At 32.0% G+C, this 64,791-nt stretch overlaps 1 protein-coding gene across 1 annotated transcript; it reads right to left on the bottom strand.

The window, feature by feature from the left end:
- Window positions 1–48,489: 48,489 nt before the first annotated feature.
- Window positions 48,490–49,180, bottom strand: LOC125071138. Its single transcript, XM_047681229.1, has one exon. It carries the CDS (start codon window positions 49,150–49,152, stop codon window positions 48,490–48,492), a length of 663 nt encoding a protein of 220 aa, XP_047537185.1. The 5' UTR covers window positions 49,153–49,180.
- Between the last annotated feature and the right edge of the window lie 15,611 nt (window positions 49,181–64,791).

Here is a 64,791-nt window from a genome sequence, read left to right as displayed (position 1 = left end):
TTTATTTTGATTTTTTTCAATATCATGTTATCCCCTTTAGGATCTATCTACTGAACCAATTTTACAAACAGATTGACACTTTATCGAATCGAAACGTGATCTTTGCCATTTCATTGTTTTACTGTTCTGACGATCCAGTTGCAATTCAATCGAAGTTGCATCGGAATAGAATCGAAAACGTATTGTAAACATTATAAATTAGTTGAATCGGTCCCCTGTTTTGGCTCTACAATAATACATTAATAGAAAAGTGCTTTAAGCAGCCTACGTGAAAGTATATTTTGCTTTACCCTTTAATTGTATATACGACCTTAAATAAACATCCACGATTACAATTCCCCTAGCATACGTCCAATAAATAAATATGTTGTCATTAGCTAAATTAAATTACATACATTTTCGTCATTTGCTCTTAATCACGTTAATTTATTATTACTATTTGACTTCAACGCTGGCGTAATTAGCATACAAACTCATCAGGCAGATAAACTTTGCCATAGGTATCTATAGTTCTCGTTTGTGCAACCCATTATATAATTTTAAAACAGTTTCGTACTCTAAATTCACAATTATCTACGCATAAACATGCAAGCCAATTAATTAAGTCACGAAAATCCTAAATAACTAGGTAAGTAGCGGAGACTATGGCCTTTATCGTAATAAACATAAGCGTGGTAATGCAACGAAGTTGCGAAACACGTATATGAAAATGTATACTTCTATGTATGTGGCTTAGGGTATCCAGACATTTAGTTATATTTGGGACATTATACTATAATTAAATTTATTACTTAATATTAATATAGCAACAACAAATATATACAAAAAATAGTAACAGTAATTCAAAATAAATATATTTGAATTCAGAATAAAAAAGAATTGCCGTTGCTATTTATTTGAGACTTAACAGATATTTGACTGATCTTTTGTGATGAAGGAAGTTTAGTTAATTAGGGTCATTTAGCCTGAGTGCACTGTGTTAAGTAAGGTTATTTTATTTATAGGAATTTATCCGAACGATTTTTTTTTATGTCATAGGATGCAAATGAGCAGGAGGCTCATCTGATGGAAAGTGATTACCCTCGCCCATGGACATCTGCAACACCAGGGGGGTTGCAGGTGTGTTGCCGGCTTTTTAATTGATTATGATTCGATGATAACGGCCGTTGATTGATTATGGTTTTTTATATGTTTTGTTTTTTCATAATCTCTCTATCGTTTTTTCAGATTGTCGACCTCCAGTACTACGAGAGAGAATAGACACAATTGTGCTCTTTGATCTAGTTATAGACCGCCGTGTTTTACATTTTGTCAAAAGGTATATTAAATAATATACTTATAATTAATAATATTGTTAGGGTTTTCAATTAAAAAGTTGTTAAATATCATTAAAATTTTCAGATGTTGCGATTCATTTTTTCTATTTTGCACTATCGAAATAGTTTGAATCCAGTTCATTTTTTTTTAATGCAAATTAAATAAATATAATAATAGCGTATCCCGCATGATACTAAAAGTATTAGGGGGATGCGAGATATTATACATTATTGTAGGACTAAAGTTTAATTTTAATTTTTACGGAATGCAACTCTAAGTCTTAATGGCCACACGTGACCGATGGACTTTTGCTAAATGAACTTGAGCTGTACAAAATATTTATTAGTAATAATTTCAATGGCGCACTTAAGATTATTTTCTATGAAAAGGCAATGGTTCTTATCGTCATGAATCAGACGCATTGAAGTCACTAGCTAAACAGACTGGGTACTTTTGCAAAAAAAAGAAAATTAAGTTGGTAGTATTTAATTTAATTTTTTTCTTATGAAATAAAGTCTATGGTTACCCTATTGTGTCCTCACAGCGGCGCGTCTCCCTAGTTTGAGAGCTGTTACTTTTACCAGGGGGCGCCATTGCTTGCTTTGTTTTTCCTAATGTGGTTCGCTCGTTTACGGTAATCAAATGTTTGCGGGTTGTGACAATTTCAACCGTAGAATGTAAAGCTAATTGCTGAAGTTGGTATTGACTTGGTTGGTTTGGGATTTTCCTAATATTTTTCTTCATAATAAAAAGGAAAGTATAAAGGTTTTGGGGCTCTGTGCAAGCTTATCTAAACAATCTAATCGAACTTCACGAGTGAGTCGGTAAGTACAGCCACAAGAGATAACGTGCTAATTCCACTAGTTTCGTATTGATTACGTAAGTAATAGTTCATATTTCTTATTGTCTGTGTTGTTATGTGAAATAGTTATAATTTAAATGGTTTATATTTTATTTATTAATTTATTTATTTTTTAATTTATTATATATTTTTTTCGTCTTCAGGCTTGAAATAAATATTTATTAAAGTAAATATAAAAACTTTATATTTGTTAAATTTTGAAATCATCTTTAACTGTGTTTCACGTGTAATGTACAACCATAGGTACGGGGAAGGATAAAATAAGAATATATTTATTCATCTTTCGTATAGGCAAAGTTACAATATTTTAAAAAGTAACGTTACCAAACCAAGGATTATATACTATTCTCTACATTTGAATTTTTTATATTTTTTTATTTAACCAATTTGAAAATTTGACTGGTAGTATAAACTAAAACTATGTTGACAAGAATTACAATATAACTCAACCTATCTCCCTAAATAAACATACACTCCTCACAATTTCTTTTAAACTTTATATTATATCATAAATATAGAACAAAGATCTATCTATAAAAAGGTAAAAGCAATAATATTTCATAGCCCATCATAAAATAAGGGTTCAGGAAAACGTAAGAACATTTGATTTTACAATAAAACAAGGAAGACGTTCGAAATTTTGATTAAAACGACTTCAGAATGTATATCCTAAATGAACATGACATTTTTGTATTTGAAATTATGTTTGTCGAAATAAAATTCACAATATTCTTAAATTAAATGTTAAGTAACCACGGGTTTGGAATGTAGATTCTACCGAGAAGAACCGGCAGGAAACTCACTAGTTACCCTTACTTAGTAGTTCACCATTTTAATAGCAAAGTATGTAAATAAAGTACAATTAAATTTTTATATAACCTGCCTAGAAATTAACAAAATAATAAGTCCACGCTTTTTAAAATTAAAATTATCTCGTATAGTTCGTTATCGTTAGTTTTTTTACAAAGGCCATAAATCTTTAATAGGTCAAACTAAAAATGTCTTTGGAATCTTATTATTGAAACGAATACCGCCCCCATGAATGATGTACTAACTTTGCGAAGTCGGAAGCTAGGTGTTATTCGTTTATCTTTCCTCCTCGTGTTTATACAATGATTGTCACCGTTTCTTTTAAATATACATATTATTGTAGTAAGCATTTTGCGAAGCAACTGTAAGTACATCCACTTTATTAAAAGCAACTCGAAAGGATTTTCGAGCTCCAAGATTATAAACACACAGTTTCAATATCTCTAGCGTTACCCCAAAGGAAAATGCCGTAAGACATAACATAAACATAACATAAGCAGCCCGTAAATGTCCCACTGCTGGGATAAAGGCCTCCTCTCCCTTTGAGGAGAAGGTTTGGAGCATATTCCACCACGCTGCTCCAATGCGGGTTGGCGGAATACACATGTGGCTGAATTTCGTTGAAATTAGACACATGCAGGTTTCCTCGCGATATTTTCCTTCACCGCCGAGCACGAGATGAATTATAAACACAAATTAAGCACATGAAATTTCAGTGGTGCCTGCCTGGGTTTGAACCCGAAATCATCGGTTAAGATGCACGCGTTCTAACCACTGGGCCATCTCGGCTCTAATAAGACATAATACTATACTCTAGACATAATACTATGAAAATAACCAAATTACGTACATATAGTATACACAAAAAAAGACGTCAATTCGGTTTGTCCAAGATATTTGTACATTTTTAAATTACATTCTGTAGGTATCATGTAACCGTGCTATGGGTTTGTATATATTATTTATGTACTGTTTATGTTTATATATACCTTAAACGAGCAGTCGTAATAGGTTAACGGGCAAAGTTACGGAACGAAGTTCTTTTACGGAAAAAGCGTTATGTTCCATCTCCCTCACACTCTCTCTGTCTCTTTCTACTACATACGGTTTTATTTAACGTATATTTTTGTTACTGTTTTAATGAATACGAATGTTTTATAAATCATTTTATGTCTTATACTTTAAATATTCTCTAACATTGTTAATTTCTTCCATTGTGTTTGTTATTTAGGTACAAGTTCTACCCCCGACTTCAACCAAGAGTGTTTAGACAACGTGCATGTAAACTTCATGATTATCGGTTGAGTTAAGAAGTGAGAGCGTCACACACACAAACAAACATCTTTTCGCATTTATAATATTCATCATGGTTGGGATTGTTTGGTATTTTAATTATAATTCTACATTTGTTTTTTTACGCAACATCGTTGCCTAGACAATCCATTTGGTAAACTTGGAGCTAGTAGATACGATGTACCTTTGTTTAACAGTTATTGCTTTATATATTTTCATATAAATAAAATTGTAGTTTATGAATATTTTGCTGTCTGGCATATCTTGATAACAATTGATGATATCAATACGAGTATTTGCCCTGTAGTTTTTATTTTGTAAAAAGAGCTAATTCAGACCATTAACTTAAAATATTACAACAACATGAATTATAATTATAATAAATATAGAATTTAAAAAATAATTTAACAATGTGATAGTCTGCGTAATATAAAAAAAAAAAAATTGTAACTGTCATTGTTACGCACTTCCTGTATAAGAAAGACTAACCAGCTACGAAAACCAAATATTATGATCAAGATTGATCGGAATCGTAGCTGAATTGTTGCCTTTAATTTGTAAGAATATATCTATACTTTACAATTCATAATACTAGATGAAAACCTGGCTTCGCTCGGGTAAAATAAATAAATTAAAATAATGCGGTTTATCATTTATTTATTATTTATTGTGGATAAGTTTGCATCGAGTCTACCGTACCCCTGCACGAAATTATTATTTGGAACACACTTTCTGAACGCACCCGTAAACGTTAAACATGGTCGCCCGTTGAACTGTCATGTCATTGAATTTTATGAATTTAATATCCAAAAATCTCGATTATACGAATTTAGCGGGTATATGTATCATTACTTTTTAACTATAATAAAATATAATATTATATTTATGAATGAATACTATTTAATATGAGTATCTTTATTATATTTATTAACAATATTATATATACCATATAGATATATCAACAATTAGGGCAATATTAATAATTTTCCTAGTTTCAAGTATATCTAATTTTTGAAGTTATATTTTTTAAGGTGCGTTGAGAAAATTTTACGGTGGAACGGAACGGTGGATATCAATAAACGACACCATGGAGTTTACTATAGGTCTATTCTCTCATGAAGGTGCTCCCCATGTGTGACGCTCGTGCTTAAAAGATTTCTTAGTGTGCGTGAAACAACTAACGATTATTTTATTGAAACTTAAATTGTGACATTTAACAATTAAATGTATTGTTTTCTTATATATAATTAATCTCTGGTATATTTTGTAAAACGATTCACGCCCAACTACTACTGTATAAACCCACACGCAAGTATCAACGTCAATACAAAGTATTAAGTGTATTGTATGAATTGAAAACACACGCAGGACGAATAAAAGACACTAGCGTTTAAATTATTATATTCATAAGATACGAGTGAATACATTATTTAATTTAAAATGCTATGTTTAAGGTGGTTGTTTAAACGTACGAAGACGGTAATTTCAACTAATCACAACTTGATTAAGATGTTGTTGTTGCAAATATAAACAAGCCCATATTACGAAGCGCCCTCTGCCGTTGAAATTAAATTTTAATCAAAACATTGTTCAGTGAGTTAGGCGAAAATAAATTTGCTTTGAAACAATTTCGTTGTTGATATCAGATTTTGCATGTTCGTGGATGTTTCGGCTTCTGTCCTTGTTGTTGTGGCTTTTGTATATGTTGAACTCCTAATGTAAATTATTGCTTGAAGAGCTAAGCTAAAGTCAGCCTCTTAATGAGATGTGAGAATTGAAGTTGACGTTAGTTAACGCAATATTTAACTAATAGTTTAATTTTAAAACCGTCGTCTGTTTCTGCCTAATGTGAGTATAATAAATACACATATATTTAGAAATATATTTTCCTGGTTATACATTGTTAAATATATTAATCAAAATAGACAGTTATATTAGAAACTTTAGATGCCTAAAATTTCAATATCAATGAGCTGTAGTTACCAAACGTTCAATGCTGTGAGGACAGTTCATAGTTTTGAAAAATAATTCTTAGTATACTATGAATATATTGTTATATAAAATCTACTCATAATTAACTTCGAAATAAAAAAAGTGACTCAGTATTATAATTAATTACATTAAATGTATTTGAAGAGCGCTGTCATAATACATCGCTTGTTAATGAGCCCTTGGCTAGAACATGTGAATCTTGGTTTGGTTCGATGGTTGGAATGGTTTTGGGTTCGAACCCCGTGCTCATCGGTAAATTATAATATCGCGAGGAACACGAAGAACTCTCAGGCTCAGAGGTCACTCTTTTCTAACATTTACAAACTTATGTCAATCATATACAAATTAATTTATATAATATGTTCTGCCTCTAAGTGTTGACTTTCAGGCAGAACATGTTATATATAGCTAATAGGTATTAGATTTTTTATCTTTTATGTAATCGTGGATTAAATGATATGCCTTATTTATTATTGTTTTTTTTTATAAACGTTTTGAATTTATGAAGTTAAAAATATCTTCGTAATTTTATTACAAAATATGGTTGGTTGATTACATTTTATTTATGTAAAATAATTCTGAATTTCTTATTGGTTCTCCTCGGTAGAATTTAGAGCCGATGGTATTGAGCTATATATTTCGAAATTTAAATTAATTTCTAATCCTTTAACCATAATGATTGAAAGCGATTATTGTACAAAAGATTTGTGAAAGTCCTGTGATTTGATATAATTCATGGTGACTCTAGTTTTCTCTTATGTAGTATAAATGTCGATAATAGCGTTATTAAACAAACTGATAAACAATGTTGTAATAATTGTGTGGTATACAATATATTATCATCCAAATATTAGAGGAAGAATTTGTTCCTTCGTAGGGTTATTGGTTATTTCACACGAAAGCAGATTTTTCGGAAAGAAGGAAAAGGCATTGGTCCTACGACTGAACTCTTCCCGATCGTCGATTTGGTGATCCATCGGATTATGAGAATGAGGGATTAGAGAGTAAACTAGAGTTTTCGCACCATAATATGTCCAGGGTAGTTGGCTGGTTTCCTTTGAATTAGCCGCTTTGACAATATGTTTTTTTTATACGCTTTACACTAGTTTCGGTTATAACGTCAAGACAACACCTACAAAGTTGATCTCGGCTTTGATAAAAAAATATTCATCAATAATGTTTGATAATAAAATTTTAAATACCATATTTGCAACAAATTTGGGAAGTTGCTCATTCCAATTTCGAAATTCGATCGTAAAGTACATAATATCAGACCACAAGCACGGATGTGATTAAGAAAATCCATAACGTTTTGAACCCTCGCTGATGGGACTACGATACACGATATCGTATTCACCGTAATAATTGCCTTTACGCAGAATTTTATTACATTCCGTCAAAACGTTCGAGCATGATTAAGTAACAATCGTAAAAACTTTTACATTGATCATATTGAACTTGTTACCTCTGTTAATCGACCACACAGATACATATTTTTTATTTAAATAATAATAATCTTTATTTGAAAAATATAAGCATTACAGTATTTACATCAAGTTTGCTCTTCTGGGTAGGGTACTATTTTCACATCTTATATTTTACCGCTAATCAGTAAAACTTTTGTATTTTTTTGTATTTCTGTTTACAAGGCGAGTGAGCCAGTGTAACTATAACTACAAGGGACATAATCTCTTAATTACCAAGGTTGGCGGCACATTGACAATGTACAATGCACATTTGCACGTCTGCCGACAACTCTCATTCTGTACCACGGAAATGAAATGATTAATTGTATTGTAGACGATAATTGTTGGACAAAAATATAATTAGACTATTGAAAATCTATATTCATTAAATGCTTCTATGTTAATTAAAGTTTGATTTCTTTATAACTTCATCCGCTTTTTTTAGAATTCGAATTCGTTTAAATATTTCTTCTTTCCAATAAATAAGGTATAATACACCTTCGAATTTAATTTCTATATATCCATTAAAATATATTGATTAAATTAAAACATTCGTATCATAATGGAACACCCTATATACGTATATTCTAATACATAATAAATTAATCCAAATTCAATATTATAAGAGACACATTAATATATCCGTGTATGGTAAATATATCGACATTTATCAAAACATAAATAATGCAAAATGTATCTTCGAATGGGGATTTGTTTTTTTTACCTTATTTGTGATTCAGGGCCTTCGGAACATAATAAGGATTCATGTCAATACGCCGAGGCGCACGACAGAGCACGTGACAAGTTTTTGTCGAAAGTATTTTTTGGGAAAATAATTTTTGTGATATTCTTACATTACTTAGCTAGATATTTAATGCGAAAATTAGTTGAATAATATATAGTTGATTTCGTATTTGCATTAAAAATGATTAATCGTTGGATTGAAAGGGCACTAAATCGGTCAATACAAGAGGCTTATGCTTAACACAGCGTCTGATCTTTACCAAGGTTGAGGGATCGTTGGACAAACTAATGGGGAAGAAAATGTATAAAAATTATCACTTATTTTAAATCAATGTAACGTTTTAATTAATTGTAATTTATTAATTGTAAAAAATCATAATTTGTATAAACACTTTTTTCATGAAAAAATACATAAATAATGTTGTCTCATAAAAAGTCGATTGTAGATATCAAACTGTAAAAAATTTAATAGTCGTAGAGCTTTTCTGGTAGGATGGCCACAATCAGGTGGATTCTTAGGTCTCTTTTTTATTATAAAAATTAAATAAAACTACCAATTCCATTTCATAAATAGACGTTGTATATATTAAGCGTTATGATAAATTGAATCTTATTTAGATGTAATAAGAGCCATAGTACAAGATTGAATTTGATTGCTTTAATTAAATTATATTATCCGAAGCGAAAAATATATTTTGTCATCTGATCTGAGTTGTACGAACTTTATAATATTTTTTACGTACTTTTTTTTACTTGGTGGTAGGGCTTTGTGCAAGCCCGTCTGGGTAGGTACCACCCACTCGTCAGATATTATAACAACAGTACTCACTAAGGTTGTGTTCCGTTTTGAAGAAGAACCAGTGTAACTACAGGCACAAGCAACATAACATCTTAGTTCCCGAGTGTGGTTTCGCATTGGTGATGTAATGAATGGTTAATATTTCTTACAGCGCCATTGTCTATGGGCGGTAGTGACCAATTACCATCAGGTGACCTATTTGCTCATCTGTCTACCGATATCATAAAAAAATACAAAATTTAAAAGAAGTTTGTTGAAAAAAAATCTCCGTCTATGAAAATATGATCTATCACGATATCAAGGCCAACATTCACTCACACAAGTTAAATCAAATTTTAATTCAATATAATAGTATCATAATAGAAATCAATTAATAAATAGTTAGTTTCTAATTTGCGCATAAGAACAGTAAATTGTATATGAATTTTCATATATGTTGTAATATGAACCTACAAAGTTGGTCAAATGAACTCGTGACCCTTATCTCAGGCAGACCTCGAGTCATTAGGCCAACGAGGCGTTTTAATGGACTTACACTATTAACTGCTGGATTAACGGTCGGAAACGCCGTCCGCAAACCTAATTGGAGTTTTTATTGCCTTTATAGATCACCTACTGAGGTGTTGTAAGCGAAAACTCCGATGAGGGATTTGCGGTGTACGTCACTGATAGTCGGTTCCTGATACGGATTTCTTTGTTTATCACTTTTAAAATGTGAATATATACTTCTTTTAGTAACGTTAGAATTATTAACATTAATTAATTATATATAAATTAAAAAAAAAAATGTTTAGAAATCTAGTTTTTTAATCCAATGAAACACTAAGAAATCAGTATTAAACGCTATAAGTGGGTAACATTACCATTGTTTTTATTGTAACTTTATAGGTTTATAATTGTTATGTTTGTATTAAGTTTAAAGCCGTATATTTTGCCTGAGTTTGTGCTTGTTTAAGTTTCTATTATTATTATTAATTTAAGAGTGTTGTGACTTTTTATTGTAATTCAATTGTGCTGTAAATACCTGTAGTGGTGTATCGCACTGCATTGGTCCGTGTACTTTTCATTGCATTGTTTTTGTGAATATGCCGATGGTGTTTCAAATAAATAAATAAGTATTAAGTTGCTCATACTCGCTTCGATATTGAATAATTATCAAAGATAATTACAATTTACATGCCTGATTGTGATGTCTTTATTAATTTCGGTCAACCGGTCGATATATTTGTAGTTATCGAACACAAGGTTTAATTTGTTGGACGTAGTAATTCTAATTCGGCAGATTTTTTATACGTTACTGGGTTAAGCGGTGACTCGTTTGGATATCAATAGCGGAGTAATCATATCAGAAGAAAAAAAGTATATTTAGTGGGACTGACAACTAGGCCACCTGATGGTAAGTGATCACCACTGCCCAAAGGTAATGTTTTGTAAGAAATAATAATTTGTCATATCACCAATATTCCATCTTAGGAACTAATCTTATATATTATTAGGGTAAGCCGACTTTTGTCCCATTTTAGCCCAGTTATTACGGGAAGAGCTCTTTTTAAGAGCTCCAGCCGTACATGTGCAGAAAATTAAATAGGATTCTTGATTGCAATTTACTAAATTCTTACAATTTAACAAATAATTCTTTTTAGAGAGCGGTTAAAGTTACTGTCCGGTTATAGAGTGGTACTACGGCTGTATGAGAAAAAAAAAATTAAAAACTAATGTATATGTCGGAGAAGTAGTCGGGTTTACAGCTTCCATCGCAGTGAAACGCAATCAATATAAAGAATCTTTATTAGTTCTGTTAACAATTTATTGTCTTTTTAAAAAAAATGCAATATGGCGTTGCTATAACAATGCCCGTTTCTAACGCGTCCTTTTCGAATGAATCGAACGGATATTCACAACTACAACTTTTTATAATAAATTAATGCAATTACTGCTAATTAATTCTTAAAATATAGTTTAATATTAAAGATGAATATCTATTTGGTTCTTATTATTAAATATAGCTCTTAATTAATTACAATTGAATTACTTAAAAAATAATATAATATTTTTATTACATAGTCCGTTATGACACATTACAGGTGGCGCTGCAAGACGAATCCAAATTAAGTTTTACTTATTGAATAATAGTGTTTTACAAATTTACATAATAAAATATAAACATTAAATTGATAATTGGCAATATATAATTATTATTTTATATTATTAATACTTTAAACCATTGCCGATAAGTGACGACTTGCGCCCATATATACTATTTGACATTAAAGGTTTCATTTGAATAAGGTTTCATCATTTTGAGCGCCAAATGTACAGTAGTAACTTGCAGTTTACAATTAAATTAAATCAAAACAAAACCTGCTATAGGTTTTGATATTCCTAAAAAATCTTTAGAATAAACGCGTAGTGTCGCGGGAGCCCCACTAGTAATATATTATGGTACTTGTGCAATGTCCTTGTGTTTATAATTCATCTCGCGCTCGGCGGTGAAGGAAAACATCGTGAGGAAACCTGCATGTGTCTAATTTCAACGAAATTCTGCCACATGTGTATTCCGCCAACCCGCATTGCAGCAGCGTGGTGGAATATGCTCCAAACCTTCTCCTCAAAGGGAGAGGAGGCCTTTATCCCAGCAGTGGGACATTTACGGGCTGCTAATGCTAATGCAATGTCCTTGTATTCTGTCCTTAGTTACAATAGGTCACTCACCGGTCAAACAACAATACATGAGTGGGTGGTGCCTTGAACAAAGTAAAATGATTCATCCAATAAAAGAATTACCAATTTAATAGTCAAAACAAAAACTAATACATTTATACTCGTAATAACTATACCAAACTCAGGGAAGCACCACTGAATTTTCATGTGCTTAATTTGTGTTAAAAAAATAATCCAAATCGTACTCGGCGGTGAAGAATAACATAGTGAGGAAAACCTGCATGTGTCTAATTCAACGAAATTCTGCAACATGTGAATCCACCAACCCGCATCGGAGCAGCGTGGTGGAATATGCTCCTGACCTTCTCCTCAAAGTGAGAGGAAACCTTAGCCCAGCAGTGGGAAATTTACGGGCTGTACATGTTGTATGATGCAATTATACCAAACCAAACCCCACTGTTGCTATGCAATATTAATAATTAAGCAAATAAAAAAGATAAAAAAATATCATGCAATTAAGTTAAACAAAGGCCCAGACGCTAAGTCTGTGGAAATTAAGCAATTAAGAAAAAAAAGTCAACTCTTTTTAATGCTCTGTCTCGGTTTGAAGAGTGAGTAAGTCAGTGTAATTACAGGCACAAAGGACATAACATCTTAGACGTAAAAAGTCTGTGTTTACAAAATATCTATGAAAATTTTAAATCCATGTTATAAGTAACTAGAGTGAATTTTAAATCTATTATATAAGTGATTAATGGTTAATAAGCAAAATGTTGTAGAGGTAAAATGGCCCAATGGTAAGAACGCGTACATCTAAACCGATGATTGCGGGTTCAAACCCAGGCAAGCACCACTGAATTTTCATGTGCTTAATTTGTGTTTATAATTCATCTCGAGCTCGGCGGTGAAGGAAAACATTGCGAGGAAACCTGCATGTGTCTAATTTCAACGAAATTCTGCCACATGTGAATCCACCAACCTGCATTGGAGCAGTGTGGTCGAATATGCGCCTAACCTTCTCCTCAAAGTGAGAAGAGGCCCAGAAGTAGGAAATTTACAGGTTGTTACTATTAAGTAAAGTGTTTATGTTCTAAATCTACTCACATGTAACATGAGTAGTCAGGCCTATATTCAAAAGTAGAGTCGTATTTTTGTTTTAAGTAAATTCAAATTAAGATTATTAATCAATAACACAGAATTAAAAACGTACACTGTTCCCATTTTTTATAATCGTTACTTTATTAAAAAAATGTACGATGTATTTTCTAAACGAGTTCTTTAAAGTCTGTAAAGACGTCAATGCAGTTAATCGTGATAAATGCGGCAGTGACATCTAACCGATAGCTGGATGAGACCGGTTCAAACTAGATCGGGCTGGATCAAAGTGGATTAGGGCTGTCAAAGGCCTGAATTTCCTAAATAGAATAAAGACTAGTATTACCTGATTAGCGAAGTATATTGTAAATTTGTTCCGTACTTGAATTATATTTTATTTCCAAAAATACTCATCATTGTATTCCACAGTGTATATTATTCGTTATCTTTTGTATAATAACGTTTATTAAAAACAAAAGAAAACTTAATACATATAATCGTTGTTGTCGTCTTGACTGTCTTCGGTCACGAAGGCTACTCGCAAAGGAGAATAGCCAACTGTATTAGACATATACGTAAAATATCTTTCTTTTTACACTCATAACCAGACTGGACAACATTCCAACACGACCAGATCGAAATTACGCGATCGGCCAAAGGGCTTAACTCACTCTATGAGCACGAAAAGGAAAATACTGTGCTCTAAATTCTGTGCTACTACTTATCGGTACGGCTTTGTGCAGCTTGCCTGGAAAAAACCACCCAGTCATCAGCTATTCTACTCACAAACAACAATACTCAGTATTGTTGTGTTCAGATTTGAAGGGTAAATTCCAGTATAAAAATGGTTACTGTTTCTTATAGTGCCAATGTGTAGTATATTCACAGTAACATTGATCACTTTGATAGAGTCAGTGATAATTATTGTATAAACACTAGACGTAAGTATAAGCTTATAAGGCCAAGTTTCCGACTCCGCAAAGTCAATAAATCCCTCTTGGGATATATATTAAAATTCCTCAGATATATTTCACTTTGTCAGTTCATAAATTCAAAAAAATTAGAATATATTATAAATAATTGTATTTAACTAACATAACATTGTATTTTAAATTTTGAAATAACTAAAATTGTACATGTAAAATGGTTAAAAAAAATATATATATATATCCCGCTGAGTTTCTTTCGCCGGTTCTTCTCAGGTCCGAGGTGCTAAATTCCGCTAAAGTGTAAACACTTCTATATTGAATAAAGATTTTTGACTTTAACTTTGACTTTGAAAAATAATTGTCGTCTTGTCGGTTCTGCTCGTTAGATACTACATTCCGAATCAGTGGTAGATTAACTTAATATAGGCCTGTAGAATAATGATTCAAAAGTGCTTGTAAAAGTCGAATTGTGTAAAGTATATTTTGATTTCGTTTTTGATTTTGAGTGGTTGTTTACCATCAGGTGGTCCATTTTCTCATCCACCAATATAATAAAAAAAGCGGCCAAATGCGACTCGGACTCGCCCATGAAGGTTTCCGTAGCAGCAAGTAACAAGGTTTATGTTTATGAAATTTAATTTTCGGTGGAAGTTTTCATGGTAACGTACATCACATATTTTTTTAGTTTTATCATTCTATTATTATTAAAGTTACAGGGGGGGGGGACACATTATACTACTTTAGAAGTGTCTCTCGCGCAAACTATTCAGATTAGAAAAAAATGATATTAGAAACCTCTATATCATTTTGGAACACCTATCCATAGATGGGTATGGGTTTGATGAAAAAAAAATTTTTGAGTTTCAGTCTAAGTATGGGGAACCCAGTTTCATACCAAGTTTAAACATTATAGTTGTTACAGTTTCGGAAAAAAATGGCTGTGACATACGGGTGGACAGACAGACTGACAGAAATGACGAATTTATAAGGGTCCTTTTTGCCATTTGGCTACGGAACCCTAAAAAGTAAACATCTAACCAACTTTACCAATCAATTTTAATTAACATTGTACTTGATAGATTAGGAATTCATAAGGCATCGTGATATGAAAATGGTTTCACAATTGATTGATTGCGCTCCCTCCACTTTCTAAATATAACGAATGTTCCACATAATACAATTTTAAAATACCGTAGGGTATTGCGCGTATTTTAAGCAAAATTGAATAAAATAAGACTTATTTTTCAAAATAGGTATGTGTTATATCCGTTGAAGAGTAATAATAGATTCTTTAAAATTACTCTCTGAATTCCTATTGATATTATCAAAAAAAATGGGACAATATTTTTACAGATCTTGAAATGTCCTTTGCTTGGTTAACAGAAAGTTCGTTTTCTATCTTATTTCAAGATTGATTTCCAATGGCCATTTTACACTGGCATCGCAAATAGTTAAGTAAATGTGTGATTGATATTCCGTCTTTATGTCTCTCAACTACCAGTCCGAGTGAGCCTCATTTACTGTGCTTTGAGAACAGCAACACAAGTTTTTTCTTCCAGCGTTTAATACCATCAATGATACTTCTGATCATGATATATTAGATGAGTTCAGTTAGTTTTTTATCATGATTGCATCCTGGTGAAATAATATCTTTTTTACTTCCATTGGAGCGTCACCTACCGGGTCCAATAGAAATAGCCCTGCGATATACTCAAATACACAAAAAAATCCGTCCAAACGTTTAGGAGTACAGTAACACAGACACACAAAATTTTACATGTATAAATTTATTCATAACGGGGACTTGTATAAGTATATACAAACCAAAATTTAAAATAGCATACAAATTATGACCGTGTAGAACGGGAAGCAAACTATCGGCATTTCATCGCCCGATTCCCTGGGCGAAAAATGAACAGGTGAAATAAGCCTATGGATGTAACAAGAAATGGCAACTGTTTTAAAATAGAATATGTTCTATTTTTAAATCGAATATGGCATGAAGATAAACAAAAACATAGGTTTACGTATTTCATTGGATTTGATAGTACCTCAGCTATATTGTGCACTACCTTTAATTCTTGATTAATATATGTACATATATATCTTCAATAATAATACAGAAAACTTCCACTTACCTATTACTATCAACTTTAATTTAACTTCCGAAATTCCCATAATAGGTTCGTCGACGTTCAAAACGCCATTTTTTCGCAAATCCATAAAGAATATCATTGATTATTCAACCTCTCCAACAATGATATCGTAACAATTCGATGTAAAATTTTATCTACTTGTGATTGGAATAAACTATAAACATAGATAGCTGTGCAAAAATACTTAATGTTTAAATATATAAATTAGTTAATAATAGAAAAATGGCGGCTTTTCTTTTTTATCTGATATAGGTAGGCGGACAAGCATATGGGCCATTTGTTTGTAAGTGGTCACCACCGCCCATAGACAATGGGGCTATATAAAATATTAACCATTTCTTACATGTCCCTTGTGTCTGTAGTTGCACTGGCTTACCCACCTTTCAAACCATAACACAACAATACTGAGTACTGCTGTTTGCCAGTAGAATATCTGATGAGTGACAATTACGTGACAATCACAAATTAGATATCATGGGACAGCCAATCATTGCCTGTATAATTAAATCCCACGAAATCATAAAAAATAACATAAATATTACAGTGACAATTAGCTTTACTAATTGTCAATATATAGTAATAAAATAATTATTTTTTTATATCGAATTCATTGAAAGAGTATGTCCAAACAGCCTTATTTTACTGAATTTTTAACGAACATTTCAGTCGAATTTCAAAAGAAACAACGACGTATAAATTCGACGTCGTACAATATTTGTTTCGATGTACCTATTTTTAAAAAAATAACTTTTGTTTCTTTACTCTCGAAGTTCGCGATGTAATTTTAGACGCCACGGGAATGGCTCGTTTGTCCAATTAGTTGAGTTTAGTTTTTTTTTTTCAACAATTTATATACATGTCAAAAAACTGGGGAATGTCATTTATTACTTCACATTTGAAATGATATTATAATTGATTTTCGAACGTGTTTTCTTCAATTTGAGGTGCTAAGTATTAAATTTTGTTTCGTTTAGAATAGAGAATTTTACTTTGTGGTAGATTTTTGAGCAAGCCTGTCTGTATAGAAACGTTCCAAACATTAGCTAATATTATATCGAAAATATTTAGTATGGTTGTGATGTGGTAAAAAGGGCGAGTGAGTCAGTGTAACTACAGGTATAAATTACATCTTATTTCCCAGGGTTGGAGGAGCATTGGCGATGTAAGGAATGGTTAGTATAGTACAACAACAAGTGCACATTCCGAGGTCCTGGTTCCAAGTCATGCGTTGAGCATATTAAAAGTAATTGGGTTTTTAGTCAAGAAATTCGAGAGAGAGTTTGTAAGTTGGCAGTTGATTAGACGCTCTTAGTCGTGATATTGGTCAAAAAATTTGGACCGTGTTTTGCAAAAATACACCAACCCATAGAAGAACGAATAAAAGTCCTTTACGGGTGCAAATAATTTTTAAAACTCACGATCATCTTTGTTTTCATAACGCACCTAAAATATATATTACCTAAATAATATCGACTATACATAGAATAAGTAATACACCAAAGACCTTATACAGAAAGTACTGTAAAGAAAACAGCTTAAAAGTATTAAAAAACATGTCGTCGTGATTTTAATTTAACATTAAAATGTTATTTAGAACAAAATACAGCACTTTTCAAACAAATCGAAGCTAATATATGCTATGCATCGATATATTTTCTTGCATTTATCTACATATATATAAGTTTTGGCTTTCACCCTTTCAAATTCAAATGAGTTAATTTAATCAGACTGAACAGATTCTAATACAAGTGGATTCTGAGATGAGATTCAAAGAATATATATTCTAGATGATCGGGACTTTTGTGTTTATTCAGAATAGAAACTCGAACTGAGATATGGCTCAGTCGTTATGGCTTAATAACATTTTGCTATTAGCTTAAATATATAAAATAAAAATTAAGCTGAGGCACCGTTTTAAGTGATTTCAAAAAAAGAAGAGAGCCGTCATTGAGGTTGTATTTAATTATTTTTTTTAATATTGTTACCTCGGCTCTGTCGTTTATTAACAAATTTTCTTATTTTTTCTTGTTAGGAGGTTACATTACGTTAGATTATTATTTTAAAGGAAAAATACATAATGTTTATAAGATCGTTAGTTTTTAATTTTAAATGATCTCAGAGTATTATTTGAGGTCAGTTGTTTTATAAAATTATGGTAAGATTTAAAAAAATACGTATATATAATACAACAGCCTGTGTTAATGCCGAGATAAGCCCTCCTTTAGAATTACATGTGGCAGAATTTTCATCCGAAATTTGCAGGTTTCTTCACGGTGTTACTCTTAATCGCCGAGCTCAAGGTGAATTATTTATAAACATAAATAAAGCAAATGAAAATTTAGTCATCAGTACAGACACTAATATTCTTTGCATTCGCTCATAAGTTTATAGGGATAATTTACAAGCTATTGCTTAACGTTAAACTGAACCGACAATGTAACATTTGTCTTATAATAATAATTTGAACATACAACAATAAATTTCAAACGTGTACACAATGTTAATAACACAATTATCGAATCGGAGTTCGCGTTCATTTAACTATTATCGCTCGACTTGCTTCTAAAACTTTTGCGTACGAATTAGTTTTGTTTTCTCTCATACTAGTTACTTTGATGTGATTATTTAACGGGCTTTAATCGACCTCATAAAGTTATATTTTTGCAAACAATTGTGTTCATTTTACGTAATAAACGTGAACAAACAGATGCAAATTTTGAAAACCTTTCCGTAACGCCTCATAAAGGACCTTTTTATGACAGCTTGAACAGGGAAGTCCAATTTAAATAAGGACAGAAAATAAGGCTTAAAATGTAAATGAAATCTGGTTCGTAAATAATTCCCGTGCTGTATTGGAAAAAAACGGACAGATTCTAATAATAGACGCCATTATTAAATCAGTTGTCTGTTTAATATTCAATTCACTGGGTATTTACATGACCGGTACTCGAAATAAAACGAAGTATTAATGAATAAATACAATACTACTACTTTTTAAAGCGAAACATCAATTGCTGAGTCTTAATGGGAAGATAAACTCGTATGCCGTGAATACAAACGTATTGACGATATTTTATGCCGTCTTGCAGCTTCAGCTGCTGTTGTCTACTGCCTTGTGTGTGCGTAGCGCAAACGAACAAACCTTAGATTCACGTATTTCATGCGATTGGCTAATAGCTTGGCTATATTGTGCACTACTAAAAATTCTTGATTAATATGTCTTTATTTATAATAATTTTTGAATGAAGACTGAGTGACGTGGCCGGGGAAGTGACGTCACCGGACAGATGACGTGACATGAGAAAATACATGACACGCGGGCGGCGAGGCGGTCATCTTCAGTGGACATAAGATATAGAATTGAATAGTCACTTGCATGTTTTATGAGTTCCTTAACGTTTTTGTCATTTTCTAGAATATAATTATAACTTTGTTAGCTAATGAGTACTTGTGTATAGTTTTTCAATATTTTGGTGAATCAAGTGTGTGTGTCAAGATTATGATACAATGTTATTCAACTTAACTACTTATACCCAGTTTTTACTTTTTAATTTCCAATAATAGCATCTTCGGCATTCAAAACGGCATTTTGCGAAAAACCTAATGTAGTTTATTTGTGTGGAATAATTTATATTAAAAAAAATCGAATGTATTTCAATGGGTTTTCAATCATGTATAACAAAACATGTGTCATGTGCCTAAAGCTTAGTAAACGTATCACTCGCTCGGTTCACTCTATTATGTGAAATTTAGTATTATAGTGACTTGCACCATCGTCAGGACATTTCCCAGAGTGTTAGTTCACCACGAGTTAAATAGAATATAATAGAGCCACTTCATTGTCAAAGAAAGCTATTATTTTTTGTTAACCTCAAATTAGCGCGTGCATTAGTGCCATTTAGGTAAGGTAAGGTCACCATATATGGAACAGTTAATGCGTTTGCTGGTTGGCGTCAACCCGCAGCAACCACAAATAAATCGAGTGACATTTTTCGTTTGCAAATTTTGATGATATTTTTATGTAATTAGTAACCCTTTACCTAATTGTAACTTAAGTATTTCTAAGCAGCCAAGACCAATAAAAAGGTATTGGATTTATTCTAACATCGATTCTCAGTGACAGACAGTTTGGACGCGTGTACACGCGAATGCCTCGGAGAGTACGTAAAGTTGATCGTACGCTTAAACACTTTCTGGTCGTATCAGATTATGGGAATGAAGGAGTAGGGAGTGCACCTACGTTTACGCACACACTTGTGGCTGTACCTTCGAGATTGTTCGGTGTAGTCAAAATCGGTCAAGACGACATCATCATTCTAAACAAACAAAAAACAGCATTGCATGTGCTTACATATTTTTTATATTATACGTATCAATCTTTATCATAATACATTGTGGTATGTCTATTGTAAACACAATAGAGATCATACTTTAAAACTAGTTGCAATATGTAATATCACCATCGTTCTAATATAGAACTTCTCATGTGACGTTGCCGTATAAAGTATGGTTCTATTTTTGTTAATAAAACTATACTTTATACCACTATTTGAAACTATTGTACTTGTATCATATTACAATTTGCTTTTATGTATAATGACATACATTTCACTTAGGATTTCTACCTCGATAATATAAGTTGCAATTGGGTTGCTTAGTATTCTAGTATATATTTTGTAATAACTGACAGGTATGTTTTTGTGATTGTATGCTAAATATATTTTTTTATGAATTTTATATTGTTAATCGATTAAAGTAAATAATTATTTTTTTTGTAGAGGTAAGACGAACAATACATACCTTATAGTAAATGACCACCCATAGACAATGTCACTGTAAGCCAATCCATACTATTTTGTTATTTTCATGTATCAATTAAATTATAAGAAGCATTAAACCAATAGTTCACCTATGAGGAAGACAATTGTTCCACAAGATTTCAGTTTAAAGAATAAGTTTAAACAAAATGTTATAAGATTAGACGACAATAAGAGCTGTGAGCGACCTTTTAAGCCCTTTAAGAGGGCTTTACCCAGAGGCCATAGGCTTTATCACTTGTCCTTTATCAGACGGCAACCGAGATGGCCTCACGCTGCTTGTAGTGTGGGGGATTTTGTAGACAACTTCAAACTGCTGGCATTGTATATTAAAATTGTAAAGAAATTAAAATATCAAAAATAGTGCAAGTCCTAACAATAGAAAAGTAACGCCAAGAACACGAACAATACGTATATAGAGAGATTGTATAAAAATTACATTTCTACCTTTTACCTTAAGCTCAGAACAGTTACATATTTAAAGACTTTTAGGCAATCGAAAAACAATAATTGTAGCATTGAATCGCTTCAAAGCTACTAGTGGTAAATCTATTGTGTAGGGCGTGTACGTTGAAACTGTTGGTGTTATTATTAAGAGAAAAGTCGAAAATGAAGCGCTTTGTTAGCAACATTTAAGTGGCTTTAAGTCTGTTCACACCTTCGAAACAATTTACAGAAACAACTGATTAACATCTTAGCGTAAGTATATTTTTATTGTTACTTATTATTGTACTTGATTGTTGATTTTTATCTAAATCCTTTTTGCATGCGGTGTTCACCTATATATATAATTAACTTATCATTTTCTTTTTAATAGTTTATAAGCTTAAAATTGTAATATATATATATATACAAATGTTATGTTGTTGGTGAACCAATTAAAATAAAAAAAAAAAACATATAAATACTGTTAGTATTGACTGTCGCGTTGGTCTAGTGGTTAGATATAAGACTACTGATCCCAAGTTCCTGTGATCAAACCCTTGGTCAGGCCGTTAGAAAAATATTTGGTTTTCCCCTCGAAAAATTCTCACTCGCAGCCTGGAGTCTGGAAGAAATCACGTAAAGTCGGTTGGTCCTGCGCCTAAGCTCTTCTCGTTGTGTTAGATTTGCCGTTCCATCGGATTATGATAGTAAGGAAATAGAGACTCTATCTGTGTGTGCCGTAACAATTGTGCAATATATTATATCCTGCACAATTGAATAGTCTCACTCGAGATTAACCACCATGGCCGATCAGTCAGAAGAACGTTATCATCATCGTATAATAGTGGAGAGGAAAAGTATTAATATAGTCCTAAATAATAGGAACAATCCTTAAATATCTCAATGGGTAAGGCCTACTTTTATTATGAAAAAGGTTTTTCGAGCTTACTTTTTTATGGTATAGTCTTGCGGACGGGCCACCTGGAAGTGGTCCCCACCACCCGTAGACAACGGAGCTGTAACATTTAACTATGCCTTAAATCGCCAATGCGCGACCAACCTTAAGAACACTGGCTCACTCACCTTTCAAACCGGAACACAATAATACTGAGTACTGTTGTTCTGTGGTAGAATATCTGACGAGTGGGTTGGTAGATACATATTTCATTCAATATGTGCGTTTACTTAGAACTTACTTTGTTTTCTTTAACGTCCATTACAAGAGTATTATAACTACAAATTAAGTACACGAAAATTTGGTATTACTTGCACGGATTTAAAATCGCAGTCTTGAAGACTCTCACAGGTTCTATTCATTGAGCCATATAAAATTTTATAGCTCAATTATTCTTCATGTTTTTCGGTTCACAACAAGTGAAATTGGTATAAGAGAACGGAATACAAAAATTTACTTGATACAAAAACAAAGCTCTTTGTTGTTTGGAAAAGTTATTGTAATTAGTTGTTCTTGGACACTTGTGAAGTTATACAATTGTTGTTACCGGTCCCAAAATATTGTTGGATGTAATTAGGAGGGCAAAAAATTCGAATACGCAAGATAGGGGTTTTTGCCCGGGCAGCGTGGCGCGTGCGTTGTACACGGGTTTGCGTTTGGTGCAATTATAAAGAGTTTACTATGAAAATAAATCAATGAAATAAAGACATAATGAGAAATAAATCTCGTAGGAGATATTATATTCCATTATTGGTCACCTGACATCATCTCACTCTATATCCAATAAGAAGGCATTCTAGTGTAGAATAACTATAGTACTTGCTTATAATTGTACGTTAGTTGAAAAATACCAACCTTTGAACATTGGCTGATATTGACAATACAGGGGCATAAAGCTCCAATAACTTTTTTATAAAACTTTAGATTTGACAGCAGTCTGTCAGGATCGGCTATAATGGTATATACCACTGCTTTCACTAAGAGCATATGATGCATTCATTCGATGGGTTCACGTCAGTTCATTAGTGATATAAATAAGAATGTTTGTTTACCATATCTGATCTGGTGGTGCATTTACCACATTTTATGTCCTTTGTATTAATTATTACACTGTTTCACCAACCCTTCAACAGTAAACACAGTAATATTAAGTATTTATGTTTGACGGTAGAATATGTGATGAGTGGGTGGCATCTAGTGGTATCCAAGTAGTGCTTTGCAGAAACACAATATCTTAGATGATGATTTGGGCAAAGGTTGGCACCATATTAGTGACTAGAAGTGGCTTTATACATCATCACTGATAGCAAATGATCATCTTGACAACCTCCGTGGTCGAGTAGTGTGTACAATGATTTTCATGGGAACGCCACTCCGAGGTCCCGTGTTCGATTCCCAGCCGAGTCGATGTAGAAAAAAAATATTCGTTTTCTGTGTGGTCTTGGGTCCGGGTGTTTGTGGTACCGTCGTTACTTCTGATTTTCCATAACACAAGTGCTTTAGCTAATTACATTGGGATCAGAGCAATGTATGTGATGTGGTCCAATATTTATATTTATATATTTATATTTATACTATCAGTTGGTCAACAAAGTATCGTTCAACTGCAATTTTGAATGACATCTATTAGTATCTTAAAATTAATTTATTAATTTCTTAAGCATAAATAAAAAATATATGCACGTGCATTTCATTAATGCGACAAGAGTTAGAGCCGTGAAGACTTTTTTTGGTCAAAATATTTCACATAAACTGGACACGTATAATTATCGCACTTGAATGTTTAAGCCAGAAACTTTTCTGGATTAAACATTTAAACAACCAAAAAATTTATTCTGAATAAAGCAATGATTTTAAATAATCTCGCTATAAATACTTGAATTGTACCATACGTCAAATGACGGTAAGTCGTGAGAACTACACGCGAAACAGAGACGGATGTATGTTTGGCTGTTCTTATTCAACAGAATAAAATATTTCTTATCAAACAAAACGTTTGTGTTTTCTATAACGATTTCGATACTTCGCAACTTTTACGAGTATCGACTATTTGTTAAACAATTTATTAGATATATATAACGCTGTCAGCTTTTTAGTCGTTATATTTGATAACTGTTACAAAAATATAACATGTTTTTAGCTTTTTGAATTTGGGAACATTTAGTTTCATATTTGTAAACTTTTAATTGTGTTTTTCTTATGTACGGAGGTAAACAACTCGTTTTTTTAAATATTGTGTAAAAAATATGTTTACTCACTGTCACCAACACCAAAAACGTTTCTTAGTTTTAGATAAGATTATCGAGGTACAAAATTTAGTTGCAAGATTTAACCCTGACATGCTACACTTACATAGTAAAGTTAACTTACAAAACTTAAAATTTAATTATTTATCGGCATAAGTAAATCTTTGATTGGTTACACTTGACTTAGTTATGTTATGAACACGATTTTAATTTGACTTAGGTTTATTTAAGGTATGTACTATAATATTATAAAATAAACTCTCAACTTTAATGTCAACTCAAGTTTATATCGAGCTAATATATCCAATGTTTATAGACCTTTGCATATCCAACTTATTTAATCATCCGTTTATGACACGTCACGATATCGTCGTAACACATCATTAAAAAAAATAGTATTAAATAAAGTATTATTAGTAAAATATTTCATACATTACTTACAAATTTTAGAACACATATACTATAAAATTCCTGATATTGTATAGAATACCTGATTATAGAGATACCAGTTACATATAAAGCCCATATCATTTATGTTATCATTAGATGAAAAGTCCATATCGGTCGAATAAGTTGTTTTCGCGTGATTCCAGAAAAACAAAACAGTTATGACTATTCGTAATAATATTGTGGTTTAGCCAATATCATAATCAAATGGTCCGATTATTGAGGCGGTACCAAATTATGCACGGGCGATTAGCTTCAGACAATTGTATTTCGAATACAGATTCACCATTCAATATAAAGTATTCCCTAATTTACAGCTCAATTATACTTATAAAATTATTTATCATCAACGGTAGAGTTAGCCTCATTGTTATTTAAAGAAACAAGTTATTAAATTTCATGGCTGAATTTAAGTGTAAGATTTATAGAAAATAAACGCTCTTTAATTTTTTTTTTTATTTATAATGGTGTAATTGGGTCTGCGTAATATCAATTCTCCGTTTTACGCTCTCCGAGAGTGTATGTTTTCATTGTGAATTGCATATATATTTTTTATATACTGACAATCGTAATGGAATTGGGATGAAATAAACATTTGTGATCATAATAAAATAGAACTAAATCCAATCACTTACTGAAGAGTTTTTTATATTTTTCGTATAGTTTTTCATCTCTATCAATCTATGTATAAGAGGCTAATGACCTGTATCTACCCGATATAAACGATCAGCTCTACAGGTGTGCTTTAAAACTAATTAATTTTTAAGACTAATTCTGAGGTCGATTTAAATAAAATTTTAGTAAAAATATTATTTTTAAAACAGCAATACTAAAACAAAATGAATATAAATAGAACAAGAAGAAAATGTTTAAAAAAACACTAGAAAATCCTTGGTTAAGGAATTTAAACTTGTACTTCCAGTAGAATTCTTTATTTTAGTTTAATTTCCAGCAATTGCAGCGCTTCCCAGATTGAGTAGATTACTTGTTGGAAGAAGAATAGTTGTAATAAATAAGGAAAAGTATCAATTCCATCGAATTAGTAACTATCGGGTACTTGGCTCTGAGCTCTACAATACGTTCGCGCCTGCCAAAGAAAGACTTTTAGACCGGATGTAGACATGAGATAAGACAGTCGCAAGACATTTTATGCACTTTGCTTTGCTTTTTTAATCACTTCTTAAATTAAAACTGCTTTTATATAGACAGTTCGATCAAGTTTGAATGATACCTTTATTTAATTTATATGCAATAAATTTATCATTAAAATAGTTGAGATGAGGTGTCCCTAATAATTATTAATTATATAAATAAATATTGGACAACATCACATACATTACTCTGATCCCAATGTAAGTAGCTAAAGCACTTGTGTTATGGAAATCAGAAGTAACGACGGTACCACAAACTCCCAGACCCAAGACAACATAGAAAATTAATGAACTTTTTCTACATCGACTCGGCCGGGAATCGAACCCGGGACCTCAGAGTGGCGTACCCATGAAAACCGGTGTACACACTACTCGACCACTATATAATTATTTAAATTTAAATACTGGTTACAGTTTATGTCGAATCAATAGATTTGTTTTCAAAAATGCTATATGACATAATTAATTTAAAAAAAAACATAAATATTTATAGTATTAAAGAGGTTAGTTATCATATTAATTTCTTATATAGCTTGAACTTGCTACGTCTATTATTTAGTAAGAAAATGTTTATTATTAATTTGATTTTATATAAAGTATTTAATGATTTTTTTTGTGATGTAAATGTCTTCTTGTATTAAAGTATTTTCGCAGTAACAGATAAAACATACAGCTGTCTAAAGTCTGTTCAAATCTACTCTCCTTATGGTTGTTTGCGAAGTGCTTTGGATAATGACTGAGCCATCGAAAATTTTTGGTTCGAAGCACTTTTAATTGATGACCAGTAATATCTTAAATGGTTATGTGAAATAAATTTCAATATCATCTCGATAATAATTGAAAAAAAAGGTAAATAAACTAATGAAATAATAAAGTTAGAATCAAAAGCGTGTATTAACATCGGTTCTCTTAAAAAGATAGCTTTTCGATATCATAAGTAAACGAAAAATTCTAGAAGTAGCAATACTAGACCGAAAATTAGAGTCTCTTAGAATATGAGGCTTTCACATCACCATACCATCGGTAAAACTTTTATTATTTTATGTAAAAATATGTATGTCTCAAAATTAAAATAATAATGATATCTTAAATCTTCAAAATCAAAAATTTAATATAAATGGCATGAGCTTAATACTTTGATTTTCCCAAAAAGAATACTAACAATATCTTTTAATGTTCTCTTATTTATGACACTATATCTTTTTTTTTACAAATATTTTAATTTATAAAATAGCAACACAATAATAGTATTTTTTTAAAACATACTTATTCCGAATAAGAAGTTTGTTGTAATATTTAAATAGTTACTGCAGCAACATATAGGTAAGTGTTTATTAATAGTCTTTATGTTTTGTTGAAGCTGTTAAAAACTTATTTTTCAATAACTTTAATAATGTAGACGTCACGTTGCGCTGAAACGGGAGGGGTGGGGTCGACGCGGCGGCAGTCGTAGCCCGCGCGTAGCCCGTAGCGCTACGCCGTAGTGCTGTTACGTGTTTAGCCGTTTCAGTGCCGACCTGTAATTTGTGTATCACATTTCTTGTAACGTGTTACAAACTGGTATTATCTGTGTACGTAGTGAAGTGTTCAGTGATGTGATGAAGTAATAATGTATTTTTAAAAGGAGTTTTCGCTTTGTCTCGTGCTATCGTCCGTAGTTTATTTCGTGATGTTGACTTATCATGACACATTTTTTGTGACTGAGAGCCTTTGAAGCAAGTTTTGTTATCTTGTTGTACCATTTATATGGATTTTACGGAGGTATGTAATTAGTTTAGCTATGTAATAGAAATAAGTTTAAATTAATGAGAAGTGTTTTTAAAAATTATATTTATTGAGTATCTTGAAAGCTATAAATCAAAACTATTAGAAAAATCTTTTACTAAAAAAAAAAACAGTCACACGATACAACAAACTACTGTTTTACTAAAACAAACAAAAAATAAAACAATGCTTAAAAATAAAATTATTTAAACAGCTTGAGTCTGTATTTAGGGACATATTTTTTAGATTCAAGCCTGTCTTGTTAAAAAATGTTATTTTAAAAACCATTTACAATTCCTACTTATATATTTTTTATCAACAAAGGTCTTAGACACTCGTTAAGCAAACGAAGGCTCTGTGGGGACAGAGCTTATTGTTCAGAGATGCTCTCTGTTTTACCGCCGACTTTTATAAGAATTTTTGTAATAAAAAATCGGCCCAATTTTTTCCCCATTTCGATTAACAAACATTGATATCACTTTTTTTTTTGATATTTTTATGAAGATTTTTTACATTTCAATTAAATGTCCTTTGGTTGTGATATTTGATATAAATTTAAAGTATTGGAATAACGAATTCATTTCGGTATACCTGTTATTGATAGAAATTTATTTCTGCTAATAATACCATTCGAAAAATGCTAATATGACTTATGCGAATTATTTTCCTGTTTAAAACCGGTGTCATTGTTTTCCATTTTGTAAGAATTCAGCAAGAAAATCTAATTTATTATATATAAATACGAACATATATTGAATACGAACGAATACCCCATAAACCTTTAAAATGTTGCATAGACTGATCGTAACTATTATTATAATAATTATAATCTTATAGTTAATTATATAACAACTATTATAACAAATAGAAAATGTTCATTTATATATATTATAAATACTCATTTAATATTTTATACAAACGTAGCTTCAAAATTGGAATAAGTAACTTTGTATATATAAAAGGAAAATTCGAAGCGTTCGTGTTGATGGCACGTGTTATTAATAAATATAATTTCTAAGTTCTTGTAGTATAGTTTCAGGTTAGCAACATTATGTTATAATAATCTGTAATTATTTACGATATTTGATACTAAAGATGTGTTTACCCATTTTCACACCTATATTTACGACTGTTTCAGAACATATTTGAAAAGACCAAGAGAAGGCCCTTGGTTAAAACCTACCCATCATAAGAAAATTTAAATCTCAGTTTTAATGACATTAAATTAGTTCCGTATACATAACCACTAAGTAGTGCTTAACAACACTTAAGAAAATATGAGCCACGAATTGATGGTATAAATGATATACAATGGTATCGAATTAAGGCCTTGTGTCATTGAAATTATGTTTGAGTTAAAATATCATTGGACCCCGCCTATGCCATCTTAAGACCTATGCTCAAAATTAAAAATAAAAACTAAATACTCGATGTAAACTATTTCTTACATTTCAATACACCTTAAACCTTTAATACAGATTTTAATATATAAATAATTAAATTACCGTTATAGCTTTATTCGATGTCAATATATAATTTACTTATAATATTGCAAATGGCGACATTATTTGTTACGTGGAGTATGACCCGAATTCGAAATACAAATATAAAAACAACTGTGCTAAAAATTGATTTAACAAGTATCTAAAAATGTTTGAAGTTAAGGTTACCACCCACTCATCAGATATTCTACCGCCAAACATCGATAGGTAATATTATTGTGCTCCAGTTTGTAGGGACATAATATCTTAGCTCCCACGGTATGAGTTGCATAAGTCGTATACGGAATGGTCAATATTCTTACAAGTATGTATGGTTGGTGGGGACTTCTTACCGTCAGGTGGCGCATTTGCCCGCCTATGTGCCTATATTTAAAAAAATAAAAATACTACGTCATATATTTATAGTATTTTTTCAGCCCTATCATATTATTGATGTTGTGACTAATAGTAATTAAAAAATATTTATTTCTGTGTACTAGTATTGTGTTGAAGATTGAGTATTTTAAATGAGTTGTCGTTACTGACAAGCTCTGAGTGAACATTTGCCGTTTCGAGTCGAGGTTACAATAAATATTTATGTAGGCTGTTGGGGTTATCGGGTGTTAAGTATGTAATGTAGAATAAATCACTGTGTGTGTGTATTATATTTAATTTTAACATTAACTCAAATCATATTTCAATGTTAAGTAACTAATTGACTAATAAAATAACTAATTACATTTCTTGTGATAATTTTTCATTTCATAGCCGAGATGGCCCTGTGGTTAGAACGCGTGAATCTTAACCGATGATTTCGGGTTCATTGGAGCAGTGTCTTGGAAAATGCTCCAAACCTTCTCCTCAAAGGAAGAGGAGGCCTTAGCCCACCAGTGGGAAATTTACAGGCTACTGGTTTAATGTAAAATGTAATGTGATGATTTTTCATAACAAAACTATATTTTGTTATGAGCTAATTTCGTTCCGAATATGTATTAAAATTAATATAGTGTAATAAATCTCCACTCGCCTTCTTAAACTTAAGATTTACAAATATCCATTCTTGACTAATGTGAATGTTACAAAATAAACGAATGTTCCAAACTAAACTAAGTATTTTTGGCTGTACGACTATAGTAGAGAGAAACGAATGTAATCGTACGACTACGTAACTGGTCCAGTGCCTGTAGACATCGGCGCCGTAAAATAATTAACCATTCCTTATACACCCAATGCATCAACCTTGGACTGAGATGTTAAGTCCCTTGTGCCTGTAGTTACACTAACTCACCCTTTCAACCGGAACACGTCAATACTAAGTATTGTAGTTTGTCAATAGAAAATATTATAAGTATAATAATAAAATATGATGATAGATATAAAAATTAATAATCTTTGTAACGGTTTGCTATATCAGAGTCAAAAAAATCTTTATAAAAGAATAGTAAGTTATTAAAATGTGTTTGAATAAAGCAATGTGCATACTGTTACTTCGTGGGTGTATTTTAATAAAAGCATCTGGTTTCGAACTCCCTATCTTCATTTGTAGAGCTAAATACTGCTCGCAGTTTTGCCATCTTATCATTGTTATTTAAATATTATTTAATAATAATAATATAATTCTTATGTAAAGAAACTGCAGACTGTCGTGTTGGTTCAATGGCTAGATATAAGGCTGCAGATCGCGAGGTTCTAGGTTCAAAGCAGGTTGAGCCCATAAAATGTTATTGGGTTAGCCCGCAGTCTGGGATGGTGGAAGTGAGAGTCCCGTGCTATGGAAAGCACTTAATGCCATCGGATTATGAGAGTGAGGGAAAGATACCTGTGTTTGTACACACACTTGTGCATTATAATATCTCCTGGGTATTGGCTGATCTCCCTTAACATTGCCCCCTACAGCCGAAATTATATATGTATATAGCGACTATACATTAGTGAAATTAAATGATTTTTCAAAAACGGGCAAGCACGTTTCAAATACCGAATTTGAGCTGTGGCAGATCCAAATTGATTTCGTGCTCGGTCGAAAACTACATCTCGGAAGATATTATGAGAATCGTGTTTTAACTAACTCACTGCGGTAAAGAGGTATGGTGAGTTACAAATGATAACTGTTGGAAATTATCCCCCAGGTCATTTGCTTAATTTCATTGTTTAATATTCAATAAGTTGTTTCTCACAGCTTCGCTATTATGAATTTTCTAATCCTCATTTTGTGTTAATAATAATTATTAAAAGTATCTCTAATTTTATTTCTAAACAAGCTGTGCCCGCGACTTCATGCGCGTTTGAATTTAATTTAAAAAAGCGTGAATTTATTATTATTATACAGATAATTCTAAAATAAAAGTAGCCTAAGTTACTCCCTATTACACCAACTATCTGCCAGTGAAAGTCCCGTCAAAATCGGTCCAGCCGTTCCAGAGATTAGCCGGAACAAAGAGACAGACAGACAGACAAAAATTGTAAAAAAAAGTTATTTACCGTGTATACATATGCATTTAGTAAAACGCTGTTATTTTAATATTACAAACAGACACTCCAATTTTATTATATGTAGAGATAAATAATAATAAATATGCATTAATTAATAACTATATACACAATTTTTACACAGGAAGATATTATAACTTTATATAAATACCGCAATTCAAATAGAAATGGTAGTCAAAGAAAACAAAGACAGTACGTCAAATAGCACTATTGCAAACTATGATGAGGTTACACAGCCAATTATTAAAGAATCAAAACAATTCACTAATCAATAATTTATGCACGAACTTTACAATATTTTATTTTTTTTATTTTTATTTTTATTACAGTAATAATAAATTGAATTTAAGTTGAAATCAAAATCAAAACATACTCTATTCAATTAGACTGTACTAAACTTCAACCTACCATCGGTTCGGAATGAAGATTTTATTAAGAACCAACACGAAACTCAGTAGTTACTCTTATCCAAAATTTGATATACTAGTTATGTCAGTTAAATAAAATTATATTTAATATCCAGCTTTAAAGTCAACTATTATTAGTTCCACGCTATTTTATCAACTATATAATATTTTACTAATTGGTAGGGGTTTGTGCAAGCCTATCTGGGTAGGTGGCACCCACTCATCAGATATTTTACCGCTAAGTAGTACATTGTATTGTTATGTTTCAGTTTGACGTATTCCCAAGGTTATTGGCACATTTTAGATCTAAGGAATGATTAAAATTTCTTACGGCGCCAATGTATTTGTGAGGTGGTGACCACTTACCATCTTGTGGCCTATTTGCCTGTTCGCCTAGCTACTAAATAATATAAATATATTTAATTTAATTTTAATTTTGACTGATCATAAACGCGAACACTTTACAAAAGCTAGCACTTTAAATATATCAATTATATATAACTAAAACAATGTTCCTATTAACGTACAAACACGAACAAAACCGTACAGAGTTACGTAGATTCTTCAGATCAAAGGGTTCGTTGTGAGCCAACGAACTTTATCAGCGGTGTATTTTAATAAGGTATTTTTAAGTGAAATTTCCTCTGGTTTGATGTGAAAAAATCAACTTTGTATTTGTTTCACGTAATTTATTCGTAACGTTTACGTAAAACGGAGATTCAAAGAAGTTTCACTACTGGGTGTATACTGGGTGTATGTTCAAGACGGTGATATCTATCAATCTCCAACGACACTGTTCACTTGGTGGTAAGGCTTTATGCAAGCAAGGGTTGGTACCACCCACTCATCATAGTGTATTCTAACGCCACACAGCAATACTTAGTATTGTTGTGTTCCATTTTGAAGGATGAAGAGTGATCCAGATCCCCAATTAGTCCCCAAGATTGGTGGCGCAATGGCGATGTAAGGAATGGTTAATATTTCTCATAATCGCAATATATAAATGATTGGTGATCCATTTGCCCGTTCTTCTGTATTATAAAAAAATACTTCATGACATATTTATAGTTTATATTATGCTTTGACATAAATAATCTATACATATAATAAAATTGGAGTGTCTGTTTGTAATATCAAAATAATCCATTTTCGCTAAATGTATATGTATTTTATATTATTTAAATATTACATCCGCTATCTGCCAAAGTCCTGACGAAATCGAAAACGAAAAATTGTAAAAAAAAAAATTTTTTTTTTGGCAGATAGCGGATGTAATAAAGAGAAACTTAGGCTACTTTTATTTTAGAATTATATATAGAATAAAAATAAAATCACGCTACAATATCCCAATAACTTAAATTCAAACAACGCGCACGAAGTCGCGGGCACAGCTAGTTTATATTATATAACACTTCGTACCGAATATTATCCTGTTTAAGATTGAGTTTTTCAAATGTACAATGTGTTGTCGTTATGAACAAACTCTGAGTGAACGTTTGCCGTTTCGACCCGAGGTTATAATAAATATTTATACAGGCTGTTCATCACCCCGATCGGGGCGTTAAGTCTATAATGTAGAATAAATGGCATATAACGTAGAATATGTGTGCTGTATTCAATTTTAACGTAAGGAATAATTAATATTTTTACACCAGTAATCTCTATGAACAGTTGTGACCATTTACTACTAGCTAGCCTATTAGCCAGTCAGCCTACATATATGATATGTTCCTGCATGTAAGTACAGTATGTATTTGAAGCTAGGTCTGAAAAAATATAAAACTATCGAGGTTTTAATTAATTTACTATTTTAATAATATCCATTTGACAATTTTTTCTCACAACAGCTTCATAATGCTTAAGGCGTGTAGTAGGTTTTATATTCAATTGTGTGCGTAAAAATTGATTATCTGTCTCTCACTCTGACACTTCGTCAGCAATACGTCCCGATCAAAGAGAGTTCAGGTATAGGATCAACGGCTTTATTCTCTTCGATGCGTTTAAATACGAATAAATATTGAGATATTTCCGATCTTCGCACGGTTACTATGAATTTATCAATAGAACCCAATAACTTCGTTTAACGTCAAATCCATTTGTATCCAGGAATTTGGGATCTTTATAAGCTGTTTACTAGACCAAAAAAAATAGTCAGTCATTCAATATTAATTATATTTTATGAATATAATATTAATAGAGGTATAATAAAGGGATTCAAATCTGATTCCATCGTAAATGATGCTACAGTTGATTTCGCAATAAACCTATTCACTTCGTGATAAACTTAATCACGAAAATATATTTGGAAACTTTAAAACAATAATGTTAGGAGGTTTACTTACAATAGAACTCTTTACAACAACGACATTTCACTGGCAGTTTATTTAAAAATAATCCGATAACGTAAGATTTCAACTGGAACAATTTCCGTTTAAGCTTTAAAAATAAACATCGGTATATCAGTATTCAATACCATAAATATTTTTTAAAGTGTCAGGTATCATATTCACTTATTACTCTAACATTCAAAATCACATAATCCGATACGAGCCCCCTATACAAACACGCGATGTTAAACGCGAACGTAAATCAATTTAAAATAATCTGACATAAGAATTAAAGGTAACCCTTCATAATATTTCACGGTATAATGACCCTTGTAATTATAGTGGCAAAAATTATATTCGCATAACACATTATTACGTGTTTTTGATGTTATTTTTTACTGTAGCCAAGCATCGCGTGTAAGAAACTCGTGATTTCGTTGTTTAAGCGACCACGCGAACCACTTGTTTTCGATGAAAAAAAAAGGCTTATTAAATTTTATACGGTGTTCTGTATTTGAAAATATGACACTGATTGTAGTTTTAAATTTAAAAAAATGTATACTTTTTACACTCATAATAACGTGATATTTATTTAAATTTTTCAGTGTTATCTAATAATTAAATAAATAAAATTTTAGCTGACTTCAATAATAATAAAGGAAATCAAATTGAGTAATTAATTTATTTAATTTTTATTCAATAGAAGTTTTGCTGAAGTGACTCAAAACAGATATAAAGTTTTCAACGATAAGAAAGAGGAAGATAAATGAATTATGAATAGAGTAATAATCAATTAGTATTAATGTTTCAAAGAAGAAATAAAAAAAATCTCTTATTTAATCAAGACGCCTTGAAAATATATCATATCAATATAAAAAGATCTGAAGCTTTCTTTTGGAGAACAGTAGGAACAGATCAAATTCAATGGAGTGAAACTTGGAGGATGCCCTTGCCAAAAGGCACTGAGCTACGAGATATAATTTAAGTGTCGTTTATTGGATATTACACATAGTTTCAAACAAGATTCTGTAGAACACAGAAAAAGATTATTATTAAAAAGTTTTCGATGGCATGCAATAAACGGCAGGTATCCAATATAGAGTTGTCAAACGATGAAATGAAAATTATATTGTTCAAGAACATGATTGTCATATTAATACTCAAAATAAAAAACAGGAAAACCTTTTTAATAATATTATCTGAGACTCAACTAAAACCTTCTTTAAAGTTTTATGTATATTTGTTTAGTGGTTTTATGAGTTAGGCATAACAAAGAAATGTCCCCTACCTTATAAAAATAGTTAAAATTATTTAAAATATTTTTTTTTAAATTCCTTTACATTTTTAAAGTATTCTCGTCAACAGATTTAACAAATTATATGAACGTAAACATACATCAAAGATTCCTTTCTCTTTACAATAATTTTGTTGAAACAATTACGCGAAAATAATACAGAATGAATTGACGTGTGTATTCTCATATATCTCTTGATCTTTATCTGCTATACAATTAAATTCCTTGTTAACTTCTCTCGTCTAATTTAAAGGTACACGAATATATATATACATGCGTTTACAGTAGTTATACGGCCTACGAGTTATGTTCGCGTCACGCGTGGTACCAATGTAAGCGAGTTATAGTCCATGAAACTGTTACAAACTAATGCTTTGATACTATTTATTGTTATTTGCGTCAATTCAGTGCATTGAATTAGATTCGTCTTGGTGTGTTTAAATATAATATAAGTAGTCGTGAACTTTATTGCTCAAGTCTTCCTTGAAATCTTAAAATCCGGTATGTGTATGTTCTTAGAGTAATTTAAATATAATTATCGTTATAAATACAAATTATAGCGTGAAATTCTTAATACTTCAATTTTTTGTAGATATGGTATTTTCTTTATGAACACTCAAACTCAAAGTATTAAACAAATATAAAAATTGTATTTTATACTATATAAGCGAAATTCTAATGCAAAATATACTTCAAAACAAAACTAGTATATCTGTAATAAAGATGTACTTGAATCAAGTATAGGATAGAGTTAATCACCAAAAAATTTAAATGAAATTTTTTAAACGTTATAAATTTAATACACACACGCTCTTAATCGAACCACAACCTATCCGCTGTTTCAACATGTCGACGTGTTTGTGTCACGTGACACGAACGGAATAGCTGGCATCGCTATTATTTTGTTAAGGACTCGACTAACACAGTTCAGACGTGTAATTCAAGGAACGGGGTTACATCGTTTTGAACCTATTTGGTTTCTTAGCTTCAGATAAACGTGTTAGCGAAACTTGTAATTAAAGTTTACTCTTAGTTTCGTCGTTTTAGGTCATAGCTGTTGCTGGTAATGACTTTTTCATGTGATTTATATCTTAAGTACTGTTAGATTATTGTGTTGAATTTCGTGTGATTTTCTTTAGTAAAAGTTTAATCGATATATAGAAAATACTATAAATTCATATAGTGCGACCCGTCTCGGCTTGTCACTGGTGTGATTTTATATATTTTCATTGGGTCAAAGAGTCGAGATGGTCCAGTGGTTGGAACGCGTGCATCTTAACCGATGATTTCGCGTTCAAACCCAGGCAGGCACCACTGAATTTTCATGTGCTTAATTTGTATTTATAATTCATCTCGTGCTCGGCGGTGAAAGAAAACATCGTGAGGAAACACTAATTGGCTCATGTGGCTAATTTCAACGATATTCTGCCACATGTGTATTCCGCATTGGAGTAACGTGGTGGAATATGCTCCAAACCTTCTCCTCAAAGGGAGGCCTTTAGCCCAGCAGTGGGAAATTTACAGGCTGCTAATGATAATGACGATTAGGACATAGTCATAGTCTCTGTTAGAAAACTGCTAATACGCTATAAACGCTCTTAAGTGTTTTCAACTTCTATGCGCATTTCTCTAACTGTAAGAACTTTCTACAAAGTATTAGAAAACTTAAAAGAAGATAAATGAAATCGGTAAAATCGTTCTCAAGGTCAAAGTCGTAACCGAGGGAAATAGGGATTCACTTTTATGTATAGATTGGCTTCTGTTAAGTACTTTTGTTACAGCTTAGTACCAATAGATAGCGCTAATTGATTGTTTTACGTTTCTGAACCGTACTTACCAGATTCTTGGATTTGGTTACTTATAGTTAAAAGAAATATTGTCGGTTCGACCCCACCAACTACGTTCTGAGCCAAGGTGCGATCTCATAGGAGAAACCCTCAGGACGAACGTCAAGCTCGAGCCCAGCGCTCAACTTTAGGGCTGAGTCTTGCACTCGCCCGAATGCCCGGTGAAGCTGTAAAGGCCAGTAGGGCCAACAGCACTACTTTAAACAAGATAATAAAAAATAATAATTGTAGATTCTGATTGGCAGCGGCGACATTGTCAAGATCAATATGGTGAACTTCATTACGTGCTAGAAACGAGAGTCGAGTGAGTGGAAGATTACATTCTATTGTCTTAGGTTTAAATACCCTATGTACATTTTTGTGACTGTGTTGTTAAGAAGCGAAGACGTGAAATCGTAACAAACAAAATCACTTTCGTATTTGAATATTATTTAGTATTTGATTCTCCTCTATACTTTCGATGCAAATAATTTTCTATTATACCTATAAAAAAATATTATAGCGAAATTGCTTATTTAGGCTTGACATTATTGCTTACACTAGATGAAATACCTGGTTTTGCTCGGGTGAAATGCGTTTCATCATTTACTTTTCAAATACCTTTTTAGATATGTTTAGTTTTACTTTCTATATAAGGTGGTGAAAACTAACAATAATCATTATTTACACAGCTTTCCGAACGCACCCGTAAGCATCAAACATGGCCCCTTGAACTGTCATATCATTGAACTTCATGGATTAAATATCGAAATATCATAGACTAAAAATCATAATTTTTTAACGATCTGTAATTGTGGATAGGTGTCGATCGGATTCACGATTATGAGTATAGAATACCTTTTAATACAAACCTATTTTATTGTTAGTATTTAATATCATTTATCACCAAACAGCAATCAAGTAGCTTGGTAGAAAAAGCAAACCTCCTCAGAAGAACTGGAGGCCTTTGTTCAACAGTGGGACATTAGCGGGCTATCTTAATGTTTTATCGCATGTTACTTAATTAAGTATTAAAAAAAAAACTGATGCTTACATACATGAAACCTACATGCACACATCACGGTCAAGGTCAAAATAGGGAACAAAAGTACTGACCTTGACGGGAAGCCGGATCTTTTTACTTTTAACAGACTTAGAGTTCTTTGTCTCTTATAAAAAGTGAGAATGTAGTTAATCACCAAAACTTTTTACATAAATTGTTAATTTGCACATAGTAGGGTTTTGTAAACGCCAGTCAGGGAAGGTACCACCCACTCAGCATATATTCTACCACTAAGCAGCAGCAGCACTTTGTACTGTTGTGTTATTGTTTGAAGGGTGAGTGTGTCAGTGTACCAGGCGCAAGAGCCATAACAACTTAGTTCCCAAGGTCGGTGGGGGCGTAAGGAATGGTCAAAATTGCTAACGGCGTCTATGGGAGTACCATAGGTATTACCGATTTCATAAAAAATAAATTCCTAGTGTATAACAACATAATATTACCCAAATTGTTTAAGGTTTTTTATTATTATCTCATCATTTGTTTCATACATATTTTGAAATACAAAGATTTTTTTTTATATTCGCGATTAGTGCTTTAAGAATCTGCTTAAACTTCTTACAGCACCAGTGTTGAGGCCAATGCGAATTGATGGTAAGGGCAGATCAAAACAAATTCATAATAACGCCATAACCCATTAAATTTGTACGAAGACAGGTCAAATACCATAATAATATAAAATAACATTGTGGCAAACTCGATTAACCTCTAATAACAATAAAAGCAGCTATTAATAAATTCGATATTTTAAAACAGACAATATACATAGTTTTGTTCTTCTCGTTTAATGTAAAAATATTTGTGTCTTATTATTATGACTATGATATTAACTTCACGATATTCTTGTATTTAAAACCTCAGTGTATTTCGTGTTTAGCTCGAATTTAGTCGCTGTATAAAAAAAACTTTAGGTTAAACCAATCCAATTCGTTCCTGCGGGAACGCAACGATACAGTCTGTTTCTATTGTATCCTATTGCGGAATTGAAAACAGGTTGCAAATAAAAACGCTATACGAAATTTTAAACGCATTTGTTAGAGATTTGTTCGCTGTCTAGTGAATGATTTATGTGTGAGCGATCAACGTGTCTTATCAAAGCGTCGTGTGTTCGACAAAAGGAGATGATTTCGAACATGTGTACGTATGTATTATTTATAGGAGATTCGGGTAGCGTTTGTTGAAGAATGTTTTGTATGTTTAAATTTATTTCCGTTTATATAAATTGGAATATTAGGGTCAACCTACGTTTATTGAAGAGCTAATTGATCACACGCGATAGACGTGACGTCACAATACCATAAAAGAATTTTCAATCAATCTTCCTTAGCTTAAGCATATTTGGCAGACACGTGACATTTTCACAGAGACGTAAACGAATAGTAGTTCTTAAAATATTTAGAAAATAGTATCGCACCCTAATCGAGTCATTAATTATTAATTTATAAATCAAAAAGGAGAAGGTTTGGAGCGTATTCCACCACGCTGCTCCAATGCGTGTTGGTGGAATACACATGTGGCAGAATTTCGTTGAAATTAGACACATGCAGGTTTCCTCACGATGTTTTTCTTTCACCGCCGAGCACGAGATGAATTAAACAAAAATTAAACATATGAAAATTCAGTGGTGCCTAACTGAGTTTGAACCCGAAATAATCGGATAAGATGCACGCGTTCTGACCACTGGGCCATCTAGGCTATCACATGTGTATTCCACAAACCCGCATTGGCGCAGCGTAGTGGAAATTGCTCCAAACCTTCTCCGCAAAGGGAGAAGAGGCCTTAGTCCAGCAGTTGGAAATTTACAGGCTGATATTGAAAAACGTGAAGTGATAAGCGCTCACGCTGGCGTCGTGATATGTAGCGCGTATGTTTGCGCAGAGTTATTCGCGCTACTTATGCGCCAAGGATCATTCGTCCAGTTCACGTAATTTTCTTGATTATTAGTCACAAATACCCTGCATTTCGCCGATGTGTACTGTCCTTTATTGATTTATTACTTAGGGAGACTAAACTCATGTGTTTCCTTTGATTAAGTATTAACTTAAATTATTACCGGATTAAATCTTTATAGCTTGACAAGATCAGATTAAAAATTAGAATTCAAAAGTACTCGTGAAAACTCACATCTAATGTAATACATTTTGATTTAATTCATAAAATGCTTCGTTATGGTAATCGGTGTTGTAAACATTTCATTATCAGATTTATTCTTGAATTATAATAAATGTTACTAATAAAATTGCTGTATACTATTTAATATATATATTATTTATAAGATATGATTCTTGAAATTCCATAAACGATTATACAGTTTTCTCATTGTTTAATTTATTGTTTATAATTCACGTGCTCAGCAGTAAGGAAAAGGAAAACTTCGTGAGAACACCTGCGTGTGTTGTATGAATTTATCCCATATATATACTGAACCGCAGCGAAGCCTCTTATTAACAGGAGAAATGAGAGATACTTGAGGGTCCCATAAAAATCAAATAGAATATTTTCTTATTTAGTCATCACTAACAATCGTTTAATGATAATTATATAAGTTATAAATAATAATACAATAAAAAAGAGGTTAAATATTGTAGACTACACGGTTAGAAGGATACGTAGCTTTCATAAAATCAAAATAGTATTTAATGTACACTAATAAACACACCAAGAGTTACATTCAAGAAAGATGCACAAGAGTCGGCTTTATCGTTAAAACAGCGATCTCATCCAGGCAACCTTAGGTAAACAGAAAAAGAGGTAAAAATAAATGACAAGAAATAAAAATGTTACAAAATCCTCGTTAATTAAAACAATAACAAGAAACTAAGGTTAAATTATGTTATATTAAATCGTATACAATAGATAGAAATAAAAAGAAAGAGGAAGGAAGCCTGGAGGTTGCATAACGCTTTATCCTTACGTGATGTTTTCTGCCAGCTCACTCTACTGCATGCCGCGTAAAAGCACTTCGTTCGACTAAAACAATGAACTGTTCTCGGTCTATTTTGTTTAAAATGATAAAGCCCTTAACAGAGGCGCGTTGCTATGCAAGACACCTACACGCAAATGGACGAACAATAATGATATTTGTGCATAGACCGTGGGCAGCTGCGCGTGACGGCTCATATATTTTAAAACAATGAGAACTACACATGCGTATCTTCTCAATGAAATCATTTGTACATGTGTGACGTCTGTATGTTATTGTGATGGTCTGAAGCAATTTAAATAGCTTATACGAAGCATTTAAACTTGGCAAGTAAATCTAGTAAAAGATGTCGCGGGCAGAGCACTTGCTTCGGCCTACCCTCGTTAAATACAACTTAAATTATTGTTCCTTTGCAACCAAGTTTCATATTTATAGCCGGGTTTCGGATTTGCGGAAACTTAACTGGTTTTAAACGTGTTAGACGGTTTTAAAACAAACAAATGGGACAAGCGTAAGCCGCTCCTTAACCACCTTGAAGTGCTTTTAGAATGTTAGGTATAAATTCTTTAGTTATTTTCTAGTTAAGGTTTGACTCGATGGTGTAGTGTTTAGTTTATATCGGCGCTAATTCCGAGGTACCGGGTTCGATCGATGAGAAAACAATAAAATATTTTTGAGTTTTTCTGTTTAAGAATGATTAGTAACAATCTAGAATTACGAAGTTGACAGTGTTTAGCTTCATCGCCTTTGAAAGCAAATCGAAATGTATGAACTGCTTCTCGATCGTGTTAAAATGTCGTTCTATTGGATTATGAGAGTAAGGGTAAAGTACAAATTTGTTTACGCAAACAATTGTACCCCATAATATATTCTGCCCAGAGTGTTATTCTTGACGATTAATTCTTAGAAATGAACCGCAAGGCCGAAATTCGAACGATACAATATCATTGGTTTACTTTTAAACTCTATTTTATGTTTCGTTTTATTAATTTGTTACCAAACGCTTAGACTAAACTGAGCTATGGTAGAGTACAAAATTATTTAGAGCTATATATAAAATCCACGGTAAGAAATGAATCATTAAGATCAAGAGATCAATTCATTTAAAAAGTTAACTTCTTCTTTCAAAATGGATGCAGACTGCCAAATGGACTGGACAGTGGTTACCACTACACATAGACGATGTAAAAACACATCACTAATGTGCCATTAACCGTTGAAACTTCAACCTGGGACACAAAAATATTTAGTATTACTGTTTGGCAGTAGAATACGTAATATCTGTATAGTAATTGATAATGTGTTTGTCTTTTTCCTATTTAATGTAAAATTAAATAAATAAACAGTTGATATCCTGGAGCCAGTAGACCCTTAGTATAGGGCAATTTAGTTTGGACTCCTGTCTCCCACACACAATTACACTTATAATTAAGACGCGCTTAAACTGAAATGTCTGTAATGAAGAAGATAATAAATTATTATTGATATTATTACTACCTACCCAGACGGGAGAGGCTTCAAATACTGCTTATTCATGTTGGCTCAGTGGTGTTACTTTGTGTTTAACTTTACAAAGATACTAAGCTATCTCGACTGGAGTAATTTCAGGTATTTGATATTACAAGCATATCTCTTTGAAGTAATGGAAAGGGTTAACGTAATACAAATAACTTAGGGAGGCATGTTAACATGTAAACTGAAGATCTTGAAAGCAATTCGTTATAAGACTGCTTTTAGTTAAGTATTGACTTAAGCCTCAAAGAAATACAAATAATTTCTCATTAATATGTTTTTGTAGTTAACAACTTCGTACAGAATTTTCCTTTTTATTTTAAAGAAAAGTTCATAAACAAGTCTTCATCTTTTATTTTCTCTGTAAAGGAATTAAAATTTTCATAAATCCGTTCGTAATTATATCAAATCACTGAAGTCAAAATCATTTTCATCATTGAACATCGGTCGGAGAAGATAAATATCCCTCAGCTGAGAAGAATCGGCGAAAGAAACTCACTTATCAACCATATTTATATATATAAATATATATCCTAATTAAAACAAATAGAATATGATTATAATAAATAGAATATTAATGAAATTAAAATATGGTAGTAGTTACCATTATAAGAACAATGGTGATCACTTACCATCTGGTGGGTTTCACGTCATCCTACGTCCTACATTTAATATATATATACAGATTATAAATATCATGCAAGGATATCATTAAAAAAATTAAAAAAAAAGACACCACTTATTATATCATAGTATTTTTAATAATTATGAAAAAGGTTACATCGAAATATGTACATATTTAATTTTTTTCGCTTCGTTACTGGCACTAAATAAGATCTCAACTTTAGAAGGTATAAGAAAAAAATAATATACGTACCGCCTAATTGTGTTACGTACCTTAATTATTATAGATCAGGTTTCTTATACACGAACTATATATAAAATGTCGTTATGTTCGTATCTTAACATGACTCAATACTACGTTGATGATTGTGAGAGTCTTTTCCTGGTTTTTTCTTAATTATCTCTATTCTTCTATCGAACAATTGGTAGGTTTTTGATGACTAATACTTATTAGAACATGTCCATTGAACCATGAACATTGTTTCATTTCAGTTTTATTTCGTTATTGTACATTAATGTTCTTTTATAATTGTTCATGTGTTTATAATATATTTCACGTTTGACGAATGAAATTCCCCATATTTCCCTACGCTGCAATTCTCGGATGGAATTCAATAACGGTCTGTAAGTATACCACTGCTGGACTAAGACTTCCTTACCTATTAAAGTTTTGGATATTATTTAACTAGTTTTGCTTTTTACATTATATATCAAAACAAATTATAAACCATGAAGCGCAAAAGCAATTATAAACCTAATGATACTTGACCTCATTTGAACCCGCGATATTCATTTAACGTCAAAATTTAAAAAAATTGTTTTACTAAATTAAAATACATTAATATAAAATTGAGTGATTTTTTATTCATTTGAATATAATAATAATTGAATTGAATATTAAATTCATATAAAAAAATTAAATTGAATAATACATAAAATATAATAATTAAATTATCACTGAATATGTAACATACATTTAATATTATTAGTCACAGAACCTTTCGCTCCTGTTTTCTTATTAAGGTCGCTGCCCGAGTTTATTTTGTTGGATGAGGGAGTAAATTCCATTATATAACTTGTCCTTCAGTTGAATTGTCGTGAGTAAAACTGTCTATTAAGCTACGAATACTCTTAAAACTGTTCGTTTTATCCCACTTGTTTATTTTCTGGTAATATTGTTTATGGAGTGATAACGATGAATTAATTATTAATCATTTAAATAACTCATTACTTCATTATACTTTCATATCAGATTGAATAATTATTTATTGTAATTTGTAATAGATGCCATTGAATAATGAAAGTACTCGTTATTTAATATACGTGCCAGTCAGATATGAAACCTTTTTGCGTTGGGATATTAAACTTGAAATGTATTAATTAGATTAACCTTGAACTCGAGTTTCGAAGTTTATAATTTAAGTATTTTTGGCTGCAATTAAAGCAAATTTTTATACTGCCTATAATATAAAATAAGAAAAGATATAATATATTAAGGTTAACGAGGATCCTTAATACTTCTTAAATATTTTCATAAATGACGAGGTTCTTACGTAACATACAAAAGTATACATACCATTTGTACATGCTTCTTTTTGAAGTCGGTTATAAATATCATAAAAAGTCAGTCAAACGATTGAAAAGATCCACTAATGACATCGTGTAACAAGTAAAAGTCGATTTGCTTATTTAAGAATAGGAAAACATCGTAATTGAAGTTTATTGAAAGAATTTATAAGTAAACAAAATCAATAAAATAACCGAACTTCGTTATTATTTTTGAATAATTATTTGTACATCACTCATCTTTACTAAATTGTAATACTTACGATTGTTGTGTGACGGTTTAAATGGTGAATTAGCGTAACTACAGAAACAAGAGACAAAAAGATTTTAGTTCTCAATAGTGTTAGCACCAGAGATATAATTGGTGATTCTTATTTGTTTCTATGACAATGTCTATCAAAGGTGTAGCTTCAGGTGGCTCAATAAAAAGTCTGCCCATGTATTGTTAACAATAAAAAATCGTTGTAAGTTGGTCAAGAGATCAGGATTAAGCCTTCCATTTCATTCATCGCTGTATACCCCGAACACGGTAGTGCCATTAAAGCTTAAAATTTTTAACAAAAAATATCACACTCAAATAATATTAACTCCAGTATATGAATTTTTTGATTGCGTTTTAAAATGAACGTACTTTTAACCCCCGTTGAAATTTCATTCGACCTTTTGGGCTTAATATAATTACGCATCAATATCGGCGGTTCGAAATCCATTAGCCATAATTTTCGCAACGTCCGTCGTTATATGCAGTTATTATAGGGAAATATTAGACTATATCACGGAAAGATAGATAGTATGGTTTGTATCTATTAATAATAGTCTGAGAACTGAGAACCGAGATAGCCCAGTGGCAGTTGGTCCCTTGTTTTTAACAAGTGGAATTTAACTGAAGATCATTATTAATTGGTTGATAGCTATTAAAGCTCTATTGAATCTTCATATCACTTAGTCTAAGTTTATAATATATTACGCGCTCAACGGTAAAGGAAATCAATATGAAGTTAGTGCATATTTCGGATAAAAAAATGCTTTTAATTTTTTGCAGGATTTTTGTCTCCTATAGTACATTGTTGTACTCGACAGTATCCACTGTTACATATTTAAGGTTACGTTACGTATAATATCAGTGATATTGATATTTGACGATATCTGAATAGGGGTGATTTGAGGCCACAAATCTATCTCTGGAATATTGATTATGAATTAGTATGCAATTGTATTTTATTAACATACAAATGTAAAATGTAAACAGTCTGAAAACAGTAACTACTGACTTACTAGTCGCTTCTTTAAGAATTATTTAATTCTACCGAGAAGTAGAGATGATTCAAAAGTTTTACTAAGAGTCCACTTGAATGAAGATATATTTTGATTGATTTTTAAATATATTTGTATTTTTTTTTTTATTGTGCTGATCTCAACTGTTCATTGTTGTATTGATTCAATTGATTCTACTGTTTCACTGAAATAAACCCTCAGATTAAATACTAACTTTGTTTTCCTCTACTGATACCACGCCTGTCAACATCCGAAGCGATATCGAAATTGAAAACTAAAATAGATTTTTTCCGAATTTTCCAACAAAAAAAAAATTCCACTATGCGTCATGAAAAGCCGATTCGACGTTAATTGAAAAATACCATTTGGTTATAGACTTTATTGTTTAAAAATTATTTGCATCGGCTCGTTTGGCGGTATCAATGCACTATATTAAAAAAAAAAAACTTACGTGTAGGCACACCTAAAATAATAATAATTTATATATATATATATTTGTGTGTGTGTGTGTGTAATATCACTATAAACGAAGTGACGTTACATTAAAAAAAGTGTCTTAGAGGAATGCGATGATGTCAATAGACTTCCCGATTTAATTATTTGCCTAAGGGTTTTTGAGCTGAGAAAGCAGTTCAACAAAGTCACGTTGAGTACGTACAGGAGAGAGATTGATTGGTGAAGAAATCAGAAGTCAGATTTAGTCGGAATAGAAACATAAAATAAAGATATGTGTTTCTTAGTTAGTACATCAAATTTAAATAATAATAAATAATAAATAAATATTGGACAACATCACATACATTACTCTGATCCCAATGTAAGTAGCTAAAGCACTTGTGTTATGGAAATCAGAAGTAACGACGGTACCACAAACACCCAGACCCAAGACAACATACTACTACTACAGAAAACTAACTACTACAGGTATAATATATACATTCATACAGACACGCAACGTAATAACAACGTATAGAACAAGTGAACGGGGTACAATTTATTACCAATAATAATAATAATAATAATAATAACTCTTTATTGTACACACACAAGTAAAAAAAAACTTACATTCAATAACACAATATTAAAAAAAAAAAAAATGTACAACAGGCGGTCTTATCGCTTAACAGCGATTTCTTCCAGACAACCAGCATGGAGGAGTTAATGTGAAAAAGCGGAAAGCGGGTGTACAGCACAGAAGTTAAATACTATATGAAATTATATTTATACACAAATTATTACACTAAACAAGATAAATATATTACCCAAATACATATACATATATATCGAAACATAAAACATACCTACCAACATACATACATACATACATAGATACATACCTACGTACATACATACATACATACATACATACATACATATATACATACATACATACATACATACACACATACACACATACATACATATAGATATACATAGCATGTCATAAACTTATGTACGAGTACAATCGAATACAAATATAAATAGCTAGTGATAATGTAATTGACAGCACATTACAACAATAGTGAACTAGGCATTTAAAAAAGTAAAATAACTACATGAATAATATATGACTTGTGCAAAATATAAAGATTATAAAAAGACTATACTGTAGTATACAAATCATATAGGTAATAAACACATCGGTTGCAAAATCATATAAGAACATCTATACAATTCGAGCTTGAGTGAAAATAAACAACTACTTTTTTACCATTCTCTTAGCTCGTAAAAGTGGGGTCTTATTATCTGACGGCTTACTAGTGGCTGCGACACGTTACACGGCAGATTTTGAGTTTGATAAAGCGACAATCTTCTCGAAATCCATCATTCTTTCGATTTTATGTCGCGATCCGTCCGGAGCAATAACGTGTATAACTGCATCACGCGTCCAGCACTTGTCCACTCCAAAATGCCGTCTCGTCGCTAAAAATAAGTCATGTCGGGCTTTGGTCAAGAACTCGGACAGCGTAACACCGGTACCCTTGAACTTTGTTTTTGCGAACCAGACCTTACTTCGCACAGACACATCCGAAAACTTAACCACAATAGGACGAGGTTTTGTCTCTGTTGTACGACCCAGTCGATAGGATCTTTTGATGCAGGTTGTAGAAAACTGGTCGATATCAAGATGTTCAGCGACAAGGTTAGTCACCCGCGCCGAGGTGTCTTCCGACCTCTCTTCAGGCACGCCGTGGAACAGCAACATCTTCCTTCGGGAACGCATTTCAAGTCGGTCAAACTCACATGTAAATAATTCCACCTGACGTTGGAGAGAATTCAAAGCCGTGGCGACGAAGGTTTTAAAAGCGGCAAATTCCGTAGCGAGAGAAGAGGGAGTGACTGGAGAATTAGTTTTTTGGAGATCTTGCTGGAAGTCCTTCATCGTCGTATTGAATTGTTCAGCCATTGAGGCCAATATATCTTTAATCGACTCCATTGAGGTTAATTCACTTGTGATCAAAATATTGGACACTCTTCAATGGCGTTTGGCAACGCAGATTAGCACAGGATAATATTTGCTGGATGGAATCGTGAACTATCAGTACATATTTTTTACTTTTTGCGTATTATATCCTATTTAATTAAATAAAAACTATAATTTCAAAACAGAGGTGATGTTATTATTTTCAACGCCTACCCGCAAAAAAAAAAAGTACTACCGTAAAGACTTCTATTTTTGAACAGTTATTATAAATTTTGACGACCTCCGTGGTCGAGTAGTATGTACACCGGTTTTAATGGGTACGCCACTCCGAGGTCCCGGGGTTCAATTCCCGGCCGAGTCGATGAAGAAAAAAATCATTAGTTTTCTATGTTGTCTTGGTATCTTACTGTTTGTGGTACCGTCGTTACTTCTGATTTCCATAACACAAGTGCTTTAGCTACTAACATTGGGATTACAGTAATGTATGTGATGTTGTCCAATATTTATTACTATAACTTGGTAGAGTAACGGGTGAAATTTTGTTCTAAGTCTGTTTATTGCACATCGATGATTGTAGAGATAGATGAGATTTAGATTCGAAGGTACAAAATCCACGCGATGTCACGAGAAACACTTGTATACTATCTCATGAAATACTAAGCATATTCACATGGAATGCATTGTATAATCAGCGATTATTATTGATGTTCGTTACGCTCCAAGGCATCCAATTAACATCGGCTGGTTCGGCTATTACGGTATAATTACAAGTAATTTATTATTAGATTACTGGGCTCAAGAGCGTGCATTCGAAGTTAATATGACGTAAGGGCCACTATGCCGAGTCGATAATTCTGCCTTAATTAAATGTAATACATTCTTCTTTTGTTTACGTGTGTAATATATCCTTAGGACTAATAAATGTTCTGCATAAAGTATGTTGTAATGATTATAAAGTTGGCAATAGCTTAGATCTGGTCCTTTTAGGAAATATCTTATCTGAGTTACGTTTTATATTTAGTGGAGAAAATTTAAATATTTATTTGTAACTATTAGTCTGAAGAAAGGCAAAAATTAGAGACTTTTTTTTATAAAAAAAAGTTTTATTAATCTTAGATAAAAGTTGTTCTAAGCAAATACAGCTTAGTTATTCATGTAGACCGAAACTTGTTTTCCAAAGAGAGGAATTCCTCAGGGCTCAATTTTAGGACATATATTGTATTTTTCGCATATATTTGGTGCTGGTATTTTATAAATTGCAAGAGAATGGAGGATATCACCAAGGTTGGTATTATCGTAACTAAATAATCGAGCTAGGCTATCTAGTAGACCCTCATGAAAACTATTAGCTTATAACACAGGATTAGCAGGAGCAGATAAAACTGGATTGTACACGAGGCTTCTAAAAACATTTCGAGTGAATAGATCCTTAAATCTAGTAACTGATGTTCTGGAGGCCGAGATAGGAGCTTAACAGTTTCCCCTTCCCAGTTGCCCCCTTGGATCGCTCTGCCGTATAAAATGCTTCACGCGCATGCCGGTGTCCATTCTAATAAAATCTGGCCATCGAACTCGATTCCAATAATAAAAATTGGATACTACAATAACAATTACTATCACTTTGTATTGTTATAAATCTGAAATCGTTACGGACAGGATAAGTTGGGTCGACTATCTTCCAAATATATGAGGGCGTAATAAAGGACTCATATTTTACGTTTGGAAAACCATTTCAATATTGTTTCAAGTTATATATTTATAAGATAAAATTTATTGCGCGTATTGTAATAAATTTATTCGTTGCCCACAGGTCGTTTATCGTAATATACAGTTTTATGAACTCTCTGTTATAATCACTGTTTCGAGGGATTAAAATTTCGGGTTTAATGGTTAGTTTAAATGTTAATTTTATGGCTAAACCATTTAGACAATTATATTTAATATGGGAATATATTTTTATCATCGACGATACGATGGGGTTGAATATTCAATATCCATTTTTGTTATGGCATCGGTAGGCGGACAGTCAAATAAGTCATATGATTGTAAGTGGTCGCCACTGTCGTGCCGTGTCAAATTTTAACCATTTCTTATTTAACAAATGTACCAATAGTAAGAATGTTTTTTAAGATAGGTTTTCATTATATATTTAAATTGTTTACGGCCTTTCATACGGTTGTGGTTCAGAGAACATGAAAGTCATTCTTTTTTTTCTCGCCGGAAACCGCACTATGCTTATCCCCCACGTGAAGTATTGAAATCAAGTAGGTATCAGGTTTGGTTATTTATTGGGTTGGGGTCGTGGGTTATGTGACACTCGCCAGTGCCCAGGATGCTTAGGACGCTGGAATACCACTAAGAAACCAGCGGCACCCTCTCCCTCTCTTTAACAAGAGTCAACGAATACTAGACTACTATATTATATAACTACAAATAGAAACCATTCGTTTTGTTTACGAATAGTAGAATATTATGCCTCGTAAACACGAGCTGTATTACAAGCTGCTATGAGCTTGCAGCTTACGATTCAGAACGCTACGGCTAACGGGTGGAAAGGTAAAGTTATTATATTGAGAGATACTTACGTTCAATAGAAATTGTTATCGTTATTAATTTCACATTTAATTTTAATATCAGTAAGCAGAACAAAATGGCTCTGGAATATAGTAACCGGTATTTTTTATTATATCTTTAGAGGCTATCAAGAACGTTACCATCAGCCGTCATCTGTACGGTTGTGTTGAACAAACCACCAGTAATAAAATGCCAAGGATGGGCCATATCTAACCAGTTGTTGAAAACATTGTTAAAACAATTTTTGGTGTATTGTATACACTATACCGACTCTACAAGATTGTGACGTCATAAACTATTTTATGTAAACTACAAACGAATAAATGTTTTTTAATATCTAGAAATTATATCATTTTTATAAAATGACAGATTTGATCCTCTGTAATAATCTGCCGGTAACAAAAACGAAAGGTATTATGAGGTCAGGTAAACACGACAGGGATAAGTCTGTTTGGACTTGAGATAAATTTGTGAAATTCTTGAACGTAAGCCGGAGACTGCTTATATTTATATCGTTCGAAAAATGTTTGTTGTTTTTGCATTTATAAAAAGTATAATATATAACTAAAGATTTGCTTGAATAAAACATAAAAAATTATTTCATATATTAAATACCACCAAGAAAAATAATTTAATAATTCTTAAAATAAAAAAAAAGTATTAGAAGAACAACAGTATCCCTTTTTTTTAAAGAAATATTAATATTTTACATTTTAAGTTTCAATCAATTAATAATATCCCAATGGGCTAGGTATCGAACCTGCGACCTACAAATACTGTATACCGTTGAGCTATTGACTTCCGGATTAGTTATGGAGCTCCGTAACCATGACTGAAACTATTGGATATTCGAAATAAAAATATATCCGAAACCGTAAACGAATCTGATAAAAGTAGCTTTCATTATTATCAGATACGTTATGTTATTTCCACATTGTCAATGAAACTATCCGAAACAATCGGATAATCCAAAATAATCCATTTATCCGTATCCAATAGATCCAAATCCATCAGTATTCAAATCCAAAATTACATATTCGTAACATCCTCAGGCCTTCGAAGTATACGAAAACTCGAAGGTGTATTGGAACATTCTACAACATTCATACAAACATATTATACATGTACACACACACAGGTAAAACATGTAATAAAAATAAGTGATATTAAAAACGCAATGTAATTTTTCGTCGCAGCATTATCGCGGTTTTCATTATCCTTCTCTCTTTGTGATGTTTACCTATCTCGAGTTTCTTCCCTTTGAAGTTTATTGGCTCTAATATTTGCACTTAAAATACAAGTCACCTTATTTCAGGGTCCCTCGAGACGATCTCCGGGAACATTCCTTTATCTAATATGACTTTGGGGCTACTTAATAGATTGCCATTTTGAATGATATAATTTGAAACATTTTCAGAACAGTGAAATATGTATATGTTATAACTAAAGTAAGGCGAATGAAATTCGGTTTCACATACAATAGCAAGATCTCTTTAGATAACATTTAACATAGAATATAATAGGTACCAATTATTAAAAATACACCGTGTTTATTAAACAAACTATATGGAAGAAAATAAATTTTACAAATTCGCAGAATTGAATTGTATCTGAGAAGCTTAGATACTTGTATAATTATGCATATATTTTAAAACCTTCACTGAAAATTGGTACATGTTTTGGTATAAGTTTTATTTGTATTGGTTTTCAGTTAAAGTTAGTAATATGTATGTTAATATTATATAAAGGATAAGTCTTACACGACACTACGTACTCCATATAACTGTATAGGCGTGAGGGCTATGCGGTCAAATAAATCCCTTGGATCGAACGTTCCGTTTCATTCACCGCAAATTTATTCGACCAAATGCGTCGCCACACACGATATATGGGAACGCGTCTGCGTATATCGTGAAGCGATGATTCTAAATCAATTTGCGAAATGTGGTTAGAAATCACACTACACTTGAACGAAATGATGACAAGCAAATGACGTTTCGTTTGGAGTGAAATCGAAAAGAACTTTAGTCGGTCTGTTAATTGAGATAGGAAGGTTTCATAACCTTATTCAGAGGTAAAGAGAACTCTGTTTTTAAAAAAACAACAGTTTCTTTTTTGTTTTTTTTTTTTAAACATATATTAAGGTTTGAAGTAATAAACAAATTCATTTCAGGCACAGATACTAGGTTGGTTAATAAATATCTTATGTAACAAATTGCTGGTAAGTGTTTATTTGTTCATAGTATTAATTCCTAATAAGATCATAAATAAATAACCAAATTAAATTGAGTAATAAATTGTCATAAACTAAAATATGTACAAAAGAAAAGTGCTACATTGCTAACCTCAAGTACAAGTTCAATGTTTGTGTCTAACAAAAAATAGGGACATGAAAATCAACGGTGCTTGTCCGGATTTGAGCCCGTAATTGGTTAAGATATGTTTTGCTTACTGACCCATCTCGTCAAGTGCAACTTAATCATAAAAGTAAAAAGATAACATAAGAGACTCCAAATATGCCAATTCTGAGCGAAGGCTTCCCTACTTTTTGAGGATAAGGTCTGGAGTTAATCTACCAAGCTGCTCCAACGCGGATTGAACTGTGACAGATTTTCATACTCCACATGCTTCATGGTTTTAAACTTTATCACTGAGCATATTTCAATAATAATCCAGCACATTCTTAAATATTGTATTGTTTACAAGCTTAATACGTTTTTGAACAAAAAATAAATATTTCAGAGAATTTTTTTCACCTCCGAAGAGATTAGGTTGATAAAACGACCCAACGAAATCCTTTAGTAATTCATCGGCTACCAATTTTAACAAAGGGGATTGTGTTATAAATTATGAGGCTTTGTTGTATATTGATTTTTTTGCCTCACTGAGGACGCGTTAAAATTGATTGTATTATGTACCTTAAAACACGAATACTTCGCTCGGATTCAAATCTAAGACGAGTGATTAAACTTGTATTTTTTTATAAAATAGTTTGGTGGGCGAATGTGCTATCTGGATGATGAGTGTTCATACCATCTATAGACATCAATGTCATCATCAATATCAACAATCTTGGGAGCTAAGATATTAGGTTCTTTGTACATAAAGTTACTAACAACCCACCAAACCGAAAAATAACAATATTAAGTATAGCCGGTAGATTATCTGATGAGAGGGTATTCGGTTGGGTTTGCTCAAAGCCGTACCAAATTCTTCATTTCAGAAGATGGTTTGGAGGTTATTCTCACACGTTATTCCAATGTGGATTGGTATATATATACACGTGACAGATTTTCATCAGACATATACAGGTCCTCATGGCCTCAAATGTTTTCCTTTAAAGCAGAACACGAGATAAAATAGAAATTATATAAGATGCTTTAAAACCATATAGAGCCAACCATAAAATTAATATTTGCTTGTTAAAATTGATATAAAATATTAAATTGCTCCTGCAAAGTAAGAGCGGGTAAATAGTTACGTTCAATAACGTAACTCAAAAAAATCGTACAATAATCACATGGGCAAATATTTACAGAACGACACCGTTAAAAAGATATCCCTAAGGGTTAAGAGGGAAGTGCCTCCCCGATCATATTACCTTTTATTTATAAAGAGAGAACGCGTAAAATCAAAGTGGAGGTGCGTTTGTTAGCGAATTTATTAATATTTGAGCCTTCGTTCTCATGTGTACAAAAATATATATGGTTTTCTGAACCTGAAACATATAAAGGTTATTTATGTTTCAATATACATACGATTGTGACTATAAATCGCTACTTTTTACTGGCGATCGTATTGTTTTAACGTACTTTATACTTATCTTTAAAATAGTGGCTTGAACAAATGAATCTTATCCGAAGATATATTCGTATGTCGGATGTAAATCATCACGTGTGCATCAAGCAACTCGCATTGGAGAGGCTTGAAAAGCCAGGCCTCTATGCATCCAGAAGAAAAGGATACCGTAGTTTTACCATTGGGATTACCAATGAGATATGAATAGGTATAACTACATTTTTTGGCCTTATTTTATGAAAAAAAAAGTATAATTATAGGTGTATATGTGGTAGTTTGAGCGATAGTTGGCTTATAGTAGATGTTAATAACACGAACGCGTGTGACAATCGAGTAAAGGCACGGTATTACGACCGCATGTGAGCAATCAAGCGCGACGACTACAACAAAGAGATTCGCAATCGCCGCGCGCAGAGGTGTGACCGTAGCATAACAATATGCCGTCGTTATTAACACTTCAGTAGTTTATTATTTATTAATAATCTACTTGATAAAATTCTAACACATACAGATATACAACGCACTGCCTGAGTGGGTGAATACTTTGGTAAAACTTGGAGGAAAGTGGGGGTGTTTTATGGCAGCAAAGTTTCAGAGGATGTGGGATGTGTAACTGTTGTGAAACTACTTAAAGCAGAGTTGAGCGAATTTTATGACAGCTGGTTTACATTAAGTTCGACCGACAGTTTTGTCGCTGGCAGACAATCTTGTCTTGCTGTTGGCACTTTATTTACGAAATTGTGATAACATTTGATTCAATAGATTGTTGTACAACTTATATATTTGAATGATAATTAATGAATGATAATTTATATATAACCTGTAAATGTGTCACGTCTAGACTAAAAACTTTTTTAATGGTGATACCTTCACCATTGTGACGGTGGACGATCAAAATTTACAACCTGACGGTTGTGGTTACCACCGCTCATAGACAATGGTGCTGATAGAAGCGTTAACCATTCCTTACACCGCCAATGCGCCACCAATCGTGGGGACTGAGATGCTATGTCCCTTATGCCTGTAGTTACCCTGTTTCATTCACCCTTCAAACTGGAACACAACAGTACACATGACACAATAAATATGTCATTCCCACTTAATATCTACCAGATTTAATCGCATGATGTTTCCAATCTATATAAATAATGAACCTAAAATCGGAAGCGTGATTTATACGCGTCCGATCTATGATAGTAGCTGTGTTTAGAAATTTGTCGAGCATTCTTCACGTACTCGAAACGGAAATAGTTAATAAAACATTAAACCCGCTTTGAATTTCTGTAAGTATACAATATTTAAAGTATAATTATTATGGATATGGTTTTATAAGTAATACCATTAAAACCAATTCACGGGATGAAAAAAAATAATGTCTAAATCTTTTTCATCACTCTGTACATAAATTACATGAAAATCCATTCAGGTTTTTAATAAAACTCGGCAAAATTGTACCTTATATCACTGAACATAATACTTTGTATCCCGAGTGATGAAGATGTTCCCCGGATTATAAAAAGAAACATTATTTAGACGTCCGCTTGGACTTTATAGGTAAAAATTCAAAATATAAATTACTGGCTAATAAAATGCGTTACGGGGATAAAAAGTTTGGTTTTAGGTTTGGTTTGGAACACTGTGATTGGACGATTCTTCTGTCATCAGTAATTTGAAATTCGAACTAGATAACAAACCATTTTAACATCATAACTATGTTTTGTACATATTCCTACTTCTAAATGTCATATCAAATAAAATTATTAGAGTAGTTTTTGATCTCTACAGACTAATTTATTTTTAGCAATAAGTTAAACATGTGAGCGAGACCGGTTTCAGTAAAAGTGAATATAAATAAATAAATGAATAAATAAATATTGGACAACGTCTCATACATTACTAAGATCCCAATATAAGTAGCTAAAGCACTTGTGTTATGGAAATCAGAAGTAACGACGGTAACACAAACACCCAGTCCCAAGACAATATAGAAAACTAATGATTTTTTTCTACATTGACTTGGCCGGGGATCGAATCGATGAAAACCGGTAACACTACTCGACCACGGAGGTCGTCAATATAAATGTGAATATACGTCAGGTTAAAAAAAAAAAAGAAAAAAATAATTTAATTTAATTATAAATATAAATTTTACATAATAAATTTTAATTTTAAAACAAACAATATTTAATTCGAAACATTGCACAATTAATGTTTAAATTAAAATGATTATAATTTTAATTGTAAATTCGTTAACAATGGCGGAATGTACGTCAGTCGAAAACGATTTATTTGATTTCATATTGGATGACTGACACATCTTTTATTAATAATATTTGTATTTAAATATATGAAAACAACGATCAATGTTTTTGATTTTGTTTGTCTGTAGCTGAGAGATTAAATGTGCTAAGAGGAGATTTAATCAAATCGTAAATCATATACTACGTATTGATGATCGATCGAAAGCGCATTAAGAATTTTATTCAAAGTTCATGTTACCCAGACTTTAAAGTGATTTTTTAAAAAAAAGTCTTACATAGTAAGCGTCTACGACACGAAAGGAGTAACTATGTTTGTTCGCGCCTACAACCATTTAAGGGAGCAGCAACTCCTTAAGAACATTTTTGCTATTTTTTATAATCAGGCGCTTCATAGTTCTACATACAATTATAATCGCTGTGTCTCTTCTAACTTTGCACTCGAACCGTTGTACACCTTTCTAGTAATTAAAGGCAGAATCAAGATTATTTTGGGTTTAATTTCAACAAAATTAGGCTCCATAGAGTTCACTACGAAACAATGTTAAATTGAAGTCGAAAAAATGTAAATCAAATCTTTAGTTTCATAGATCTCGTGACGTGATATTTCTCTTAGATAGAACATATAGATTATCACTAAAATTAAATACATATTATATAGTATTAAGTTTTAGTAAAAATAACAGTCCTGTTCCACTTTGGGACATTGAATCAATTACAACTGTATTGTAAGACCGGAACTTGATTAATAATATCACCTCATACATATAGGTATGATAAACAAAATACATAACATAACATTAACAGCCAGTAAATTTCCCACTGCTGGGCTAAAGCATCCTCTTCCTTAGAGGGGAAGGTTCTGGAGCATATTGCAACACGCTGCTCCAATGCGGGTAGCTGGAATACACACGTGGCAGAATTTTATTGAAATTAGACACATGCAGATTTCTTTACGATGTTTTCCTTTACCGCCGAGCACGAGATGAATCATAAAAACATATTAAGTATATAAAAATTCAGTGGTGCTGCCTGGGTTTGAACCCGAAATCATCGGTTAAGATGCACGCGTTCAAACCACTGGGCCATCTCGGCTCCAAACAAAATGTTTTTTATAAATTTTGGCTGATGGTACATGTAGTTCACTCAGCTCAGTTTAATCTGTGCAGTGTATAAAGCCTATAGGCAGATTCATTAGTCCGCAGTATACGAGGTCGCTTAGTATCTTTCTCTAAGTAATATAGGTATATGTTTGGATGGCAATATTCCTGGAACGGTTTATGTGTCCTTGGAATTATTTAATAATCCACCCGTAGTGAATTCAAGCGTAAAGTCGTTGATATAAAGCTGCTAGATGAGACGATATTAATAAATTTATACGTTTATATATATGTTTATACGAACATACAAACTGTTCTGAGTTTTAAGTATACAATTACATAAATAAATTTAAATATTTATTTATTTACTTATAATAGTGATGAATACCATATTTACCTGTGTGTTATGTTAGGCTTTATAATATTTAAAAAGGTCGGCATCCCATTAAATTATGAGATCCTGAAATGCTATATATAGAGCAAGTAAACGCACTCATAACATTATTGCTTAATTAACACTAATATTATAAACGCGAAAATGACTGTGTGTTCCATGAAATTTCGTGTGGAGATAGTTCGAGTCCCGTGGAAGAACATACTCTTTTTAATTCACCCCTCAAGGGTGTAAAATAGGGGGAAGATGTGAGTGCTATAGGTAAAGTTCTATAAATTTCGCGCCGCTAAAGCTGCAAGTTCAGCTAGTATTATTAATAAACTTGAAGCATATTTGATTTTTTATTACTTTATTTAAAAATATAAAAAACTACCTATTTAGTCTAAAATAAAAATATTATAACATAACATCACTGTTATGCCATGAAACATAAAACCGTCAACTAATTTTGTTGCATTTTTATTAATTAAAAATGTAAATAATACTAATGTATAAATTGATTATATATTTTGTTGTTAGTTCTTATCACAGAAGCGTGTCTTATGTCTAGTGCTCTAGAATCCAGGTTCTTATTTAGCTCTTCCAGTTTATTTACATCTTTGATTTCTAAACGGAGTACGGTTTAAATTCACTTGAATGCTTTCAACAATTAACTTTCATATGCGAATTTAAGTATTTCCGTTTGGTATATTAAAAAATAAGTAAAGGAAATAGCTTGTTCATAAACCAATGCTGGGCCAAGGCGTCCTCTCGCGTTGAAAAAGTTTGGAGCTAATTCCACCACGCTGCTCCAATGCGTCTTGGTAGATACACATGTGGCAGAATCTCATTGAAATTAGACACATGCAGGTTTTATTACGATTTTTTTTCATCGTCGAGCAAACGATGAATTTTTAACACAAACTAAACACATGTTAATTCAAAAGTGTTAGGTTAGGTTTGGTCTTAGTCTTAGGTTTCAATCCACAATCAACAAGATTACATGTAAGAATTTGATAAAGTCTAGTTGCAAGCATACGGAATTAAATATTAATTTAAATACTATTGGTATTTATTATAATGCTGTTATGAACAATTGAATCTATTTCAATTTGTTAATTTAGTGGTAATTAGTGTTTTTATAACTGGCAACATTCCGCTGATAATTTATTACACAGTATACCACTTTATCGCACCGATTTCCTGTCCAAGTCCTTTCCATGGAACTAATTTCCCATTGACGCAACGAAACTTGTAGTTAAAAGGTTTTTTCTCACGCTACAACCCTCCTAAATAACATCTTTTACACAGGCGCTTCTCTTATAATAGTTTTTCCCATGACTTGACATTTTTTTTTTTTCTAATTTAAGATCTTTGCCTTTTTCTGATCAACTAATGGGTGCCTTAAGTATGAGGTATATAAAGAGACTGCATATTATTGTATCAATTATTTATGAAATTTGTAGACAAATGCCACCGGGTGGTAAATGGTCAATATTGACCACAGATATTGGTACTGTAACAAATATTAACCCTTTCTCATATCACCAATACGGCATAAAATTTGAACACTTTAAGATGTTATGTCCCTTGTGTCTGTAGTAAACTGTGGTTCACTCGTCCTTTAAACCGGAACACAACAGTACTGATATGATGAATGGGTAGTACCTAAACAGACTTTCACGTCATACCACCAAAAAAACATTACTGTAGTGATTGTTAAAATGATTGTGTCAATAAACCGTGGTAGCATCTCCAGTATTTTCCATATTGATATTATCATTTTTACGTGTATTGTGTTTTTATTATAGTTTTAGCTTTATGGACATATTTGGCCCAGAGGCGTGTTAACACTGCAAAAATGATTAGGCTATACTTATACTGCGAGCCGCCTGCTACCCTATGTGGCCTTTTTTACTTAATACGTTTTTACGAGTCAGACTTTATGGTTTAATTGATGATGGCTATTCGTTGTTTTTGACATCATTATAAAAAAAATGCAATACTTAGGAGGTATATTTAAATATTGATATTTAATTGCCGTTTATTTCAAATTGATTTATTTAAATACATTTCTGGAAAACACAACCTTTATTAAAACGTAAAAGTAGAGTTATTTTTTAACAACATTCCTAATGCTTTACGTTGAAATAATATATTTTTATATAAGAAGCGTGCAGTACAAATCTCATCAAGTTTAATTATAAAAAAATGTTTTATACTTCTCGTGTCGCGTGTCCATTTAATTAAAATTATAACGACGCGTGTAATTAAAGAAAAAAATCCAAATATAATCCTGTAGGTTTATTAAGCACATCCTGCCTCCTTAGATTAATTCGTTTAACGCATTTTCGAGTGCTTTACGTAACGAAATTGCTCTTTCAATATTAATTATAAATTTAATTACAACATATGTGAAAATACATCACTTGATAGGTTTATGGCTTAGGATCTAAGGTCGCAGGGTCTAATGAGAGAACTCAGTTTACATTATCGTGTTTTATCATACAAAAAAAAATCTAACACGTGTGTCATTAATTTTCGAGTGTATACATTATACATATAATCTTCAAATATTTTAATTTTAGTCCATCATCATGAATTTAAGTCGATTGTTAAAAAAATAAATAAAGAATTTATAATCATTTAACACCCTGCATAGATTATAAAAAAGAGTGGTGTACTTGTACTTAATATTACGTAATAGTTTCTTGAAAAAAAGTACAATTATAAATAAAATAAAAAGGTACAAATCTCCTCCTCCAGTGAAAATACTTTTCATTTAATGGCTGTTTCTCTAGTATTTTAAGTTGTAAGTAATTTTCATCACTCAGAATGAGGTACTAGCACTCTGTGTGAACTTAATTTCCGTATAAATTTTGCAAACAATACAATCAACCACATTTGGACAATCAACTTGAATGTTTAAGGTTTGAGACGAAAATGCCGAAAATTAGTACGTTGGATTTAATTGAAAATCGTGCCTAGCTACGGCATTTAATGGAATGGATGGATAAGTACTGCTTATAGTGCTGTAGTTTTTTTTATGATATCGGTAGCCGGACGAGCAAATGGGCCACCTGATGGTAAGTGGTCACCACCGCCCATACAAAATGGCGTTGTAAGAAATATTAACCATTCCTTACATCACCATTGCGCCAACAACCTTGAGAACCGAGATGTTACGTCCCTTGTGCCTGTACACTGGCTCACTCACCCTTCAAGCCGGAACACAACAATACTGAGTACTGCTGTTTGGTGGAAGAATATCTGATGAGTGGGTGGTACCTACCCAGACGGGCTTGCACAAAGCCCTACCACCAAGTAAAGCTGTAGCCTTTCTTTTTAGGACTTTGTTTTATATATATATATATATATATATAGTACAATCAATTCTAGGTTCGAAATATAATTTTGAAAAAATGGTTTCTCGGAAGCCTCTACGTCACGATAAGAGTAAGTATGTTAAATCACATGGTAATCGGATCACTTATGATTTATCGTTAACGGTACTGTTGTACCGGTGTTGTAACGGTGTTGTTGTATGTATTTCGCTTATATATATAATGAATTACATTCACACGGTCATGATTTGCAAAATAACTATTTATTATTAGTATATTTTTAGGGCGATAGTGTTAACTGCAACATATGTAGTAAAATATTTTTTATTTTAGTTTAATGTTTTCACATTAAAGGCATCATAAATGTTACTTTTAAATATAATATCTTCACTTACATAAGAAATGGATCTAATGTAAGTGAAGATTAATAACAATCTTAAACCGCAAATATGGATTTGAGTAGCGTAGTATAAAACGCTTTAAATCTACACCTTGACTGCCAGAAGAAATTCCAAAGTTAATTTATAATTTATATGAAATGACAAATTTGTCCATCTCCACGATTCATTTTAAAGAATAAAATATATCGGAAATGTACTTTTCCACTCACGAAACATACAAAAAGTATACTCAACTTAGCAATACAGTAGTTCAATTGACATTCGCATGAGTTAAACTCGAGTTGTTAGCGTTCAGACAGAAAACTTACGTGGAACGTTTTCTGTATGAAAAATGAACGAAATATTTTTGTTTCTGGCGAGACGATATTATTTTTATTCTCAGAAATATATGTATTGGAAGAACAGTTTCGATTACTTATAAATAAATATAATTATTATTAAATAGCAAAAGATACAACGAAAAAGAGAACTTATCTATATTGTATTTTTGTTGAATATTTATTTAAAACTATTTTAGAATATGGTCCACATCTCGAATTATTTTTTTACTATATGGAAATGACTATTTAGAGACATTAACTATTTATGATTAGCTGTAGATAATAGCTGTAGCGATGCAAATTTTGTGAATTTCAGGGAGCTCAGGGCAAATGGGCAAGTAGTGACCACCATCCAGAGACAGGCGCTGTAAGTAATTTTAACCATTTCATACAACCTTAGGAATGATGAGCTTCTTAATTTACAAGATCGATAAAGCACTGATGATTGGATGGATGGTGAACATTTCTTACAGTACTAATGTTTAAGGATGATGGTGACCACTTATTATCTGATCATGAGCCACCTGATGGTAAGTAGTCACCACCGCCCATAGACAAAGGCGCTGTAAGAAATATTAAAAATTCCTTACATCACCTATGCGCCACCAACCTTGGGAACTAAGATGTTATGTCCCTTGCGCCTCTAGTTACACTGGCTCACCATTTAAATCGGAACACAACAATACAAAGTAATGCTGCTTGTCAGAAGAATTTATGATGATTGGGTGGTACCTACAGACGGACTAACACAAATCCCTACCATCAAGTTTTTTTCGACCTCAGAATCTCATTGTCAGATTCCGTATTTGTAAGTCAATTGATGAGCACACCTATTTGGTAAATATGTCATCAAGACTGGATAGCCTTGGCAGCGTAATAAAATATGCCACTCTGTCTTCCCTTTAAGTGGTCACACGCGAAACTATTGTAATTTATAATATACTTATGATGCAATCTTTATCAATATTTTTTAAAACCAAGTATTCTAGTAAAGGAGATCGTGAGTTACACGAGTACTTTACTTTTTTACTTATAAATTATTATTTTACAAGATTTTAATAGAATGTTCATCACATTCTTGCGATGTAGAATCTAGTAAGAACAAAACAAGAAACTTATTAGCTATTGTTCTTCAATAATTAAACATTTATAATACAAAACAGTAAGGTGTTAGTTTTCTTGTTAGTGATCGTGTGAAATTTTGAACAATTTAATTGAGGTTATTATATTATATTATTTACTTTGTCACGACGATGGTAAACTGACTGAATTTTATAGATGCTTCTGTAGTCAAGTATTTTTGAAGTTGTGCTTCTTTTGGTGCGTTATGAAAAAATAATTAGAGTGAATTTTTATGATGCGCGCGCACAGAGTGGCAAAATGAAGTTGCCAATCTGCCAATCAAGGGTCAAGTTGGTCGAAATAGTCAACTGGACACCTAATCTAATTTTTTTAAATATTTTGTTAAATTTTGGATGTTTGA

Source organism: Vanessa atalanta, chromosome 18 (assembly GCF_905147765.1).
Source record: "Vanessa atalanta chromosome 18, ilVanAtal1.2, whole genome shotgun sequence".
In the NCBI taxonomy this organism is placed as follows: Eukaryota; Metazoa; Arthropoda; class Insecta; order Lepidoptera; family Nymphalidae; genus Vanessa; species Vanessa atalanta.
Note: the sequence above shows the minus strand (reverse complement) of the source record. Positions and strands in the feature narration are given on the sequence as shown.

What these genes read in the sequence shown, in the direction of transcription:
- LOC125071138 (XM_047681229.1), bottom strand. Translation starts at nt 49,152, where the DNA reads ATGGAGTCGATTAAAGATATATTGGCCTCAATGGCTGAACAATTCAAT.